The 70849-nt window shown below is 50.4% G+C and overlaps 1 protein-coding gene across 1 annotated transcript; it reads right to left on the reverse strand.

The window, feature by feature from the left end:
* Positions 1-18652: 18652 nt before the first annotated feature.
* Positions 18653-54411, reverse strand: ZBTB40 (zinc finger and BTB domain containing 40). Its single transcript, XM_026051136.1, has 18 exons — positions 54371-54411; positions 48499-49278; positions 47851-47984; positions 41287-41482; positions 40547-40689; positions 34986-35178; positions 32402-32538; positions 31753-31951; positions 30784-30917; positions 29868-30036; positions 24472-24876; positions 23789-23995; positions 22453-22617; positions 21899-22113; positions 21137-21299; positions 20740-20826; positions 19876-20051; positions 18653-19150 (listed from the first exon to the last, which is right to left on the reverse strand). Exons 2-18 carry the CDS (start codon positions 49223-49225, stop codon positions 18959-18961), a joined length of 3642 nt encoding a protein of 1213 aa, XP_025906921.1. The 5' UTR covers positions 49226-49278; positions 54371-54411; the 3' UTR covers positions 18653-18958.
* Positions 54412-70849: the final 16438 nt, after the last annotated feature.

Genomic DNA, 70849 nt, shown 5'->3' on the forward strand with positions numbered 1-70849 from the left:
CGGCACCCAGCCTTTGATCTTCTGCGTGTCCTGACAATATTGCAATTACCCCGTCAGTGTCGGGACTTGGAGGCCGGCAAGCGCAGGGATGAGCTTGGACCGCTGATCCCGTCCTCTCTCTGATGGAAGCAGCCACAGGAGTCCTCCGTGCTCCATCGCGGCCAAGCCCCAGTGGGTCAGGGACATCAAGGTGGCTTGGTTTGGCTGAGCAGGGCTGGGAAAACCTTGGGAGATGCTTGGGGGGTGCAAGGGAGTAGGAGAAGCCCTGGGATCGTTCCCATCCCCGTTGACTCTGTCTGGTCCAAAGAGCCACGGTGCTGGTGCGGAGGGTAGGAATTGCGATGGAAATACCATGCAAAGCACCACCCGGCAGCACGAGAACCCTCTGGTCCGTTCTGATAGCAGCCCCAGGGGAAAAAAAACCCTAATTAAGTTGTGTGCTGGTATTGCACCTTCCTTGCGGACCACAACACTGCCGAAAGCATTGCCACGAAGGGCCAGGCAGGGGAAAAACTACTGCTCCTCACTGAATGTCAGCACCGAGGTGCAGCTTCCCGCGGGGGCTGCGGGGGGAAAGGGGGGGACCAGTTTTTGTTATTGGCTGGCACTTAGACCCGTGTGCCTGTCCCCAGGGCAGACCTGACAGTCGCTGCTCCTCCAGGGTAGGACGGACAGCATCTTGAAGCCTCAAGGGAGCCACGGCATCTTCTCACACTAGGGATCGGTGACAGCAGGGACATGCGAAGAGCTCATCTTCATAGTCTTTTAAAGGACCTGCCTCTTCCCCGAGCCCTTCACCCACTCACCTGTGCACTGAGTTACCTGTGCTCAGCTGGGGCCTGCAGAGGAGCTCATTTGAACACAACCCCGTCTCATTCATGGCCATCTCCATTGCACTCTGCTCTCTCTCATTCGCCCCTCTCAGACTAAAGAGCTCATTTCTCCTCTCTCCTCATGTGGAAACACTTCCCCACCCATCTCCCTGCCCGTGATTTCACTTGTCGCCCGAATCCGCTGTGACGGAGCTCCACACCCAGCAGCTCCCCATGCATCCCCGGGCACATTGGCACATCTTGCCTCGTGATGGTGTGTCTCATCTTAATGCATGTGGAAAAACTCATTTCCTCCCTTTCAACAGAGACGCCGTTCCCCCGTAAGAGCTCACCCCTGCAGTTCACAGGCCCACCTTTCCCTAACACCGAGGGAACACACTGCAGCCGGCTTCCTTCTGGTCTCCAGCGATCTTCTGCTCAACCTTGCAGCCCCGCTTCAGCTTCTTCCTTCGCATCCTCCAGTGCTGGGAAAGGAAGACACCCCAATCTCCTCTCCATAGTTTCCCCAAAAATGCCCTTGGCAGAGCAGTGACTGAAGCCATCTCGGCTCCCAGGCAGCATCTTTCCCACGTGTGACATAGCGGGTGGCTTTCCCATCTGTGTCCGGCCCAAGTGCTTGCAGTGTCGGCATAGAAAACACCTAGGCTGGCGTCTTCCTGATAACACTCCTTTTTTTCCCCTTTTTTTTTTTTTATTTTGCAAACAATGTCACACTTCCTATCTGACAGGAATCTGCAGCATTGCTCCGGCAGTTCTCCAAAGTGGTAATTTAACCCCAGACACACTGGTGTGAGCTTGGGTAATTATATCTGGAGCCGAGTTTAGCTCTGCAAGGTCTGTAGGTGTTACAGGTGCTCTGTCTCAGCAAGTTAGGGGGATTAGATACATCATCCTCTCATGAGATGGTGGCTCTGTCGCGGAATATAAATCAGCCTCTTTTCTCCAGGCTGACGTGTTGTCTTCACATGACTCCTGGAGCACAGTGCAGAGCTTTGCATTGAGTTTTCCCTTTGACTGTCCACAGCGTTGGTGATTACAGCTGCTCTTTGGGGTCTTCTGGGCCATGGCCAGCTGTGAGGTGGGTTTTCTCTGCAAGATGTGAACGCATTTTGCCCCAATTTCACCAGCCCGAAGATGATGGGGCTCCTCCATAAGCAACCTCGTTAGCCAGGCAAAGCTGGGAGGATGTGCTGGCCTTGAAGGCAGTGTGGAGAGATGCTGATCTCTCCAAAGGACAGATCCTGCAGGGATGCCCTTCTGGGTCCTTTGTCCAGTGATAAATGGACAAGCTTCCAGATAACTGGGATGGTTGCCCGGCAGACCCGCCACCTGCAAGCATTGCTCACCATGCCTGAGCTGGGCACGATGAAGAAGGTGGCACCACAATGGAGAACCTGGGGCAGATGTGGTCACCAGCATGAGGGTGACACCTGCATTAGCCTCCCTCTTCACCACCCCACCACATACGCCACCAGCCCCGGTGGGGTTGACAGGAGACCTTCCTGTGGCAAAGAAAAGAAACCTGCTCCTCACGCCAGGATCCCAGGAGAAAAAGAAAAAAAAATGGTGTGTGTGTGGGGGGAATTTCCCAGGGTTGGGGACAAAAATACGGGCAGGGAATGGAGATGTCGGCATTGCAGGTTTTCAGGCTGAGCTCTCAGTGCCTAATGGAAAGAGATGCTCTTTGACCACAGTGGGGATGAGCTCAAACAGGCTCCGAGGGAGGCACAAAGATGCCAGTATAATTAGCCACAAAATAGACTTTTCAGTACCGCACAATGACAAAGAAAAATAATATATATATATATTTAAAAAAAAAGGGCCTGCACACTGATAATTCCTCAATGCGTCGCGCTGACAAGGAACTGGGACAGACCTGAGCTTCCAGTGAGCCGGAGGAAAATGTCTTTTTTTAAAAAAGAAACAGATTATCTGGTTAAACAGAGGGCAGGGGGCTGAGCTGGGAGATAAGGGGGGTGCCCATGACAGCTTTATTAGGAAGTGCCTAACGTCGCCGGGATTTCACGGCAGGGCTCAGCGCGGAGCGACGGCTCCCGCAGCTCCGCGCTCCTGGGATGGGGCTGACCCCGGCTCCGTGCTGCCGGAGGCAAAAAAAGCAGCCGGGAAATCTGCCTTCACCTGCCCGGGACTTGTTTGTCAGTGCACGGGGCTGAGGTGGCATGAGGGGGCAGCACTGCCTCTGTTAGCTGTCGTTAGGGGTAATTAATGCTGCCCGAGCGAGGGGCGGCTTTGCTGCCACGGACAATGTTGTTCTCTCCGCATGGAGCAATGTTGTTCCCTCCACCGGTGATCGTGGCAGCCCTGGCCGCAGCCTCAAGGCCCCACGGAGTCACCATCCAAGCTCACTTCAGCTCACAGCTGCCTCGCAGATGCTCTCGGCTGCTCCCTAGGTATTTTTGCAGGGTTTCATGGATGCTCCTGTCCCAAGCAGGAGTCCTGGCAGGACTTCTCTGCCCCGTCACCTTCCAAGGTGCTCCTCATTGCTTCTCCAGGAGCTGCTGCCCTGTGGAGGGCACCAGCTGCAGCTGCAGGGTGGTTCTGTCCCCTTGGGCACCTCAGCATGCCTCACACAAGCATCCCGTGGTGCTGCTCCAGGTCGTGTTGGGCATCTGCAGCCCCAGGGTGGACAGGCAGGACTTCCCAAGGTGGAAGCACTTTCCCTCTCCAGGCTTTTCTGCCACATCCACTGCATGGAATGGAGCACTAGAGGGATGCTCATCACTGCATGACCTGGACCAGGGTCATGATGAATATCCCCTTCCCAGGGACCAGAGAGGAGAATAGGGGTCCTACAGGTCCTCGGGAGCAAGGCTGAAATGGGGTTTTGCCAGCGTGATGCCTGCCCAAGGCCTCCAGGAACAGCTGTAATCAGGAGCAAGGGGCACATGAAACAGCCTCTAATCCCAGATTTCCCCGCAGCAGAGCAGGTTCCCGGTCAGGTTGCCTGCCCAGGCCACGGCTCCATCCGTGGGCATCAGCTGGAACATGCAAATCCAGGTCTCTGGGAACAACAGGCCAGGGAGCCTCTGCCCCCAACGCCGCCGGCTCGGCGTGCCGGCGCTCCCCGAGGCGCGGGGCAGCCGGCGATGAAGCTGTCTCTGACAAGGGAAGCTAAAGACATAAGCAGCAGCATGAAATTGCTGGTGACAACCATAGCGGCTCCAGGCGGAATTCGGGGGGAGAGGGAGCACGTCCACCTGGGACGCCTGACAACCTTTGTGAGGAGAGATGCTTACGGCGGCGGTTGGGGATGGGAGGACAAAGTGGCACCGGGGAGCAGTGTCCGTCCATCCCAGGCGGCAGCAGGACGGGGCTGAGCCCCACGGGGCTCTTGCCGTGCGGGTCAGGAGCTCACGGGGGCAGACGCCTGGCTAAGCCTGCCGTCCCTACGCCGCTTCCCCTTGCTGCAAGGGCTCTCCCAGATGGGGCAACCGGCTTGGATGGAAACCACTGATTTTCCCCCCAAAAATACATTTCTGGGCTATTATCAATTTAACCCAGATTGTTGGAGTCATTACATAGGACGCGTGGCCGCCCGCTCGCCTCTCCCCAGCCCTACGGCAGCTCCCGGCTCGTGCACGCGCGCGCAAGCGCACCGCCATCCATCCACCCTCTATTTCAACTTTTCCCCTCGCTCTTCGCCCCCCTTCCTCTCCCCTCCCCGCTGTAACAAATCAGTGAAAAGAGGGACGAGAAGAGGCTCCAATGACAGATGGAGCTGGTGCTATCATCTCTCTTAACTGTCACCGAGAAAATCACACGGCAGCCACTGAAATTCAAATTAGAGTTTTGCTGAAGCTGCTAAAACTCATCAAAAGATATCTTTGAAGTCCACTGGCAGGCTGGTCATTTCTTTTAAATTAGTCCCTGTTGAAAATGAAATTGCGGGGAGCCGGAGCATTAGCATACTGGAGTGCGAGCGGCGGCGCGCCGGCGTTCCTGCACAAAGCCGCCCCTCCGACCGGGAGCTTGTTGCGTTAGGAGAAATGGAGGAATCATTTCCAAGGTCCCCACTCATGGGGCTGACACCTTCCGGTGTCCGTGTGACACCAAGGGTTTGGCAGTCCCCGTGGGGGTTCCTCAGTTGAACGCCCCATGTGCCTTGGTCTCCAGGATTGCCCACCTATCAACCATACAGCGTATCAACAGCCCGAGTGGATTCATGCTCTGCAAGGTTCTTGGGAGCCAACAGAGATGGTGGTACCAAGGAAAACGCCCCAAGACACTGGAATCGGAACAGAGCGGTGGCCAACAGCCATGGGAAGAGCTGTGGCATCTCTCATGAATAAATATTCATCAACGAGCCCCGAACTGCATTGAGGTCTGGCTGCAACTCAACCCAATACAGGCATTTGCCCTCCAATCTTGACCTTTTGGCTACGGATCAGACCTTTGTTCTCCCAGGCTTTGCACCACGCTGACCTCCTCTCTCCCCTTGCTGCCTGCTCCAGAGGCACTTAGGGCTCCTTCCCAGCCCAGGGAAGCCAGTTTCCTCCCCCTGACCTGAATCTCTAAGCAGAGGTTTCCCTGTTAGCCCCAAACCTTGAGATGTCAGCTGCTTTTTGGATAGAGCCGCTTCTGTCATTCCTGCGCCGATACGATGGGATTTTGAGTGGCACTACCAACCCTCTGGTGGATTTTTCGTGAATTTTTTTTGGTCAAGTGGCCACTTCCCACCTTGGGTATGTGAGAGGACACGGAGCAGGATTTGCCCCGGGACACATAAGCCCTCACTGGCCATCTCTAAGGCCTTAGGATCCGCTTCCAATCCTGGAGTTCCCTGAGCAACGTTGGCCTTTCTGACCAACGTAGTTGGTTTAGACAAGGTGGCACCCAGTGCTCCGTGTAGCAGACACCACATCCCCAGCTCAGACACTCGTCAGGAGGTATCTTGAGCTGCCACCACTTAAAACCAGTTGCTTTGATACCCTCAAAACGCAGCGAATTCATGCAAAACAAGCCTCAGTGGGAGACAGCACCAAAGGGAAGGGGATTTTATCTAACATACTTTCTAAAATGACCCAAATGCCTCCATACACACCAGCCCCTATGTGTGTGTCCTGTTGAGTTGGGCTTGATGGATGGATCTTGAGGAAGCAACCAGAGCTGTGCATCTCCTGGGGCTGCATCCCCACAATGAAGCCAGACAGTCCCACTAGGATCTACTCTTCTGAAATTTTTGTTTTTTTTTTTTTACAAAAAAAAAAAAAAAGGTTTTTTTCCCCAAGCAAGCCATTTTCTGTTTGCTTTGAGTTCAGCAAATCAGCATTTTCCATGAAAAATACACACTGTCCGGGTCAAACCATCACCCTACTGCCTCTCCCCAGTTTTACTGCAGCTGAATGCTGCTGAAAACATGGAAATCTTAGGAGAAAAAAAAAAGGCAGGCACAAACTAGGAGCTGGAAGGCAACACATGGGGCCTTATGCCATACCACATTCCTGTGGTGAGCAGAGATGTCCTTACAAAGAAACTCCTGCTCTCCTGAATCCAGCCACAATCCCATCTCAGCCGTCTTCTCCCAGGTGCGCTGCTGTATCCCTCATCCAGCTTCACCACCGGGCTCTCCATGACAGGAACTATTGCTGAGCACAGCCTCGAGCTGCAGCCCTGTCCCCGGCTGCAAGGACCAAGGACGGAGGTCCTGGTGGCCCTCCGTGCAGCCAGCGCTGGGGCAGACCGCTGGTGCTGGAGGCTGCTCTCGCGCACACGTCCTTCAGCGGTGACGGGGCCATCGGTGCAGGGGCTGCTCCTCAGCAGAGCCCGGCAGGGAGCAGCCGCCCTCCCAGTGTGGTTGGGGAAGTGACAGCAGGACAGACGAGGGGACAGACTGACAGCAGGCCGCTGTTCCTCCCACTCCTAGCCCCATGTGCAAATTGCCACCGTGCTGCGCGGGAATGGGTTGTGGAGGGGCATGGAAAGTGGGCCTTTCACCCCATAAGTGTGACCTGGTTTGGGGGCTCTTGGAGATGTGCTGGAGGACCTCTGCCGTGGATTTAGGCTGGCTTCACGCGCCTTGCTGCAGAGCCCAAGCCAACAAATCCCTCATAACCAAACCAAGGTCACAGCTGCAACAGACCCAGCGTTGCATCCACCAGGAGACACTTTGCCCCGTGAAAGGCCCTCTGAGACATGTCTGTCCCATTGCTCAGTGGCTCGGAGCTGCTCCCTCACTTCACCTGCACCCTGGTCCTTCTGCAACAGCTGGAGCAAGGATACAGCCCTGGACAAGAAGGACCTGGCCACCAGGCAGCAGGTACCTACTGACCCCAACCAGCTGGGTACTGCGTTTCCACACACTCCCATTTCAGAAGACACAAAGAGGAGACTGTCTCTTCCTCCTGAAGGTTAAACGCCTCCAGACTGCAGCCACTCGACAGGTCTACTGAAATTCATCAGTTCCCATTTGAAATGAAAGCTGTAATAAATCTCCCTGTTGAATAGGAGATCAAAGGCAGATCATTAGAGCTCTTGGATTAGCCTGCGAGACTGCGCTCCTGTCCGCAGCCTTGCTGTGGCTTCCCCGGTGCCCAGAGTGACCCTTTTCCATGGTGGAGCTCAGACTCCAAAGGAAAGGACACTTTTGCCCTGAAGAGCCCCAGTTTCTGCACCACTCCTCCTCCTCCCAGCTCTCCACACAGCTCGGGCACTACCCAAGGGTACCAGGAGCAACCAGGAGCAATCTCGAGCTCATCCCTTTCCAAACGCATGTGCCAGTAGCAGTCTGTGATATGGCCATGGTCTCAACACCAAGGGAAGGAAAAATAGTCTCCCTTTCCTGAACCAGGGGGGACAAATTCACCAGGTGCGATAGCAGACACTCACCCTAATGCATCCACAACAGCGGTTCGGGTCCTCAGAGGCAAGACCTAAGGGAAGAGTTAATAAATAGGAGGCAGGCAGAGGCTGCATACACATGGATTTTGGTACATCTATGTCCAAATTGATCTTTTCCAATGCCCAGGTCTTAGTATTGATACTTTTTTTTTTACTAGAACAAATTGATGAGCATCACCTGAAGCTCCTCACTCCGTGCTGGGGGGAGCCTTCACTCCAAGCACAGGAACATGCTCAAAGAGGCATTCGGCCAAGGAGAGCAGGTCCTCCATCATGCCCATGCAGAGGTGAGCAGAGAATTTATGCCCATGCAAAACGCATCGTGCTCACCGGAGTGAATTTCATTTTCAGAGAGAAATTTTCCACTGCAAAGAGGAGCTAAGACCAGGTTTGCTGAGCTTAGCTCTGATATGAGGGACTCTAATAAGTCCGTTAGCTTCAGAGGAGAAATCCCCCAATCGCAGGGCAACTGGTGAGCCCTAATTTCACAAAATGGGGCTAAAATGCAGTGGGGCTTCAGCTGCGGCCAGTAAACAAGGGGGCACCTGCCTGTTTTTGCAGGCGAGAGGATGGGTCCTGTGATACTGGGGGCAGGGGATGACTCGAAAAGCAGTGCTTTTTGGCTTCTATTTTATTAAGCATCTGCCTGGGGAGCTGCAGAGCAAATTCTTCAGCGGGGATGCTAGGAGGGACAGGATAAAAAGCAACAAAAAGCGTCGCAGCGCTGGGGCTGTGATAATGCAGAAACCACCTTGTAATTTGTAGCTGAGCTCACAGTTCTGGAGGCTTTTGAAGTGCAAAGTTGGAGCCACGCAACACAGCGCCCCAGCAACCTGCATGGAAAAGCACACAGCCCTGGCTGTCACCCCGCACTCGCCCGAGTCCCGGACCAAACCCTCTCACCCGATGCTCACACCGGCAGAATTGCTGAGTAAGATCAAATGGGAAGCGCTCCCCGAGCTCCCTTCCTCCTTCCCCAGGCACCTGGATAATCCTCCCGGGTGAAAAGGACCCTGAATCCTTGGTGGTTTCGTGCAAAAGGGAAGGGAGATGATGCTAGGAAGCTCCTGCATCCTGCCTGCGCTGAAGATGAGCTGCTGCTGCTCGGAGCTTCACCCCAGCATAAACCAAACTTTCTGTTTAACGTAGTCATTAAAAAAAAAAAAAAAAAAAAAAAAGAGGGAGGGAGGGAATATATGTCTTTGATCTTGAATAAAGCTTTTATCACACAGCCTTCAGTCCCGGTGAGCCAAGGGGATTATCTCTCCCTCGTACAAAAGTTCACCTCCTGGCACAGGGCGGCTGAGACTTCAGTGGGGTGGGAGTCTTTTTCTCCGGGGTTTTCACCCCACAGGCAGGGAACTGGGAAAAGCTTTGGGGAGCTAACCTGCTGCCTTCAATCCTCCGGGCTGTTTCTTTTCAGATGCAAAGCGAAAAAGAGGGCAAAAAATAACAGCTCTTCAAGACCGAAAGCTCCGTTTTCCCTTTACGTGGAAGCCACGGGATGCAGAGCTGATCCCTGACCAGGTACCCAGAGTGAGAGCAGGAAGGGTGCATGGAGAGCGGGGAGCTCGTGGGACGTTAATGGAAGCGACAAATACGTCTTGACATCAATTATGCTGCTTTCCACGCAGCCAAGGAATAATTAACTTAAGTGAAGCAATTAGGCAAACTCATCAAATGAGGTTTGCAAGCACGTTGAGCAAACAGCTAAGCGGGTTGGTGGTGGGAGCGGAGCATCAGGAAAGCGGGATGGGGACGAGAGGGTCCTAGGGGGTCCGGTCACCTCCCAGCAGCGAAGGGCCGAGGCTGCAGCTCCTGTGATGGGCATGGGGACACATCATAGGACGCATCAAGAGCAGACCAGGCTCTTCCCCTCCTCCTCGCTGTCCTTTCCACTTTTCTCAAGACACCGGCAAGAGTAAAAGATGCAGCCTCAGGGGTCTCCTAAGAGCAGAGGTAAGAAATAAAAGCGATCGATGGGGAACCCCACTGTGTACAAGAGATTCGCACAAACAGGCCTCAAAGTGTTTGCCGATAATAGCAGGTGAGGGCGAAGGACGGCGGCGGCCGCTCGATGTTGCTGAATTACCTGCAGCGACGGAAAAGTCTCCCAGCAAATGAGAACGGAGGCGCTCGGTGAGCGGAACCGTCCCGGCCCGGTCTCCCCTCCTTGCAACGCGGGAGCAAGAGAAAGGGTTAGGATGGGCGAGACATCCATGGAGCGGGATGAGGAGGTGGCATGGGAGAGGGATGCACTAGACGAGCGTCATCCTGGGCCCAGAAATGCGCCTGTAAGTTAAGGAACCCTCATGTGTGAGCAAGGATCATGGGGCCATCATATTACAGGAGGTTTCAGACAGCAAAAGCTGCCTGGAGGGTAATGACAGAGAGTCAATTGGGTGGCATTTTGGGTTGCAATCGCTTGTAAAAGGTTTTTCGATCATTTTTTTTCCCCCAGGGTGGAGGCAGCCCCCTTTCACCCCACTGAACCTCCGCGCATGTTGGCAATGTAATTCCTGCAAAATCTACAGCCTAAGCGGCTTTGCAAGTTGCTAAGGTGTTGAATCCCAATGCAATGCTATAAATCATTAATGCCCTCCCGCATCGCAAGGAAGACGGAATATTTTAATCAGTGGATAATGAAGTGGCTACGCATGAACCTCGGCTGTCATTAAAGCCTGGGCATGCATCCACGTGCGGGGCTGGGAAGGAAACTCCGCAGACGAAGGGGGTTTTGCTCCACCACACAGGACACGAGGGCCTGCGGTTTATGCAGACACTTCTGCATAAACAGGCTTTTGCTGACAGGTTTTTAGGGTGGTTGGAGTGAATATCAGTGTTTCTAGGCTGCTTTCGTACCCAAAGAGAGGATTCTGTCCCATCCCCGCTGCTGATGGTTTGGAGCCAACACAGAGCAGGAGCAGCACATGAAACAGGGAACATATTGGAGAGGTAGAAGCCCTGGAGACACCAGCGAGGAATGAAGACGAAAGGGCAGAGCTGGAAGATGAACAGAAGGCAGAAGGGCAAAGTTAAAAGAGCTCTGCAAAGGCCGGGATGCGCCCGCGGGTGGCAAGGGCCGCTGCAGCCCCAGCACAGATGGGGCACGTGGAGCTGCACAGCAGCGCGGAGGGAGCAGGACAAGCATTATGGATGAGGAATGCCTTCCTCCTGGGATGGAAAGCCCTGGAAGGGCAGCACCAGGCTGGGAAACATCATCACAGCCAGCATGGAGACTAGATGTGCAGGGGCCAAATAGGCATCTGAAGCATTAGAAACTGCCCAGGCTTTGGAAAGAGGTGGGAATGCTGCAGTAAAGGTCTTTCTGGATGCCCTGGTATACCTGGGAGTCAGATGTTCTTCCATCGCTGAGTTGTTCTGCTCTACTGCTATCATGGCCCAAGGATCACTCCAAGCCCACAGCGAAGGGCTCCTGCGCTTGGCCCACGTTCCCTCCAGCAGGAAGCAGTGGGTGAGCTGGAGATTTACCTGACACAGAACAGCTGAGGTTGGGTGGGACCCACTCCAATCCTCCTGCATCAATCCTTGCCCTATTTTCTTCCAATATCATAAAACATGTGGAGAAGCCTCTGTTGCCTTTCAAACTGTGGGGCTGGACAGCATACAGAGAGCAGGACATTTGTCCAACATCCCTCTACCAAAAACCATCAGTAAGAGCACAGGGACAGGCTTCCTGCTTCACGCTGTTGTCTGCAGGCCGTGATGTCTCAGGAGGAGCATCCCATGGAATACATGCCCCAGAGCTGGTCCTCTGCTCTTCCCCAAAGTAGAAGTTCTACCTTCTGACCCATGAGGATGGGCAGCTCTTGGTAGCCTTCAGACCACTTCTGCCCTCCAGAAGGTAATTTCACTTCAGTCTGGGGAACATTTATAGGATTTGCAGCCAGGTCAGGCTTTGGCTCTCCAACAGGGATAACCAAAGCATTTACTTAAAAGCAGAAGGACCTGCAATGTCCGGGCAGGATTTCTCTCCCAGCAGGGCTCTTGCAGAAGTCTTTGCGTGGGTGGCAGAGGATTTTCACCTTTGGAGCACAGGACTTCAGTCCTTGCAGGAGAGAGCACCCCAAGTGCACCGGACTGGTGGTTTGATCTGGCGTAGCAAATCCTGTTTCCTCATCGATTTTCTCGAAGGGACGCTCCGGCTGAAGCTCCGTGTATGAATTCGTGTGAGCAGGGGATATTAGAGGCTCGTGCAGCGAGATTATAACTGACACCGAAGGTCGTTCGCTCTTAAACCCCTCTCTTCCAGTGGCAACAACTTTTAAAAAAAGAAAAAGCATCCTTTGTGCTGGAAGGGGGGAGCAACTTGGGCTTCATCACAATCCAAAGCGTTTTGGGGAGAAAATTGGGAGGAAATCTCTCTGCAGATGCATTCTGCCTCATCTCAGCTTTTTTTCTTTAAAAAAAAAATAATCACAGAGGCAGAAAACACTCCCCAGCAATTGTCTTTCCTAATCCCCTTCTCCCATCGTCCTGCCCAGCAAGAGCCGCTCCGCACTGCCAGGACCGGGGAGCCCCGCTGCTCCCCGGCAAAACAAATGGGTTCGGGACGATGCATGGAGGCTCCCTGGCACCAGGGCCTGGGCAGCAGCCTCTGCTGAAGCCCATCACCAACGGGGCTCTATCCATCCCCCCGAGCGGCAGCTTTTGCTTCCAGCTGCTTTCGGTTTCTTCCCGCTTCCCAGCGAGGCGGGAGCTGCTTTTGCAGCTAACGCAGTGCCGATTAGTGCTGCCGGATTGCAGGTCGGAGCAATCGCGCTCAGCCCCGGGGAAGCGATTGCTCCCTGGCACCACGTTGGCCTGATGGGGCTAATCAGGCTCCACCAGCCTCTACCTGCAAGCACCTGGTGGGAGCAGAGCCCCAGGAAGGGGCTTGTTATGCCGAAAAGGAAATTGCGTTTGATCGCTCGGGCAAAGTGAGCTCCTGTCCGCCCAGAGGTGAAAGGGGAGGCTCTCATCTCTGCTCAGAGAGGCGAGGAACAGGGCAAATACAAGCCAAACAAGCCACAAATGCAGAAAAGTGGCCTTCGGGCGGTAGCTGAGCCATCCCTGGCTACTTACAGCATCTGCTGGGGATGCAGGAGATGAAGGAGTGCAGGGTGCCTGCTCTTCCCGAAGCAGCTCCAAGGGGCTCCGAATAATCTCCCGGGCGTTTGCATTTCTTTGCAAAGTGCTGAATCATCCTCCTACATAGCTTGCATTAGGAATGCAGGAGCGTAGAGCCTTTTGCAGCAAGAAACGGGCAGCAGAGAGGGGCGGGCACAGGTACAGGCACACGAGAACTGAGAAACAGGAGCAGCAGGACTCCGGCAGCCCCGGCTGCTCTGCCCTAAACCAGGGAGGAGGGGAAGCTCTGGCCCCAAGGGGGTCGGATGCCAGGTGGGAGCTGACCCACACTCCCAAAGCTCCCAGCATCCTGGATCCCATCAACTGCACCAGCTTTTGGCCAGCTCTATCTAGCATCCATCAGCTCTACCAAGCAAGATCTACCAAGCAAGATCCAGGCTTTGGGTTTTTTTTCCCCCTCCTACCATATCACACAAAGAGCATCACCCTGCTTCTGAAAAAGCAAAGGCCTCTCCTCCAGGTGAGACCTGGAGGAGTAAAAAAGTGCCTCATTTATCCGGACTTTCAAGAAGTCTTTGACAACATCTTGCAGTGGGAGGATTTAAGGAAAGCTCGCAGCCTGCCGAGTTACACGCAAGGACATCAGAAATCGTGTCTGTTTAATAGATCTCCTAAGAGATGGCAGATAGCAGGAGATGAGCTGGATGAGCCGAGGAGGAGCCGCAGAGATGTCACTGCTAACCCAGAGACCGGCGCCGCTGCGAGGCAAACGCCGTGCTGATAAACCCAAGTTCACACACGCCCTAGGGAGCATTTGACCTACTCTTACATAGTGCCAAATATTCACAGAGATCTGTAAGCGAGCCAGACACAATCCCACAGGTCACTGTGGACAGCTCAATAAAACCAGAGAATAAATGCCTGGAGAAAATTAACACAGGAAAACACCACCAGTTTTGGTATGCAATGGGCCAAATGAATGCAATATTATCCTGGTATTAAGCATTGACTAATCCTGTCCCATTTGCACCCAGCACCAAACTCAGTTTTCCTCCTGTAGAAGGCCAGAAGGGAGGTTATTTACCAGCTCTGGGAGCAGCAGTGCAGGAAGGTCTCTACAGACAGAGAAGTCCTACATCAGGCTCAGCTCACCTGAGCATCAATGGAGCATCCAGACGTGCCATCTCCAGAGGCTGATCTTCACCACCGCTCACCTCCAAGGGACAACAGCAGTTCAGGTGAAACCACGTGCAGAGATGCAGTGAACCTGTTGGGAAACTGTCCCCAAAAGGACAGCCTGGAGCACAACCTTGTCTCTCCATACAGGGAGAGCCAGGTTCCCATGTCACCAAGAGCCATCACCAGGTCCACAGGCAAGTTCAACCCAGCTGGAGAGGGTATGGATTGATCCTAGAGGTAGTTTGGAAACTGGGACAGGGCTCTGCTCACCTTAGGACAGCCAAGGGGACACTCAACACCACCTCTGGCAGGAAGCTCTCAGCAGCCTCTTAGACTGAGAGGGAGCATTTTGGCACAGTAACCAAGCTAAAACTAACCTCTTTGGGCAAATGAATTCCTTGGCAGCGACGCCCAGCGCTGAGCAAGGACACGTCCGACAGACACATCTTAGCCGGTCCTCCATGTCTACAAGGAGGCCTGGGAGAGCTGGAATGCAGCGAGGACAGAAGCAGACAGCCTGCCCAGATGGTGAGCAGCCGCATGTCCAGCCATGTGTTGCACAGCTCCAAGTATCCTTGATCCGAGGCATGAAGGAAACGTAAGGCAGCAAACTTAAGGTGTCTAAGAACAAGATCGGAAGCAACTATTGGTGTTAGAAATTAAAAAGTCACCCTGTGGACTGCCCTCAATGCTGGGCACCTCAAGGATGCCCAGGAAAAGGAAAGTTATACATATCCAAGCGGTGAAGAGATAGATCCAGGCTACTGCTGCTGCCTTTCAGAGCTTTTGCCTCTACTAAGTTAGAGACCCATTCTGTCTTTGTGCAAGAAGATGGATTTTTCCCAGTCCTTGATTTGGGATGATGATAAACATCAGCAGTATCTTCAGTTCTTCATCTACTCATCGTACACTGCAGTGGGCAAGTGGCTGGAGAGAAAATGACCTCTAGTTGCAGTGATGATCACAGCAGTCCAAACCTCCTGGTTTCTGCCCAAAGCAGCTTGCTAAGGTCCCCAAATACCTGTTACCGCTCCACTGTCATCCCCTTACCACCACAGTCCTCAGGATGCTTTTAGATTTCTCTTTCCTGAGCACCATCTTATCCAGATCATATTAAGTGGATTAAGAGTCAGCTCAGTTTTAATCAGGTTTGTTTCAATATGAGGAGAAATCTGGACAGATTTCCTGCTTGGCATAACCAGAAATGGGGCAGAGGGGGCAAAGTGAACGCTTCCACCCCTACTTCCTCATCACATGTTAAAGACAGGCTACAAGAATCACTAAGGGGAATTATGGCTTTAATACAGGAAACTGGGAGGTGTCAACGCGCTGCAAGAGTTGAGCTGAGTGCACTGGGGGATTAGAGGCATTAACCGGAGGCTGGAGACATCCATGCTGATGAGAGAGGCTCCCTATTAGCCAGTCTAACCCCTTCCATTATAAAAGGCTGCAGAGCCCGTCTCCGGAGGAAGCTTTCCAGCCCTTACCGTTTGCAGAAAACTACCGATATTTGGGCAGAGGGAATTCCCTGCGGCTACGGAACCGTCTTCTCTCCCTGCGGAAATGCTGGCGTTTGCTGAGCTGGGAGCTGGGAGAAAACATCGCTTCCCTTTTCAGAGCGGAGCTCGTGGAGGGGGGAAGCGCTGGCAGGTGGCCAGAGCAATAATGAAATGTGCCAAAGCATCAGCATCAGCTGCTGCACAGGGACTGCCAGGCAAGCAGGGTCAACCACGGGGGAGACGAAGCACAGCGAGGGTTTTCCAAAGCACTGGGGGCCTCTTTTATTCTTCTCTCTCCTCACGGATGATGCCTGAGGATGGGGACGTGTTGGAGTGGGCTCTCTGCAAGCTCAGGACCTGCTCCGTTGTCCTACGACCTCCATGGCATGCTCCTAAGGAGGGCAGCGATGTCTTTGCACCTAATCACAGATGGGTTGGATTTCAAACAAAGGAAGTCTAGAAAACTAAATTTGCAAGTACAGTGCTGAAATAACACTCTGAGGCTTGAAAACTGCTCTTTGCATTGGGAAATACCAGAAGGTTGCTCACACTAGTTCATGCCATGGTATGCTGTTTTCCGAAAGATCCTTCAGAGGACAGAGGAGATGCTGGGGTGAATGAAACTGTACAGGGAGTAGACATTTTCTACCAGTCACAAGCTTAACCTGTGTGCCCTAAACACACAAATATGTATGGAAGTCTGGGAACCCACTCGTTTTATTCATATCTTCATCATGACCCACCACGAACTGACAATGTCCAAGCTTCTTCTACAAGCAGGTGACTCTGCAGGTTTCTGACAGACTTTTTGTGCTGTTTTTCAGAAGCATCTGGCACCTGTAACAGGGGGAGGCAGCAAAGGATGTTCTCACACCCCAGTCTGGCCTGGCAAAACTTACAGGGAACGGGACCACGGGTGAGAGATGAACAAGACTCCAGAAGCCACAAGCCAGTGGTCACCCAAAACCTGGGGGAAGACCTTTAAAAAGAGAAATACAGATTTCTGTATTTTGAGAAATACAGATTTTCCTGCCAATCAGCTGCTTCACATGATGCTGTGCAGCAACATATCCCATTCTCCACGTTGTATTTCATAGGGGAAAAAGAATGCAGAGTTTTTCCCACCTCCTTGCATGGGGAATATACTGTCTCCAACATTTCCCTCTCTGCTCTTCTCCTGGCTGAGGGACTTTTGCAGCGCTTCACAGTAACAGCTGTATTTGCACCTTCTTCAGAGCTGGACTTGTTTCTGGCTCTTCTTTAAGCACCAGTGGGCATGGCTTGGATTTCTGGCTCAGCTTCATAACAATTTAAGAGCTTTCCACAGCTGCCAGCCCAAGAGCCAGCCAGGGAAGGAGACCAAGAGCTTCAGCAAAGTTGCAGAGGCACCTGGCCATTAGCACTAATCCTCAAGACCTTGAGCACCATCTCCTGGTCATTCTTAGATTCAATTTAACCTCATACTTGCTCCACCTCACCACGGCCATAAAACCTTGGGGATAAACACTGCGTACAACCACGGGAGAGAAAGGTGGGAGCACCCTGCTACACATGCACCACCTCAGCAGGGCCACAGCCAGCACCACCTAAAATACCTTCCTATCACACAGAATGGCACATTTGCAAATTCCTGACAGTTGGTTTCTATTCTCCAAGTTGTAAGAGGAGTGACAAATTATCTCACCAGCACAAAATCCTTGGCCCGTTTATATTCAGCCATCTCTGCCTTGCGGTTGCGAGCAGCGAGAAGATGCTGCTGCAAAACTCCGGTCTGTTCATCCCTTGCACTCCTGTGGCTCGGGGCAGCGCGATAAAATAGTCGCCACTAACCACAGGGTCTCGCTCTGCAAGATACAGCAAGGATCACTGCTCAGTATGTAAATATTGCCGTGGCAGAGTTCAACCTTCTGGCATGAGGGAAAGGAAGATAAATGCTACCAGTTCCCTCCGAGCCACAGGAACCCTGCATCTACCTAATTGCACTTCATAATGGATTCAGCAAACCATTAATTATCAGATTACATTTTAGGAAAGTGTAGATAAAAATGCTTTATGAAATTTAGTCTTAAAGGGGCCATTGTGCTGCAATGAAGTTTTTGCACTGGGCTGGCACCAGGGAAGCGAGCTTTACACAAGGGATCCGAATGGGCTTTACAAAGCCAGGCATTGTTCGCCACAGGGAACAGCTACGTGCTGTCGTGGCAGTCATTATGTGCTCAGACAAAAATACCTTCGTTAATGCCATCGAGAATAGTATTAAGCGCGCTAGCAACGAGGGACCCCGGCACACAGAAATAGCCATTTCTCTCCTCCCAGAGGCAGGAGATTTGGCATCTAGGTGAATCAGAGGAAGGGTCTGGAGCTCTGAACTGATGGCTGCTCAAAAAGGACATGGTTGTGCAGCTCTGGCTCTCCCCCTTCACAAAGGACAGTCCCGCAACAGCCACAGCAGGAATGTGGATGGGATTAAACCTGCACCACGCAGGGTATCGCCAGGTGTCCTGGTAAAGGAACGGAGGCAGCTGAGCACACAAGGGGCTGCCCAATACCGGCAACTTGGACTAACTCCCCGTCAGTGAGCTGGGTACAGCACAGATGGGAGGTAAAAGAGACTAAAGCAGAGCCTGCATCAACCCTGACAGAAGGATGGCATAGCAGGCATTTTCCTGAACGCCCAAGGCAGCCAGCTCACATCTGCTGAAAGACATGACTCCATCCCCTGTCACCACGAGCAAGGACTGGTTCTACCTGCTTGGTGTATAGAAATGAGGTGCTGTGCTGCCAACATCTATGCCTCTGCTAAACCTCAATCCTCTTGTCAGGCTGGCAGAGCCATTTACTACAACTTCCAAGAAGTCTCTGCTTGAGTAGAGGTACAAATATGGCCCTGCTCAGGAAAACTTTTCTACCTGGGTCAACAACCGAGTACAAGGGAGAGCGACAGGAGAAGCAAAGCAACCCTGGCACAAGCTGCAGAGCAGCAGATATCTGCAAGAACACTGCCGATTCAGCCATAACAGTCTTCACTGCCACCCCCAAATCCTTGAGACAACTTTTTAATTTGCTTTCTAAGGCTATTTCAGCTGCCCGTCCCATATCACCCCAACTTTGTCCCAGGTTGCACTAGTTTCCTCCCCTTCCACTCTGCTCGTGGTAGCGTTGAGGCACACTACACACACTCCATCTTCTGGGTTTTTTCCTCCTGTTTTTTATTTTTCCTGAGCTAGGAAGGCCGAGTGGTCTAGCTCACCAGAGCCAGCAGCGGCTGACTGCAGGGGAAGGAAGAGTTTTCCAGGCCCACGTGAACATCTGCAAACCTCTCCTGTCCTCGGCCATAACGTTTGCTGCATGTCATTTCTTTTTGTCAGTGTTGCACATCTTGGGATTGCTTTTCCAAGGAAACCCTGAGTCTCACTGCCGAAGCAGCACAGCCACGTATGGATTTTGTACTAACCCAGCGAACTCCTGAGGCCACGCGTGAGTACTTGCTCTTCACTCTCATTTGGTTTCTTCACAAATGAGAGTAACCTTGTCATCAAACAAATCTTCCATAGTCACCGCCACCAACTCCGAGCCAGCTTGGCTCATTTGTGAATCGGGCAACGTCACAAAGACTTGGGAGCCGGCAAACTGGGTCTCGTCGAAGGAGATGATGTGCTCCGCTGTGCCTTGCTCTGATGTCTGAATCACCTGCGTGGAAGACAACCTAAGAATCAGGAAGAGGTCTGCAGCATTGCTTTCCCTGCAAGCACTTTGCTCTCCACATCTTTCCTTGCCCAAGCCCCAGTATTAACATTCAGCTTCACGTTGGAGGCCGGCAACTACAACAGGCCTGAACCTAGGGGAAACTCCAAGCCACACACACACACGCTTCGATGATGCAAAAGAGAAGACAGGAGAGCAATTTAAATATTTCTCTCCACAAAATTGCTATAATTTAGCTCCATAAGCAGTCGTAGGCAATAAAGACTCTATGATTACACACTGGTGAAATGCCAACCCAGGGAGTCCTGGCTTATCCAAAAAGCTATTCTCCCCTGATGACTGAGAAATTAAAGAGAAATTCTGGGGCTTCGGGCCTAGCTTTTGGCCTCTGACAAAACAGTTATCATCTCATGAAAGATGTCACTGGGGTCTGAGCGCTACAGCATTTGCATGGAGCTGCTTCCCTTCCTGCAAGCCAATCTTCCTAGCACAGACAGCACACACATCCCACAGCATTCCAGGCTCAAGGGGCCCTAAGGGGAAACGTCAGGCAAACAATGCAGTAGTAAGAGCTACAGGGTGCACCTGGGGAAGAACAGCAGGGTTGGACATGGGAGAATGGATGAAAACTCAAGTGCCAGGACCCTCTCTGAGCAGCCCAGAGGCTGCAGCCCATCTGTGTGAGCAGTGCCAGCTGGAGCAGTCTTTACCTGCACAATCTGGGCTGTGGTGGCTTGGGCTTCTGTGAAAACAACGTTGGGATGCTCAGCGCTGTAGTGACCCTCCAGCTCGCCCTGAGAGGTGAAGAGCTCCCCGCAGATCCCGCAGCTGAGGGTGCTCTCCATCTGCCCGGAGTGCTCCGCGGTGGCGTGGTGTTGCAGGGCCCCTGTGAAGTGAAAGGAGGCTGAGCAGCAGAAGCAGCAAAAAGGCTGGGAGTCTGGGGCAGACAACGCTGTTCTGAGCATGGGGCACAAATGGCCAGGGCTAGGAAAGAGCCGTGGCAGCCCAGGAGGGCTGAGAGCAGGTAAGAAAGAAGCAGAAACTGAAAATGGCCAGAACGTGCACACAAAGGCTCAGGCCAGACGTGTGATGATCTCCCTGCTAGGCCATTCTGTCAAACACATTAGACTGTTCATGGCTGTTCAGACCCATTTGAGCTCTCGGTCCTTCCAGCTCAGGTGTTCAGCAACCAGGTGTGTGTATCTGAGCAGAGCTAAAGCTGACCTTTCTTGCAGACGCTTTTTCCCTGTTCCCTCACTCCCTCCATCATCACTCCTTGCCAGCCTGGCTTCTACTTGAGGCATTGCCTACCCATGACCCATCCCATGGTGTCTAGGACACAGTGGTCTGTCTTCTCCCTCCTCACTCTCCATCTTGGCTGCCTTCTCTTGTCTTCCTAGCAAGAGGGTCCTAGTCCCTCTGGGTTGATGTCTCCTCCTTGCTGCAGCCACCTTTGCTACGCTGCTTTCAGCTTGGATGTCCACCCAGTGATAGGAACAGTCACATTGCTCTGTACTGAGTAGCTGGATTCTCCTAGGCCATCACACAAAACAAGTAACAGTAAATGAACGGACCTGAGTGCTTGCACTTCATGTGGACCTGCAGGAGAGCCAGTGTGGGGAAGACCTCCTTGCATGTCTCACACTCGTGGAACTTCACATCTGCGGACAAGACCACAGAAAGGTGAACACCCGAGGCCTTTGACAAGGGACAGTACTTCTGGATCACCTCTGTCAGTAATGCAGCACCACTACATCTGCTCAGACACTGAGAGCACCTTTGGAGGTGAGCAAAAAGAGAAGCCACAAAGGATCAGCTACAAGACACTGAAAAGAGATGAGCCAAAGGAGACTGTGTGACAAAGACACGAGGTATTCATAACAGGTTACAGAGCAGAGTCCTGTCAGAGGCATCACTACATCTCTTTCAGTACTTGTCACATGTTTTCGTTGTTAATCAATATGCTGTTACCTGCATGCTCCTCCTTGACATGCTTTCGGTGCGCAGCAGTGCTAGAAAAGGTTTTGTCACAGGAGCTGCATTGCAGGGAGGAGAACTTGGAGGAGCGGTGATTCTGAGCTGCAAAGACATCAGGATGGTGGGTCCGGTTGTGATACCATAACCCTGACAGCTGCTGTAATGATAAGGATCAAAGCAAGGTTAGAATCCAAAGCTATTCCAGAGGCATTATGACAGCAAGAAGCTCTGCATGGAAAGCAGTGGGAATGGTGGGGCTGTGCTCAGTAGATATGAGACACCAGTCAACTCCAGCCAGACCAGCTCATCTTCCCACAGGACAAGAGCCAACACCTCACTTACAGAAACATAAAACTCATTTGTATCAGAAACCCAGCACTTTAGATGCAGCCTGCAGAAGAAATTTATTCCATTATCCCTGAAGAGTTCAGCACTGCTAAGTCCCTCATCCTTATCTCACTCACCGCTGGTCCCCTTTCGGCCTTAATTTCTGTTCCCATGGGGAATTTATTCCCAAGCCCTCCTGCTGAAGAGTGTCATTTGCAACGCGAACATTTTTATTTCCGTAGATCTTGGCAGCTAGAAACTTGTATGAGACAGCCCTGTGGATCCTGAAGGGCAGGTAACATAACCCTTGGCAATCAGGGTCCATTTCTCCCAGTACAGGAGCCTTTTCCCTGCGGACCCCAGACCTCAGGGGCCTCCTCTGAACAATTTCCCTCTGTCGAACACAAAAGACCACGCTGCCACGCTCACCTGGTAAGCTTTGTCACAGATGTCACAGCTGAAGGGCTTTCCTCCGACGTGGGTCACCATGTGGCGCTCCAGGAGAGACGGGGCGCTGAAGACCTTCGCGCAGCTCGGGCAGGGGTGGTACTCCCGGGAATGGGCCTCCAGGATGTGCTTGCGGTGCTCCTGCAGGGTGCCAAAGCTCATCCGACACTTCTTGCAGTCATAGGGATCTTCGATATCTGCCCCCGAGAGACACAATCAAAGCAGGGGATAAAGAAATGGAAAAGGAAAAAGAGTTAAGAGGTCACTTCACAGTGGGAGGAAATAAAGGGGAGCTTTTCAAGCAGAAGCAACTTTTCAAGCAGAAGTCAGCGCTAAAGTTTCCATTTGCATAGAGCTATTCCTATTCCTGCTTGCCTACAGCTTTTAGTGGGGGATTCCCACACTTCACCTGGGATCTCTGTATCTTACGGACAATCCCTCCCCCAGGATCAACCTGCGAAGCGGTCTCATTTCAGGGGGAGGAAAGGAAGAGATGCCACCACGCAACACCTTAGCAGAGAGCAGGTCCCACTCACTGTGGAAGGTTCGGAGGTGGACGGAGAGCCCGTTGGCCTGGCGAAAGCCCTTCCCGCACTCCCTGCAGACGTAGGGCTTGTCCCCCGTGTGCGTGCGGACGTGGCGCGACAGCTCGATGGACTGGGCGAAGACGGCGTCGCAGTACTGGCAGGCGTACATCTTCCCTGCACGAGAGCCACGTGAGAGCCACCGCTGGCCACCGTGTGGGAGAAAAACAGAAACAAAAGGGCCAGAGCGTGCAAGCTGCAGAGGCTTTCCTGGGGTAGCTACATCGTATGTTGGCATGGACCTAGAGGCGATGGAGAACGCCTTGCTAGCACAGAGTGTGCTACAGAGAGCAAATACACAGAGGTAATACTGGACAAAACAAGCTTTCCTTCTCACCTGTGCAATGCCCTAATGCTTTCTTGTATTTATGGCAAATATAGCAATGCATCCTCTGTTCCTGGGAGCCAGAGGAAACCAGCCTAAGCCTTGGCTGCAAACAGAGCAGGTGGCAGAGACACCATGAGAAGCATGGCCAAGGAAAGCTACATGTAATTCAATCATATATTTCATATTTTGCAAAATATCCTGAATTTCTGGCAACTGGTTTCAAAACACAAGAAAAAAGGCATAAAAAAAAACCCTTAATTGTTCCCAATCTTTAAATCAAGATTAATTTTGGCAGGTTAGGGCAGAATAAGCATCAAGTGTGCAAGGGGCATTCGGATGGGACAGGGCTGACAGTGAAGACACAACATGGAGATGGAGAAGGTCAGAGAGCAATAGGGCAATGCAGGAGAAGCTGCAGGTCGCTGCCACATGCACAAGCACTTGGCATTTCTCCTAAGGAAGCAGGAGGCAGACTCGCTGGTGCACTTGGGAGGGAGAAGAGCTGGCTGGTGTGAAAACTGCTTAGTAGACCCAAGGGAGGCAAAGGACCAGGCAGGGAGAAGAGTTGCCCCAAGGAAAGGAGAGGAGGAGGCAGGTTGACAAGCATGGAGCAGCACTTGGTTGGCAGAGCAGGGTTCATAGGTGAGGGGACAGTGGAGCTAGGCAAGAGGCAGAAAAGGGCAGGTCTACTCGGAGCAAAATGCTTGCAGAGTAGCTAACAGGAGAACCTGGAAAGGTGAGACAGGGAAGCAGCAGAGCAGGGAACGGGCTGGGACAGCAGCCAAAACACACACAGGTGAAGAGGATCCGTGAGCAGACTGCTGCCAAGGGCTCCCACAAAGGACAGAGGCTGACAAAACAATCAGCTGTCAGAGAGAGGTGAAAAAGCAGGGTAGGAAGGGAAGGATGGAGCAAGCCCTGCCCTGTAGCAGGCTCCACTGCCCCCAGGGACAGGCTCACCCTCCGAGTGCTTCTTCTTGGTGTGGTAGGCAAGGGCCGAGGCTTGCATGAAGGTCATGAGGCAGTGCTTGCACATGAAGGGACGGTCCCCGGTGTGGAGCCGCAGGTGGTTCTTCAGCGTGGAGTTGGCTGCAAACTTGGCCCCGCACTCGTCGCAGGAGAACGGCTTCTCATCGAAGTGCTCCGTCAGCTTGTGGTACTGCATTCCTGGAGGAGGCAGGACACGCATGTGACATTAGTGCCCTGCACAGGGACTCGGTCCTGGACCCCTGTTGAGAGGGGACAGATTTGGCCCTGCAGGGAAGGCCCCCTTGGGCAGCGCTGCACTAGGACAGTGTGTGCCAGGCAGAGAAGGGACAGCAGTTCCAGACTCCCATCACTGGTACTGCTAAATCAGCCGAAGAGCTGAACAGCATGATTATTTTTGGAGCCTTTTACATTTGCCAGTAGCCCCACTTTTCCTTGATGAACCATGTGGAAAACCAATTAAGGAAGAACTAATCAGGAAGCAGTTGCATGCAGTGGGGCAGGAGAAATGAGATGAGCTTCTCCCACACACAGCACTGAGAGCAGTGGGGAGAAGGGCAGGATTTCAGACTGCCACGCTGCCATCCCGTCCTGGCTGTCCCCACCTCGTGCCCTAGTGCAAACAATCCCCACTGCCACCCCGTCACCGACCCTACCTGAGGCATGAGCAAACTCCCGGCCACAGATGTCACACGTCACCGGGAGCCGCTTCTTCTTCTTGGCTGGCACCACAGCCCCGTGGACCTCCAGCTGATGCTTCTCGAGCTCCTTCTTTGTTGTTTTGACCTCGCTGCACTCCTTACACTGGATTTGCTTTCCTCTGGCCACCCGACAACGCTTCATGTGCACCTTTAGGCGGCAGTAGAAGTGGAAGCTCTTGTCACAGGCTTTGCAGACAAAACTCTTCTTGGAAGAAGCTTTCTCCTGAGGTTGCTTTGCTTCCTTGGCCACGGCACCTCCCACCTTGTCCTCCTCTTTGTCCAGAGCTTCCACCTGGGATTCACTGTTCACCTTCCACTTCCTGATCCCAGGTTTCTCCCCGCTTCCCTCAGTCAGGAGTCCTGCATAGAAAGAACCTCCTTTTTCAGTGCCCATCAAGAATGGTGGTCACCAGCACCTCCGGTCTCCTGTCTCCCGAGTGCTCCGACAGGGAGCCTTCCCCTGCACTACCGGCATCGTGAGGACGGACACACACTGGGCACGCAGTCCCATCAGGATGGTGGCACGTTGCTCTCACCGTGCAGAAATGGCCACAGCAACACCTGGGACAGGGCACTGGAAAAAGTAAGCCTTGATTTTTCCCAATCACAAGCGCTCACACGCATCGAGGGATGGATTATACGGCCGGAGCCAGGGCCTGATTTTACAAAGAACTCACGTAGGCAACGAGAACTTGTTCCTCACCTAAGCAATGAAGGGAACAACTGACCCTTTCAAGTGTCTGCCTCCTGCTCACACACACGAGCCTACGACCACACTTAAAATGTTTGAAGATCTGGGCCCCAGCTATGACAGTCTCACTAAGTCTGCCATTGAGCGTGGATATCCATCCATTAATTACAAGAAATCTCTTTTCAAACGCAAACTCTTTCAAAGAGAACACATAATCTTGCTACTCCTCGTCTTCTGTGTAGGGCCCCGAGGTATTTTAAGTTGCTCATTACATTCCCTTCCTACAAAGTCTAATGCTTTGCTGTGGCCCCGTAACGCAGTTGTCTCAAAACCCACAAGTTGGGAAATTCACCTAAGAGCTCGGTCTACAGAAGAGACCCGCTGGGAATGCACGTATAGATAAAATCCAAATACAAGCAGACATATTCAGCTTCTTTGCTCTAATGAAAACCACGCGATTGTGTGGCCATGGAAATCGGTGCAGACTTCTCATTTTGCCAAGGCCCAGGAAAATTCAGCCTGCGCCTGCAAAACTTCATTTCTCCCTTCTTGGCTCTGGGAAGGGCTCAGTAAAGCGCTCTCCCTCCTGCCGAGGGATATTGCCCTGAATTTCCAAACAACTAGAAATCAGTTGATGTGTTTTTAACAGACTGCTGACTCTGAAGCATTATGATATCCAGCGGTGGCTGCAAAATATGTCAAGAGAGACAAAATAAACTAATGAAAACTACTTTCCCCATTTACCATCTGTCAAGAAGGCAGTTCACATCTTTCACCTCTGCATCCAAAAAGCAACAGGGCAAGTCCTTCTGATCTAGAGAAGAAGCATCTCCTAGAAATGCTGAACTTCAAAAGAGACTCATCTTGCTCAGCAGGATGAGTGTGGATGAAGAAAGGAACACAGAGGAAACCGGAAAAGGAAATGCCCAGAAGACCTCACACGGGTGGAATCTAAGTGACATTGAAGTGGAAAGGAGAGCCCTCGTGCTCTTACCCCTAGGACAGGGCACATGAAGTTTGAGACAAGAACGTAGTCTGGCAGAAGCAGAACTGCCTTGGTTGTGCCCCTGGCTGAGCCTAACTGAGCACACGTGGAGCCCAAGGGCGAGAATGCACCAGAAATGCATCAGATAGAGGACCCCATAAACAGGAGCATCCTGAGACTCTGGCGCTGCTTCACTTTCTGTGGTCTCTAGCAGCAAAGATATCTGGTGCTGGAAAAAAATTGCTGTTAATTATGGGGCATATTACCAAGCTTTTTCTCCTCTGTCAGCCAAGTCCATAATCCTGGTGACTGCCCTATTCTCAACTTCAAAATAGGGTAGACACCAGAACTCCACCAGTCTACTCCATTTTTATGGCTCCATCATGAAAAACTGAATGCCCATCTTGTCTTGCACTGTTTTTAGCTTCCAAGCTGGAAGAAAATTCCAGCTATCCCCTTGTGTCTACCTTGGGTTGAAGGTCAAATGGTTGCTGACCTGTGTGGCAACTTTTACGGAACACCTTCACAGGGAGGATGGTGTTTTGCTTGCAGGTTCTTCAATTTAATGACTTCAGGGACTCACAAAGCTAACTAGATATGATGCATGTGCTCGGACCTCACAGAGAATTTGAAAGCACCTGGGTAGTGAGGAGACTGTGGAAATGGTGGAAATTGCCAAACCTCAGCATCACACACATTGTTTGCTGGCAAAATCAAAGTGCTCCAACTGCAGAAGTGACACGAGGGAGAGCCAATCAACTTGATTTTGTATTGCCCACCAAAGAAACAAAAACGCCACTTCAATGATGCTGGCCATGGATGGGGGAGATGCAGAGAACTTCCTAAATGAAGGGCTCTGGTGCTCAGGTGATTCAGGTCACCTACATCAGGTGTTGGATAATTTTATTTATTTTAGCTGTTGCAGAGATGTGAAGCACTGGAAACACAAATACTGTAACCCTCCACGTTGCACATATATCCTTCAGAAACACAAGGCTCATCTGTTTAAATGGGAACCTCACATTCCTTAAATTAGAGGCCTGCAGTTATCATTGGTATTTCACAGCAAGAGCCGCACAACTGCTGATCCAGGCAGTAACCCTGCAACACTCAGGGCTGGTAAGCAGTGATTTCAGAGCTGACGCTCACCTGGAAATCAAGACACAGAAGCTCAGTTTAAAGATCTGTAGGATACCAAAAATGGTTGATCCCTGGCAACCCTCCTCTGGGCACTTCATACAAAATATATGCTTTGGCCAGGTAAAATACAGTTTTTCCAGCACTTGTGGTTTTGATGTTTTTCTCCCTGATTTTGTCTCAACACCTTTTTGGCTGGAAACCCTGCAAAGAGGCTTAGTAAGAGCAGCCTCTCTTTGATACTGGTGCCAGACAAGCAGGCATCTGCCAGAGCAATTTAGCCAGCTCCCCGGGTCCCTCGCTGGGAAGCCTTGCAAGGTGTCCAAGAATTAAGGTGTGCAACACATTCATGAGCACATAGAATTTCTGCTGCCCTACTTGCCCCAGGGTCCCCGTGGCACCAGCCGTCCTGCGTTAGGAGCCCTGGCACATCTCATGCTCAGACAGGGTCAAGGGAAGAATTGCAGGTAGCTGCAGGTTCATCGAGGGACAGGAAAGGAATGATGGAAAGCAAGAAATCACCTGTCCAAATATCCTCTATAGGGTCAAATCCAGCCAAAGGAGACATTTGGATGCTTGGTACCTCTTCTCCAGTTAGAAGCAGGGATCTGGATCCAAATTGGGTGTGAATATGGGCTCTAGAGAATAAGCACATCTCTCAGGGAGATTATTAAGGTCATATAAAATACAGAGAAGTTAAAGGAAGATGAGCAGAGCATGTGCTTCCCTCAGAGCTCTACAGGATAGAATAACAAGCCCAATCCTTAGTTTCTTCTGCACATGCAGTGTTCTGGATAACTGATCCCTTCTTCTCTCCCTGCCACCTTCTAAGGACACAGGGAATATTTCCTTAGCTTGTCAACTGAATGACATGAAATGACAGTAAGCAGCAAAACCAGAGGGCTCATGTTTGTTCATAAAACCTGATTGTGGTCCAGGCCCAGATTTTTTGAACAAAACACACAGAATGGTTGGCAGGGACCTCTAGAGATCATCTAGTCCAACCCCCTGTTCCAGCAGGGACATCTAGAGCACAGGGCATAGGGTGGCATCCAGGCAGGTTTTGAAGACCTCCAGAGAAGGAGACTCCCCAGCCTCCCTGGGCAGCCTGTGCCAGGGCTCTGTCTCCCTCACAGTGAAGAAGTTCCTCCTCACATGGAGATGGAGCTGCCTGGGTTTTAATTTATACCCATTACCCCTTGTCCTGTCACCGGCCACCACCAAGAAGTGTTTGGCCCCATTCTCTTTACATTCTCCCCTCAGGCATTTATGCATGTTGAGATCCACCCTCAGCCTTCTCTTCCCCAGGCCAAACGGGCCCAGCTCGCTCAGTCTTTCCTCATACAAGATAAGCAGCTCTGGCACCATCAGCAAGTAGGGAGAGACTGAGCTGAACAAGAACGTGTTCTTGGCTGAAAAAAACAAGACCACAACCACACCAGTGGAATCAGAAGAACCTGTAACTGGACGCAATGGGAAACCGGATGAGAATGTATATGGGCAAATGTATGCAGATATCCTTTTAAGAAATGATTTAAAAATTTTAACACCCTCCATTAGTTTCCTGGCTCTCTTATCTTTTTCATTAAAGTACCTGATTCTGCTAAGCATCCTTCCTCCGAATGACAAATGCAGAGCTTCAATTTAGCTCAGCTGGAAAGCATCCCACCGCTCAGGGCGGCGTCTTGCCCATGGTGATACATCTCGCGCTGCATTTGTTTCCAGGATTCACCAAATTGCTACCTGCATTCATCTCACTCAAACCTTTGCCAAACAGGTATCATATGTAACGTTCCCCCACCGCTGTGGGACCCTCCCTGGGCACCATTTGCCCTGCAAAGTATAGATATAGCAGGGCCAAATTAAGGCACAGTGAGAAAATTAACTCAAAGACAGCCTGGGACTTCAAGCAGCATCGTCACTGCTTTACAGGATGGTCACCTTTCCCCACAAGAAGTGTGCTCAGCCTGTGATGGATCCCCATGCACTTCCACATGGCCAACAAATTACGATATACAAGTATAAATTGATGCAGATCCCAAAGTACATAAACAGGAGGAGATGAAGAAATCCTACATGATAAGTATCTAAATTCTGAAATAAGTAAGCCAAAAGGCATACAAATTATGTGACTAAGCTGAAAAAAATAAGCCAACATGCATGCAAATTATGCGACTAAGCTGTTAAAATATCTCCAGAGTAAAACCTGGGCTGGAGAATTAGGAAAATAGTTAAAGAATACCAGAATGTGGCCATTCTTGGTCTCCATGACCTTTGTAACATAGAAAAAACACACACAAAAAAACCCTTTTAACTGGTGCATTACAGCAGGAGGAGAAAGCATCCGACGCTGGGACCCAGAGACCACCCTTGTGAATCCTGTAATAAGTACAAGCCACACACCAGACATCCAGAAACAGTGAAGCAATTCTTTGATATTATCACAGACATCCAGGACACCAAGACCCTCTGCAGCTCAAATTGCCCATAAATAAATTTAAAAGCTTATGCAAGACTCAAAACCTGTGCATTTCTTACCCACATGTCCCAGCTCCTGCATCACTGGCTGTAGCTCCGGGAAGGACTCGTGAACACTGCATAGCAGCTGACAGATCTTGATGGCTGGGACAGACTTCTCTTGCACTGTGCTCAGAGCCGCTCTCAAGGAGGCCTCCGAGTTCTCTTTTTGAGCAGAAATACTCAGCAGCTAGAAAAGTAAAAAGAAGGAAGGGCCACATGATGGAGAACTTGTGCTCTGAAGGGTAAGGAAGGTTTGGGGGTGATGGTGCTTCCTCTACTGCTGGCAACTTGCTTCGAGAAACCAGAAAAGAACCTACATTCTACATACATGCATGCCCTTCTATTCATATATGTGGTAGTTTATAACTGCATGAACTGAGAGTATTTCAGGACTTTAAAAGTCGCAATAAATGAACCTCTTGAAATTTCTGTATCGGTTTTGACTCACCTACAACCAACTCTCCATGGAAAGAGAGTTTTCTCAACACCCTGCAGCAAACATCATCTAGCTAACTTGTAAACCTGTCCTTCATGCACAACTCCCTTCAGGCTCTTCTCTCCCCTCCAAATCCAATCCTCCAGTCACTGCAAAGAAATCCAGGGTGAAAACTCTGCGTACACTCATTTGCAAGAGCAGCTGACCACAGTAGGAACGAGCAACTGTTTGGTGGAAGACAATTAGTAGCCAATATGTCCCAATGTCAAAGAGCAAATGCTACTGCAGACTGCAACGTCACAGCACAGGCTCCTACAGCAGTGACACGCTCACTGCGTTTTCTAGGAATACCTCCTTCTTGTGTTGGATAAAGTCTTCAGGCAATTGACTCTAAGGTAAAAAAGGACTCCCTGTCAAGACTCCAGAGCCCTGGAATATGCTGGTTTGTCCACCCTGAGCCACACCAGACCCAAGCGCAGCTGCATCATCCCCTCCTACCTCTTTCACTGCCTCTGCAAGTCCTGCTTCCCCTGGAGCCAAATCTTCCAGGTCTGCACGCTGCTTGATGGCTTCTGAGATCAGCTTGCTGTGCCGCAGGATGATCTCGATGGCTGTGCTTTCACTGCTGGCCACTAACAAAGGAAAAGAACAAAAGGGTTTTAAAAACACAGCCTTGCATCCCAGCACGTGGTAGACCCAACAGGGTTAGCACGTGTATATAACAGGATGCTGCAGTCTCCATCCCTTTTACTCTAGTGTCAATTAATGCAAGTGTCCCTCTTGCTGTGTTGCAATTTCTACAATTAGGGGATGGAAAAGGATGGTTTGGGTTTCAAAACAGGAAGACGTGGATTACAGGACATTCAAAGCTGGCAGGGAAACCCACAGTCACACATCAAGGCTCTGAAGAGGGCAGGATAAAAGCTGTGCAAATAGACCTCTCATTTAAGCCACATTTTTAGTCTGATGGGTCTTGGGTCGAGCTGGAATTTAGCACAGAAAAAAACAGGATGGCAGCTATAGAGAAAAAAAAAGTTAAGGAGCAGCCAGGTGTCCTCCCACCTCTCAGAAGATTTGCTCATTGTAAAACCCTAGGCACCTCTGTAAAATACAGGGTTGCAAGAAGAGCTCTTAAGAAAAGCAGCCACGTTTGTGGATGAAGGTGCCTGATCAACTGCTCATCTCACAGGGGATGCAGGTTTTGATATAAGCTGCAGAGAAGGAAAAAAAAATAAAAATAAAAACAAATTAAAAAGAGGCATGAAAGAGAGTGCCAGGTAGAGCCTGTGGGGAAAGTATTTCCAGCAGCCAAAGAAGGGAACGAGAAAAGATCTAAGAGATCTTCAGCTCAAGAGAGGCAGGAATGTGAGCAACCCCCCTTTTGATGGCACCGGCAGACAGGAGAGGGCTCAGAAAGGGGGATCCGCAAGGATAAACATAGTCTGGCCTAGAGACAGAGATTGGTACCTGCTTGGAAGAAGAAATCTGCGCCCGGTTCCTTCTGGATCTCCTGCATGAGCACGTTCAGGGGAAATTCGGCCTCTCGCATAGCCAGGAGGAGCTGCCAAACAGCAGACGCTGACAGAGACTGTTCATCAAGCGCCGCGGACACCAGCGAGACGAAGCCACCTGAGCCAGTCTCGCGCTTCACGATCTGTTCCATTACCTTCAAAAGACCAGCAGCAAGGCACTAATGAGGGATCTCTGTCCATATGTACAGGCGCACACCAGCCAAGGCTCACCCCACATCCAACCTCTCCTAGATCCTGGCCCTACTGAAGACCTGCCTCAAGACAATTTAAGGGATGACAATGTCAAGGTCCAGCTCTTCACAGAAACACATTGGCCACCTCTTCGGTTCACTCCAGCAAGTGAAAACCTCTCTTGCCATCCTGAAATCAGTCAGGATTACTTGCTGATTTTCAGCTTCACATATGTTATTTTATTTTGCTTTCCTCCTGCTGCAAGATGTTAAAAAAATCATTAACCTAAGTCCTGCAGGAGAGAACAGTCCCCAAACACTGCCACAATAGCTAGTAAATCAAGTCCCTAGGACATCGTGCTCACCGATCAGAGATAAAAGCTCAGTATTTTAAACACACACAAAATTGCTTACCTCTCTCTCACCAGGAGCTAGGTTCTGTGCAGCAGAGATCCCTTGCAGCAGCACCGGGGTATCCGTGAGAAGCTCCGCAAAGTTTCCTTGATATCGTCTCAAAAGTTTGGCTCCATAATCCTCTGGGTTCCACTGGCCTTAACGTCAACAAATGGAAGTCAGAATTCAGCATGCGCTATCTTCCCCAAAGGTTCCTGCTGCTCAGAGCCAAGGGACAACTGGTAACACCGTGACAGCCACTTCTCATGTGGCCACTCAAATGGCCTTGCCCTCAGGACACCTGGCTTCACATCCAAGCCCAGGATGGGCACTGCAAGTTCTTTCCAGTCCCTGTCGGCACTGGCCTGCATCACTAAACTACGGCAGATGGAGGCGAGTGAAGAGTCTCCTCAGAGGAAGGGACTGCAAAGAGGCTGCTGGCCAAGGCTGGGAGGTCCCACTAACGTCGTGCTGGGAACAGGCAATCGGGCAAGACACTTTGCTGGCAGGGCCTGGAGAAGGAAGCAGTGGGGATTGCCCTAGGTCGGCTCCGTGACAGAGTCCGAACGGTGCCACGGGCAGTTGAGACTCCTTAAGCCAAGGGCTGTCACTTACTCAAAACTTATTCTAACCAAGTAAAGACAACAGAAAATACCCCATTTCATTGAAACAAAGTATTTGCAGAAATCTTAGTGTAAGCCCAAAAAGAGAGCATCTTAGCCGAGGACAGCAAGTCTCATCTGTGAAGATAGCACCTTGAGATGTTCTTCGGGTTCTTTTATGTCCTGGGAGCAAAGAAATCCTGTTATTGACTATGAATTGTAGCTTCATGAGGAGACAGTGGTCAAAATGGTAGTCTTGGACAGGCTCTGCTACAAAGGAGCTCTGCAACATGCTCTGCCTCAGAAGTGTATAATTATCAAATGCACTAACATGCGACACACACCCAGATGGTCCAAGATGATCAAGAACGTAGAGGGGCGAGCTGTCTTTGGTGACAACCTTAAGGGAACACAAACCAGACTTCTGATTACAAGGTGGCACTTGCGCCTTCTTCTTCCCCTCACACAAACACAAAAATGCAACTTGAACCTCATTCCTTCCTCGTGAATTTAATTCTAAGGTGGGTCCGCCCTCATGGAGCTGAGAAAGAATGAATCCAAAGCCACATCACAATCCTTTTTAGAAGCCACAGTATCAGAAGACGAGGAGAAATGTGACTAATTTAAGCAGGAGCAAAATGTTATTCGGAGTGTTGAAAAGACCTGGGAAAATACACTCGAGAAAAATATTTGATTTCAGCTATATCCAAATTAGCTGACAAGAAAATCTACAGATTGCCAAAAAGATACATCTCAAAATATCTTTTTTTCCAGGGTTGGAGTTACAAAATTGGAGGACAAGATGGGAGGTTATATTTTTTTTTGCTTTTGTAGAAGAAATCAAAATACCAAACTCTTGTTCATCCAAGACATCTCTGTGTGTTTTTGTGTGCTTAGGTCTTTGAATCGTTTTAGTTTAGCACTAAACAGAAAGATCAATTATTCGCACAGCACTGCTTAGGAAGAAAGCAGCTAAATACTCAGCTTGGTTCAAGGAAAATCAAGTCCCTGGTGAAGGAGGTAAGCGGCAGGCAGTGAACTCATCAGAGGGAGATTGAGCAAATGCTGAAAACTCCCTGGACAAACACTTTGTGGGGACACACGGGTCAAGTCACCAGGAGAAACCAAGGGACCCCATGAAGCAGTTGAGCTCTGCAGGGCTTTGCCTACAACTTGGGAGGAGCCCCACACAAAGCAGGGGCACAGTTTACAAGCGGATATAGCTCTCCCTTTGAACGTTTCCGATTTCCCTGCCCACATTTCAGTTGTTATGAATGTCCTCTTCTCGGTCATCACCCACAACCCCAGCAGAGCCTCCACCGCAGCACAAGATGCGCTCCTCTCTGCTCACGCTACGGCCCAGGGCTCCAATCCCACCCTCTTCATTTCCACAATAAGAAATATTTGTGCTTCTGTTTGCTCAGGCTTCAGTTGAAGGAGATTCAATTCTGGGTAATTAAGGAACGCTCCCCTCCTTGGAATGGGTATTACCACCAGATAATTAAGCATGTTGGGAGCCTGATGTTTCAAGAAAGCAGTCGTGCTTAACGAATGACAAAGCAAACTGCCTGTCGGGAATGTTTGCTACAGAGGAAATTATCAGCATCGTGAGCACAGTTTTGCTTTCTATTAAACGCTCATTTACATTTCACTGTATGTTAATCCAGATTTTACTTTTTAAGCAACTTCAGAGCCAGTGAGAGCTGCCACTACCCACGTTGCTCAGAGGTGTGCTTAAGCCCACCCAAACTTGCAATAGTGCAGATGAAAGTCACCGAGCCACCTCTGTAACCTCCCAGCACTCAACATCAATGGCAACTCCAAGACAAGGGGCTAGAGGAATAAAAAGGAGTTCCTCATCTTACTAGTAATTCCCTAAGGAGGCCAAAGTATTGATGAAGTGAAAATCAGAAATCATCTCCGAAAGGTCTGGACAAGCATCCAAACCTCCTGCCAATTCTGAGCTGAGCCTCCCAAGTCTCCAGTGTTTAGCATATAGGTACCTTTGGCATCAGAAGCAGCTGCTGTTGCCACCAAGTTGTCTAGCAGAAGGTGGAGACCAGGAAATGATCCTTTCACAGCCGCAAGGAGTTTGATCAAGCTTTCAGCTTTCAGGGTTTTCTCTTCATCCACCTTTTTAAGGAGCTTCTCCATGGCCTCCCTGTGAGAGCTGCCTTCACAGCAATCCAGAACTATCTGCAACGCAGAAAAACAGCAAAGAAATTGTGAGAGGTTCCTACGAACTCTCAGACCTGCTTTCCTCTTCCCGATTATTCCGCTTATCATTGAAAGAACGGAAAGAAAAACAAGTATCTTGTTATTTAGATGAGCACCCTACTGAATGAACGCATCTATGACTTGGCCATAAAAGACATTTCTTAAGTGAGATGCAATCACTGCAGGTTGGAAAAGCTTTAGTATGCCAGTTTATGCTTTAGTATGCCAGTATGCCCCAGCACAGTCAGCAAAGAGATCCAGCCTTGATAGGGACTGAGGTTGACATTGAAATGTGTTTAAAAATAAATAAATAATAGGAGGCTTCACAAGGAAAAGGAGTTCAAAAGTGCAGGTTGACCTGCTCGATGCAAAAACTGCATTTCCAAGCATTCAAAATGTAGGGCTGCAGAAACCCTGTAAGGCCACCAGTGAAGTTCCCTGCCGCCACAAACATGACACTATACAATCCCATTAATAAAATTATTAAGATCTGTCCTAAAACTAGTTCCATTTTTGCTCCCTCTCCTCTGATTGGCAAGGCCTTCCCAGTCTCATTCCCCTGTTGATTCTTCTAATTTCCAGCTTAAATTTATTCATGGCCAGCATATACCCATTTGTTCACATGCCAACACTACCTTTCAGCTTAAAAAGCTCTTCTCAGTCCTCTGAGGTGTTTATCCCACGCCTTCTCTCCAATTTCTTTTATAAAAGAGTGATCATTTTCCCCCAGTCTTCATTTTACTTGTCTAAATAAGACAGCTTCTCTTGTAGAACAGCTTCTCCATTCCCTGATCTTACTATTGCAAATCTGTCTCTACTTCAGCATGAATTCATCTTTTTGGAACAAGGCTAGACTGCACATAGTATTTCAGATGAAGTCTTATTCTTCGTTCCCGTCACTGGATCTAAATGTCTGCCCTTCGTTTTATACTATCATATCATTCAGCCCTCGCTATTTCAGCTGTCCAGTTATATAATTCTTCTCCCATTAGCGGATCTTCCCCTGTGTGGACAATAGCTCCCAATTTTGCTCCTCAGCAAATTTTTCCAGCGTGTTTTGATATCTCCATGGCAATAACATTAATGATAATGTCATCCAAGTACGAAGAACCACAAATTCCTCCACCGACCTCGCTCTAACTTGACAGCCCTGCCTTCAACACAACCTGTCGTTACCTCCCCATTAGCTACACACTTTTTTTAATGCCACCATTTCCTCTAGTTTAACAATTTCCCCCATATGAAATTCAAATGCTTCGCTCAAGTCCAGATTGAGGCAGTAAATCCCATTTTTATCTCATCAAATAGAGATAACCAGGTCAGGCAGAAACAATGTACTTGAGCACCCTTGCTACATTTTATCCCGTTTCTTGTTCACATGCAGTGCTTCAAATATATGCAGCTTCCTGCTTGACCCAGTGCACAGGCTGGTGCATCCATGGCCCTGGTTGCCCGGACCACTGCTTCCCTCTTCTGCAAGCTCACTGCTCCCCAACCACAGGAGTCATCCCCAGTTTGAAGAAATACAGTAATAAACCTCAGTGCTGGTCTCCTAAATACACACTGGCTCCGGCAGCTTGCTGGGTGGAGATTTGGCCACTGCCCTCTTGGCACCTTTGGGCTGTGGTTTCACTTCAGCTGCAGGATTTGCCTCTGGGCTCGGTACAACAGTCCTTCTCAGAAGGTCCTGGTTGGGTTTGTAGGTCCTCTTCTCTCACTATCCATTTTCTTTACCTGCTCAAACAAGTGTTTGTTATGTATCTTAATCCATTTTGTGGTGCCCAGTAATTTGACCTGCAGCAAGTCTCACCTCATCCCTACAAGCTCTGAAACGTTTCTTTGTCCGTCAGCTGCTTCATCCTTGGCTCACAGGTTCCAATAGGCTCCTAATGCTCTTCCTTGAGCTATTCATTCACTGCAGTTGGCAACCCTTTCTTACAAATTCTCCCCTCCTGTTGAGGATGCAAGCTTCAGATAGCTCTCATACATTTAACATAAAAGAAAAAATCCAACAGCTCCTCCTGAGCTCTTCAGAGCAGCTGATCTCATTAATTAGTTTCCTCTCATTTCTAAAACTCTGCCCTTTTATAGGTAAAACTGTGTTAGGGAACTTGTTTGCATATCCCTCCATTTAATTCACACTGAACTGACTCTTGATCGCTCCATCTGAAGTCACCTTTCAAGATAACACAAAAGGGCAACAAGAACCGCATCCTCTTGGAGAATTTAAAATATATAACCTATTAATGTTCCCAGGCAAGTTTCCACGCTCCACTTTGACGTGCACGGATATGAGAGCTCTGGCAGCACGGCACGGGGGGAATACAGCCCTGCCATTTCTGACAACACCCAGGAGAGACGGTCAGGTTTAAAACCTCCCGTTCTGCATGCAGGACTTCTCCATCCCCTTGGCACATTCAGGCTCCTCGGGCGATGGCAGAGAGGGCTGCTTGAGCTGGCGTTAGCCCGTTTCCTACCTTAGAGGCAGTTTAATGTGAGCAATGAACCATCAAGGTGCTGGAGCCAAACAGGGAAGGAGACACAGCATGAAAGCAAAGAGGAGAAGATAACAGGAGTTCAGGCACACATGTTGAACAGAAGCACTGAGATACTGGGACAGGAAGAGGGAGGTAGAATCCACCCTCGCAAAAGCAGGAATGGAAAGATGAGGTGAGACAGGCTGGGAAAGCAGAGCGGAGAGGGCTGTGGTCACATAGGAGCACTGCCTTACTTGAATCCAGCCTCATTGCTGAGTCCCAATGCCCTGAGATGGCAGCGTGTAGCTCGGCCTGTGGTCATCCAAAAAGCCCCCTCGGGAAGAGGGTCTGAACAGAAGACAAGGTCAGCAGTTGCTATCGGCTACTCTGTCAGCTCCGGAGCTGTGGACAGGCTGTGGACTGGTAACTCCAAACTCTGCCCAAGACCTAAGCCACGGGTCACGATGGTGAAACAGCTCTCCTACTTTATGCAAAATCACTGGGTTTTGTCCCCTTAAGCATGAACTTGCCTTGAGCCATTCCCCAAATTCTCTCACTATCTCCATTTATTAAAAAACACTAGTAAAGCCTCATGGTTAAGCACTCAGAATATAAGAATTCCAGGCAATAGAGTGCTCCCCAAAGCCACAGATTTACAAAGGGGCTTCACAACACACCACATACTGATTTTCATCCACACAAAGAGAGATTGACTCTGTGCACAGGACTCTTGGACCAGGCAGAGGAAAGATCCTACTTGCCTAGAAAAAATGCTGTTCCATGCAAGACTCACGCTTCTCTGGCTGAATAAATATGTAGCTAATGAGGCTGTGAACACAAGAAGAAAAAGGAAAGTCTCCCACTTGTGAAGCCTTGGAGAACTAGATGCTATCTTTGCTGGCCCTGCATTCTCGTGCTATGCTGGATGAAGGAGGTAAGATGAAACCTTCAGAGGTGACTGCTAATTCCACGTACAGTTTTCCCGGCCCTCCACCTGAGACCACAAGATCTCAAGTGCACGTATGCCACAAGCCCAACGTTTCAAACAACTCTGCTCCTTTGAAATAATTAAGTACTTTCCCACTTACCAGGGGGGAAAATAAGCCAAATCTTTTAAAAAAGACACCTCAAGGTCAGTCTAACTTTGGCAATTTTAGCCTTAATTTCCCATGCCTCACCTCCTCGTGCCCAGCTTTGCACCCAGCCTCATCCGAGCGCTCCCAAGATACACCCGTGGGTTTGTCCGGTGCCTGTGTGCTAAAAAAAGTGCATGAAGGGAATCTACAGAGAGCAGCAGGATTTTGTATTCCGAGCAGGGTTTGGAGGCTCTGCAGCAACCACGGCTCAGCGGCGTACGCTCACTGACGAGGATAAAAAGAAATACTGAATAACTACCCCTTTACCAAACAAGGCAGGAGTCCCAGGAACACAGCAGTGTCTGATCATGTAATTAAAGGCTGGATCCTATGCCCAAGAGGCAGAATTATGATGGCAGAAGGGTTTTGTTTATTTTGTTTTCTTTTTTTTTTTTCTTCAAAAAGATAGGGAGACAGAAAAAGCCTGTATTTTAAATATCCAATTTCCCAAAGATAAAAAAAAAAGACAGTTCATGGAAAGTGTTCAGCTTTTAAAAGCAAAGGCCACGTGGTGACATGAACAGGCATACAGGAAAAATTTTAATCTTTCCACTGCTGATGCAATTTTCATGGCTAAGAAGTCGGCTCCAAGCACCCCCCTAATGGATCTCTGCTGACAGCCGCAATATCCCCAGCAGATGCCGAATCCTTTGCTGCATTCACACTTTCTCTCCTCTTACATTCCCACTCCAGGCTCGTCATTCTTCTTGCACGGGGAGGAAAAAAAATAATAATATCAGACACTAGTCACACCTTCAGCCCATAAAGACTAGGTGGATAATTCTGCTGGTGGCACCTTCTCTGGTTCTACAGCGAGCTGCACTCAGGCTCGGAGCTGCTCCACACTGGAAGCTTTGTCGTTGCAGGAGGGCCAAGAAAGGCAGAAGTTTTCAGCCCTCCTATCGTGGCCTCCAGCCAGCCTCACTCAGACAGAAAGCAGACAGCATTCATGCCCCTGAGCACAACAGTGCTTTCCACTCGCTATAATCTTGTGCCAGAAGGGGGAAAAAGGGGAAAAAAAACAAGTGACGTGACAAACTAGGACAGAAGGTCTGCAAGCTGTGCCCTGAAAGCAGCATGTTGGGGCACCTTGCAAGGATCAGCAGCACAGGCAGCCCCCAGAACACAAAAGCAAGCAGTTGATACACAGCATTTTGTCCTCTATGACTTCTGGAAAAAAACAAAACCAAGAAAAACCCAAAAACCAGCGTACATAACAAGTGCTTACAGAAAAGCATTAGTTCCCGCCATTAAGTGCTGCATTCGACACATCAAAAAAGAAATCAGCCTGTGGACATGGTGCGTTTACAGGCAACCGTGTGCCAAGAAAAAGAACTCCTGGGAGAGTTAGCTGGAAGGTAAGACAACATGTGAGCGCCTACGATCTAACTGGCAGGCAGCACAGGGGGTTTAATGGTTCTGTGGAAGCTGAGCTCTCCTATAGGGCTCCATGCCTTCTCTACACTGACAAAAATAGGATTTTTAGATCCTAGAAGGAGTGCTAGGTGCCCGCTGTGCCCCAGGCTCAGCTAACAGGAGCATCTGGCACACGTGCGTCAGTGCTCACCCTGAACTCGAGGCTGCCTTTGCACCTCAGCTTTCGGTGTTCCCAGCAGAGAAGGACGTGAGACAAGGAACACGGGCAGCCTGGGCAGGGCCAAGCGGTGAGAAGGTGCCTTGCAGACACAGACACCCCTCACACACACAAAGCTTTCCTTATTCCGCAATCATTACCCGCTTCTCCAGCGCGGTCAGGAATCCCTCCTCTGCCGTTGCCAGGAACTCTGTGATGGGGCTCAACCGTGTTATGCTCTCGATCAGCTCTCCCCTGCAATCCAGCAGAAGATCAGCCAGGGTCTTTCCCTCTCCTGGGCTTTCTGGTTTGGGGGGGAGTGGGGAGGATTCAGAAACACAAGAAGAAACAAGGCAGTTTGAAGGAATTGACAGACTCCTGAAATGAGTGAGACTTTGAGAGAGATCTAAGTGAATAGCAAAGCTCATCCTAAGCACAAGCAGCAGAGGAAAAGCCACTTTGCTATTCTCTTTAAACTCTATGAAAGGAAAACGTCTCATTTATCTAACGGAGCACAAAGCCATAAAGCAAGCTGGAGGTTAACACCAGGTTTGCAAGGCCACTGCTTTGTGTCAGACTCGAGCAAGAAAGGAGCTTTCAACCCCGCTGCTCAGCTGTGCTCTGACCCACACGGGCGGCACGGCTATCGATAGGGTCACGATAGCTGCAGAATGCCCCCGAGACCCCTATGCTTCCCACAAACCCACGGCTGTGGGATGGAAATGACCCAGGATCTTGGTAAGTGTGCGATACACCTACTACATATCACCAGGAGATGGGACTGGAACAAAACACTGAAGTGCTGCAGCTTGCCAAAGGGGACAAGAGCAGCTTGGGGAAGATCTGCCTTGCCCACACACCTGCACAGCCACTTGGCCAAAGGCAACATCCCCTTCCCTACCTGTTTGCTGCAGGGCTTCTCCACCGTCCAGTTCACTCTCTGAGAGGGCTGCTTTTAGCTGGGGATTCGTGTCTTGAAACAGCTTCAGGAAAGACACGAGGGTTTGAGCATCCAGGCTCTGCTCCTCCTTCACTTTGTCCAGGAGTTTCTTAAACACTGACTCTTCTTCCATATCTTCCAAACAGGCCACCAGTGCCTACAGAAGAACGGGAAAATGCAGGGAAAGCTTAAGGACAGAATTAACTGTGCACATCTACACAAAAAGTAGAATGATCTCGGAGATTAATTCTAGGGTGGTGAGTATGGAAACTCAGTTCGCTGATAGACAAGACAGGATCTTTCTTAAGAGCCAAATGCTAATGATTTTAAGAGGCCTAAATGTGTTTTAAACACTGCTTTTTTAGAAAGCCAAGACTAGGGGCAAGGAATATTAGATTACACTGCCATAAAAAAAAAAATAAAATAAAATAAAAATTAAAAAAAAAAATAAAAAAAAAAAGAAAGAAAGGAGACCATGTGCTTAGGAATTAGAGTATTTCCATCTAGGAAACTCTGTCCTCGAGTCACAACAGAGTTGAGACTCCCAGCTAAAGCTTTGGAGACGATGTACACAAAGGCCGCGTCACACCCAGAGCACCAAAAATCCACTACTGCAACCCAAAACAGCAACCAGAAGCAAACACGCCTGCACAGTTTGAGAAATAAAAGGGAAAGAAATAAGCTGGAGCTCTTACTCCCATTTCCCCGGAGCCCTTTAATGCTGTAAATATTACCCCTCAAGACACCCGCTCCCCGGCTCTCAAGGAGAGAAGCCGGCCTTTCCGAGCACGCAGCCTTTATTAGGGACTCCAGGGATGCTATAAAAGTACCTTTGAAGTAGAGAGCTTAGCCTGGCTCTGGAGAGAACAGCCATTTTCTGCTGTCATTGTCATTTTTATTTCTATGATAAAAAGGCTCAATGTAACTGCTTGAGGCCACACCAGGGGGATGGTGGACTTGCTCTTCCTAAGCTGGTGTAAACGCTCCTATTTTGGGGCTGCGTGACCTGTTGTGAAGAGTATCCACACGGGGAGGGCTACAGGAGTCCCAGCTTTTACCTGCTCACGGCGCTTTTCCTGCCGAACAGAGAGACATGGACATGAAGGGCTCCGTTATAAAGCACTAAAAGAGATGCAGCGGACGTGCCCAAGAACTTTTTTTCTTTGGTATTTTTTTCTTTTTCATGCAAACATCAGCTTGTAATGAGAGTTGAGAACCAGGCCATGTTTGTTCAAGACTTGCATGCCTGGGCCCTTTCCAGATGGGATTAATCCTTTAAAATGCTTCAACTCATCTCCCCCAAAGCGTTCAGCGCCCTGACAAACCCAGGGTTTCCCCCCTCCACCACCCGTATGAAGCAACTTGCACTTTTGCGCTTGGAATTAAGGAATTGCACTTGCAATTAAGGTTGGGAATCCTTCTCAATGTAAAGGGCTTGAGAAGCAAAGGACCACACCGCACGGGCACTACAGCCTGACCCATCAGCTTGCAAGTGTCCCAACCTGGGAAACAAAATCCTTCACGGAAAAAATCCACCCAGCTTTCTGGAACCCAGAAGCTCCTGCTTGCTTTGTTCATGCCAAGATATTAGCTCAATGGCCTCGCTCAAGCTGAGCACTGACTCAACCTACTACCCATCAGCAGAGGCTTTCGGGACAGGGAAACAGAGGCACTCAAAGCTGCATCGAACTTGTGCTCTGTTCAACATCCATCGGAAAACTTAGTCCTGAGGGCATCAGCTCTGGTGTCCACAGTGTCTCCTAAGAGCTCACAGACACGCTCACCATCACATCAGTTGCAACCCACGAGAAAGCCCTCGCAGCACCAGTTCAGCTCCAACTTCCCTAGTTCCACCATGGCTTTGAGGCAAGTTCTCAATGGGAATTTCTACAAACAAACACCAGAGAGTTTGTAAAAACTCTGCTGAAAAGACTCCTGGAGCAACACGTCATTGCTAATGCACTTCCTTAAATTTAGGCCAAGCCCTGTGATCAAATAGCATGTGCATTTTTCATGAAAGGCCACCCCACAATCAGAATATGATCCATGCACTCTTTGAAGGGGACTTGGGTTGTCCCACTGTGTTGCAACAAGCCAACAAATTCCCAGGGATACAAATCCCACATTTCTCTACAAGCTTCTCCACAGACAATGGGAGAGAAAGAGGAGGGCAGAGCTGGGTCTCCATGGCCGCTAGCCCAAAGAGCCATTGTCCTTCCCCATATGTGGATGAACACCGAGCTATCTTGGGGCTTTTCTTGTCTTGCTGATAAACCTGCCTCATGGCTAGAGCGCATCTCAAGCCTGAGCACTCCTGGCTCAGCAGCAGATTTCTGCAAAAAGCCACTTTTCTAACTGAGTCACCCCACTTTAAACAGCAGCTTTAGAACTAATCAAACATCTAAAGGATGGTGGGAAGAGATCTTCAAAGGACAGGCTGGAAAGTCACACAACTTAGGGTCAAAGCAGAACCTACTCTGCCTTCAAACCGTTCGCTCACTCTCACAAGCCAAGGCACGTTCAGATAAAAAATAAAAAAAAATACCCTTGAACAAGGTAAATTGTGCTCACCTCTATTTGCATGCTCTCAAAGGAGAGCTGCACGTGCTGTTGGGCAGCCTCCTACCTCAGGAGACCTGCGGCTTGCAAAGGGGAGGACTCCAGTGGGTAAGGGTCACAACATCACCATCAGTTTGTTGTGGAAGTTGTGCATGCAAGAATCACAGAGAAAAAGAAATATATATATATATGTGTGTGTGTGTATACTCCCATCTTATATCAGACCCTTTTGGTTTTTCAAACCTGCACTTGCACGTGAACCATGGGAGCCTCCAGCAGGAGGAAGGAACAGGGCAGCTCCCTGGCAAGCAGCTCACTGCGCAGCAAGGGCAAAACCTCAACCCAGGCTTCCACACAAGTATCCTCACACAGGGCAGGAAAAAGCCTCCAGCTTTGCCACGACGAACAGGAGCAAAGCCGCCAGCCATCGCTCCTAATCAGGATGCAGGGGACACAGGCGCCTCATTTCTTATGCTGCATCCCGAAATTCCTGCGGCTGCAAACAAAGGATGACAATAATTGGACAGGCCCGTACACGATGGAAATGATCCACGAGCACCGTGACATCTATTTTACAGGGGAGATTCAACACTCCCCCACTTCATCTGTACCCAGTAGCGGAGGGAACAAATGAGCTGTGCAATAATTTGAATTGAGTTTCTCTTAAGAGAGCACAGGAAGATAAGACTTGACACCGGCAAAGCTCTTCGATGCCTCCCCAAATTACTGCAATTTCAGGCTTGTTCTCGTTTCCATGCAGGTTTCATCCAAGCCAAAGCCAAATTAGATGGGAATAGTTTGTGTGAGATGCACAGAAAGATGCTAAGCAAAACAGCAGCCTCCCCCCTTCAAAAAAAAAAAATCACATCTCCCTAAATAGAAAACCAACTCATTGAGGGCACTTCTGCTTTTTTCAGCCCAGGAAACAGAAAGCAGAAGCAAACTTAGAGAAAGAAATAAGATTTCTCAGAAAAGTCAGCCTTGCACCATGAATTTCCTTGTGGCGGGGGAGAGTTGCAACCTAACAGATCTCAGCCAGAGGTGCTGGGAAATGGGGAAGCGCTGCCCAAGGGGAGAAAACAGGGACACGGCGCGAGCCCTTCCCGGCAAGGCCGCGTGCCCGCGGTACGGAGCAAGGTGCTCCATTCACAGACAGGAGGAGTGGGACACACGGGGTCCCACATCCAAGGCAAACTCCTGCTGAAACCCAAGGTGCCCTAAAGTCAGAACAGCCTCTGCCTAACAGGCAGCCTGGCAAATTCCCCGTGAACCCCAATGAGCTGTCCGCAATCCTGCACCTTGCCCGGGTTTGGCGTCCAAACCCCAACAGCGCTTGCTGGAGAGCAGGGCTACCCCCAAAAGCCTTGTGGGCAGCAAGAGGACGAGCACCAGGGATGCCCAGAGAGCCCTCTGCTCAGCCCCAGCGCAGCGCTCCCAGCCAAACGACCTCCTCTGAAACAAAGCTGGCTCCACTCATCGCGTGATCTCCTTATGGTCACCTCGCCGTCTTCACTTTTACTTGCCCTGAGGCAGCTGAGAGACTTCAAGCAAGTGAATGGTAAAACAACATAATAGGAGGGGGGAAATAGTCGAGGAGGAATTTGTTGACTCCTTCCACTGACACAGTTTCAGCCTTAATTACAGATCTCGAGCTGGGGGCTGGTGAGCTGAACTTGCACTTTCAGCACGACTTTAAAACGTGCCACTGTGTTCCCCCAAAGAAAACGCTGGGCCTCGGTGGGAAAAAGCTACTCCCTCTGCTGGAAACAGAGCCTGGATTTGGTGCTGGTGCCTAGGGATCCTGCTTATCGCAGCAGGGAGCTCGGAAAGCGATAGATCTGGCTGAGAGGAGAGTTTTTGTCTAAGCCCTTACTTACAATAGGCAGCAGTTCCCCCTCCTCTCCCCATTACCTTTGGGGCTGACACTTTTCATGCTTGTCGCAGCCGAGAAGTGATTTTTCTGGAAGGCTTAAAGAAAATCCATTTCTCATTTATTCAGCACTTATTTATAGCGACAGGAAAAAAAAAATTGTCCAGGTGCCATTCTGCGGTCAGATATCCAAACTGTCTTTGAGCTCTAAAACCTCCCATTTGGCTCCTGCTAATGCAACTCATTTGGGAGTCCGAAGAGCAGAGCACGGCCCACGGACTCATCTGCAGGAGCAGGGCGTTAGTGGCACTGAAGAAACAAAAAACGTAACAGCTACCAGAAAATTTACAGAAAACAGAGGAAAATTACAGAAAATTGAGGCATGTCAGAGGAAGCCAGTGCAGTACACGGGGCCTGTCATTTTGCATGTGTCTCTCTGTCCTACAACAGTGGGAGGCAACACGAGCAAGCGAGCAGAGCGTGCCCACAGGCGCTGTGTGTGCAGCATGGCATGGGCTGGCTGCCAGCTCCCTCCTGGCACCGTGCTCGGACACATCACACGGCTCCAGTGCCCTCTGTCAGGCTCTGGTCCAGACGCAGGACCAGATACCAAGGTGCAGAATAAGCCTTAAAACAGAGTTACGTTTTAGTTAAAAAGATGAGAGAGCAAATGAAAATCTAATCTTTTTGTAGGGTACAAGGAATTCTGAGGAAAAAAAAACAAAAACAAAAAACACACTCGAAGGTATCTGCCGGCCCAGGGACTTCCTCCTGCAAACACAAAAGGCACCTACTTCTACCTCTTAGAACCCCAAGGGTTTTAAGTGCAGCACCATCAAACAAGTCTCGTGAAGGCCACTGCAGCTAAGGGAACAAAGGACTTTTCTCTCGCACAAACATTCTAAAGTTGATCAGAAAAGAAATTTGCATTTCCCAACTTAAGAGAATTCTCCTCCCGCCTTCACTGCAGTATGTGTTTTCAAATAAAGATGTTGGCTTGAGTTTTCAAAAGGAGAAAGCTGTCATGACCAAAAGGCCCCACACTGCATAGTTAAACTGTGGACACAACAGAGCCGAGCTGACAAATCCATGTGGTTTTCTATCCAGGAAGCTTTGGGGATGCAAAGAGCAGTTCAGCATCCCAAGAAACAGTTTCCAGGGTTTGAAAGGTCAACAAACCATGGAGCTGCTGAAGAGTCAGTAACAAAATAGATACACTTTTGATTTTGTGCATGCAGAAAAGGTAAACAGGGCAACTCATGCAACTGGACAATCTGGCCTAAGAACAGCTCCACCAAAAACAAAATCTGGGCGAGTTAAAAATATATATATTTTATATATTGGCAAAGGGCTGCCAATGTGAGGTTCAGTCTGCAAACTGGCAGAATTCTTTTCAGGCTCCTCATGCCATTGCACAGTTGTTATGCAAATGCAGTAAGGACAGCAGTGCTGCTGTGGAAGCAACTTGCTGGCTTTTCGGTGGCTTTGAGCCGGCACAACGGCTGGCATCTGTCGCTCAAAGCCCAGAATACCCTGCAGCACTAACTGAGCACCCGTCTCAAATATCCTTCAACATTAACCCGAGCGGTGCCCGTCAGCGACGCCTGCTTTTCGAATGGCACACGGCCACGAGAAGCGCCAGGGGATGACAGGCCAGCACGGGGCACGTCTGCATCCAACGCCCCTAGGAGGGGCCTGTGCCATGTGGGACAGAGCAGATGCACCCGGACAAGTCCATTTTGTGACCTCGTGTCTGTCTTTTATAAACCGAGGCAGGTCCTGAAGCACTTGCCACAAACGGGAGGAGAGAAAGCAATGTCGAAGCTCCCCTGCCGCACAACGACGGTGTCTTCGAGGCGGCACACGGGCACATACCTCCCTACCTGTGTGCACGAGCAGCTTGCTCCCACAGATGTTTCTCTAAGGGGAGCTCAGGGGAGCACGTGTTGCCCTTCAAACAACACAGCATCAGAGCATCTGCTTCCCCCCAAAAAAAGACTTCCTAAACAGGGGCCAAACTATTCCAGCTCTCAGCAGAGCAGACCAAAAAACCAAGGGTGTATCATTTATATCATTTATCCAGTAAATACACCTACCTCCCTTTGAGAGGCATCAATTTCTTGGTACTCTTCTAGTCTCTTCAGCACGGTCTGAACATCAGACAGGGCCTCAGAGAAAACACTTTCATACTGAAGAAAGAAATCCAGTTTACAGCTTTTGCTCTCTGGTGCTGCGTGAGAGAAAGGAGATGAGTTATTTGCTAATTGAAGGGATTCACAGAGAGCATCATGCGGTTGAAAAGCATCAGTCTGTAACCAGCATATTGGCTATAAAAGCAAAACTGTGACTCATAAATCCCTCCTAAAGATACCCGGCAGCCTGGAGGGAAAACCAACAGCTTCTTTAACACTAGTTATATATGGAACATTTATTTTAAGCCCAATATAGCCTCTGTTTTCCTTCCATGCTGAACAGGATGAGGCAGCACAAGTAGGGATCTCTGTTCACTTCTGCTGTACAGTCTTACCTGCTTCATGTTCTGCATGCAGACTCCACAGCACATCAGATGCAAGCACATCCACACGCAAGCCAAGTATGGTAAAATGGTGAAACAACCACACAGGGAAAAGGAGGGTATTGCACAGTGCAAGGGGAAAGAAGCCTCTTTCAGAAAAGGAGTAGATTTCAGAGCTGCTCACAACTCAGGACTGACAAAAACAATCTCCAGACCTTTAATCTCTCACCTAAATCATCAATTCTTCCTCTTTTCTCCAGAGGCTCAGCAATCTCCTCTTCCACATAGCTGTCCTGCTCCGCATGGCAACGGGGATCTGAACGAGCACTTGACTCTTCCCCGAGGGATTTGGGGTCACTTGGCATTACATCCTGATGAACCAAAGCGTGATTCACAGCAAGCTCTTGGCCAGAAACATCTGCTTCCATTTCTACTTCTACAGGACCAGGAGAAGAGGGAGTTTTCTGAGGCAGAAGGGTATCTGGTTTTACTTCAGAAGGAGGTTTCTCAAATTGGGGTGGATTATTAGCTTCAATATTGCTTACAGATGAGTCTGTGACCTGGCTGGAGACACCTCTCACTACCTGGTCCCGAGTCGAGCAACTGATGAGCTCTCTGAGGAGGTTTTTGCAACTAACAGCCACATCAAACATCTGCAGACTGTCTGCCACAGAGATGACCTTGGTGAAGTTGTGTTTCCCCAGTGGGAGTTTACCAGTGTACAGCATCTCCAGCAAAAGTGCAAACTCCTCCGGAGTGACCACAGAAGCATCTATGGAGATGGTGTCCGTGCTACTCAACAAGGACTTAAAAAGCAGACTGGAAGCAGCCAGAACAACCTTGTGTGCTCTAAAATGCACGGTCCCGATGAAGATGGTGCAGTCGCAGAACTGCTGCTCTTTGCAGAGGGCATGCAGCTGCTGCAGCAACTGCTTGCTGTAACTGGGAAGCTCCATGCTGCCCGTTGGCCTTGTCTTGCTCTGGGGTGCTCAGTTTTCTCAAGAACCAGCTGGAGAAAAAGATAAAAAAGGTCCTGTTAGCATTTTGATCACTGAGCAGCAGCAAGATGGAAATAAACAGCAAGCTAATGTTGCTTACTGGTTACACACCCTACTAATTTACTATGCTGCAATCAAGTGGTTACAGCAAGAACAAGCCCCATGCCAAAGTCACATTCTCTATATTCTCAGAAGAGAATCTGAATTGCTGGATTTGACCTACTAAATGGTTTGGGACCAGTTAAGCTTCTCCCCACAGCACAGCTAAGAGCGGCAGGGACATCAGAGCCAGGAAAGTCTCCAGGGTCTCCACGACTTCCTTTCCGAGTGCAAAGAGAGAGCAAACAACATCCAGGAGTGACAGCTCACACTCCTAATCCCATCTCTTAGGTCCTCTCTTGTTTTTTTTTCTTCCTGCTGCAGCAGGTGAAACACTAATAGGGCATCTGCCAACAGAATTTTTATCAGCAGGACACCTAGATTCTTTTATCTAATCTAGGCAAGATAGAGATGTTACTGCCTTGCCTACGAGCAAGGACTCCTAACGCTGATGCTGCAACAAATCAGCACAATCGCCAACAGAAGAGCTCCAGGATGGGCATGACACTCGTGACCTCCAGCCTCTTCACATCTCCGCATTTTGCTTCCTACTCTCCCATAGGGAGCAGCAGTGATGCTGCCTGTCATGAGGGCATGCGGCTCCATGAGCTGCGGCTCACGCATCGCTTGGAACTGCGGCTTTGAGGACAAGCAGGACTGCAACAAGGGGCAAACCCCACTTCCCAGCAGATTCCTGCAGGTGGGAAGTGGATGCCAGGCGAGCAGGCCCTTCGCTCCCACAAGGTGGGAGCCCCTGCGGAGCTCGGGCTTTGCAGGAGGCAGCATCTGCTGCCAGGGACAGGTTTCAGCAGGGCAGCAGCTACCATGTCTGCAGGAAGGCACAGGGAGCCTCATCCTTACTGCTTTCCAAGCACCACATGCACCTCCACTCACCTGTGCGCAGGACTGGCCACCTGCACTTCAAGCTTCTTAAACACCTCCCGACTCCCACACTGTTGTAAATCAAGAATAATTAAGCTGACGTCTACAGAGTCACTGCTGGACGTGGGAGAAGAAAGTTGTGCCTTTCGCCAGGCTTAATGGAACAGCAGTGTTAGTCCACCCACTCCTTCCCCGGCGTGGAAGAGCTTCCAGGATCTGCACTGAAATTGGGTCTGCTGGTTAAGTAATAACAGCCATGGCTCTTCTTATGAGGAGACAAGCAGGAGCCATCCAAGCCTGGGAAGAGGAGAAGCCTGTTCCCTTTGCCACGGGTTGCCTTATGCATAAGGCCAAAGGCAGCAGCACCTTCTGCTCACTGTCTCCACGGGAGCAGATGCATTTACACATCACAGCCCAGGCTTAAGGTACCTCTCCTCCTTTATCACATCCTGGCCTACATGTGCTGAGCAGAGCACATCTATTTGTGGAAACATATTTTACTTCTTTAATTACAGGGTCTCAAATATCCCATACACCATCTACGTAACTCAAAAGAAGTTTCCCAATTAAACTATTTCTGTTCATTATTCACATAATTACTTTGATCCATGTTCGACCAGCTCAAAGCTTTCCACATCACTACGTTCATCAGAAGATGGTTGAAATTTAGGACTGAGCAGTTAAGCAACCAGCCACTGCAGAGATGTAGCCTCTCACAGTGAGAGGGCTGTCACAGCTCTCACAGCCTTAGAACGGGTGCACACAGGAAGAATTCAAAGCCACTACAGCATCAGCAAAAAGAGCTCACGTGTCACTCACTGCCATAGCTGTCACAAGGTGCTGACCAACACACTCGCTGGCATTAATAAAATACTCCCCCAAACCCATTCTCTGCGTGGAGGAGGATCCCGGTTCATGCCAGAAACTCTGCTGGGGGACGGACAGGAGGCTAAGGTTTTCATTTGCTTTTCAAAAATACATATTTTGGTCACTTTGGCAAGAACTTAAGCAGCCCCATAAGGGAGTTTTTTAAATGCTGGAACCTGCAGTCTTGTGCTCCCTCTGCTGACAGCACCTTGCTCCCGGGCACTGCTCCCCGTGTGCAGCAGCAGCAGCCGTAAATGCAATGTCCAGACAGATGGCTGAGCCTCTTCATGGCAATCCACGGCCTCCAGCGCAAAGCCACAAGGAGAAATGGCTTTGTTTCGGTTTTTCAGTGCACGCATGCAAAGCAGACAGCAAAACTAGAGTGAATGGAAAGAGATAAGCGAAGAGGGAGAATGCAAATCTGCTGTCCTAAGTAAATCTCACTTTTGCTACAGCTGATTGCAAGGGTCTCGAGACTCTTTTCTTTGCACTCCCCTCTGCCTTCTGCTTGAGATGGTCGTCGGCACAAGCTCACGTCTCACCTTGGCAGCTTCCCATGGCTGCACGAGCAGTTCACCCTATGGCTTTGCACTTACTCAAAGGCTCTTTCCAAAGCCTCCCCTCTAAATCAATAAACAGAGGAGCAGAAAATAGAGCCTCCATCTCCTGTGTTCCCCATCCCTGCAGTCTCTTGGGTCTTACAGCCCTCTCAACACACGGGGGACCTTCTGTTTTTAGCTCTGAGCCAATAGAGGAGTTAAGGACAGCGACAGCCTTAACTCAGCATCTAACGCCTTTCTGCAGGTGTTTACCAGTTTCCTGTTTTCTCGTTACCAAGATGCTGACCTTACAGAGAGGGTTATTGGAAAGTTGGAAAATTATGTCCTGCAATTCAATTTTCTTTCCTCTCCCACCAAAAGTAATTCAGTCTTTGAAGAGTTGAAAGAGGCTGAGGGGTCATTACCTTTCTCTGGGGAGCTCCAAAGGGCCAGAGCAAGCGGCACTCTCGGAAGATAATGTAAAATTCAGACTGAGGAGCCAGGGCACACCAATTTGCTTTTCAATCTATTTTATTTCACTTCAAAGCATCAGTGCAGACAGATAACAGAGGAAAACAAGCAACACTTTTGACTATATTCAGTGTTCCTCAGGCTTTAAAGGCAGCGGAATATACTTTACAGAAAACAAGCAGCACTTTGGCTATCAGTGTGCACTGATGCTCTGAATGGATATATAATGGGAAAGGGAACGGGAACGGGAACGGGCAGTTCTGAGTCTTTAACAGCAAGTTTTACATTACCATTCAAAGCAATGACTGTTGCCTACCCCTTTTGGCACACGGCAATCCCAATCAGGGAACAAAATGATATGGGAAGACAAACACCAACCCAACGTTTGCTCCAGTCTCTGTTCATCCATGTCTCTCTGTGCCCAAGAACGAGAAAAACGCTAATTAGGTTTTGCAGCTTTCCATAACATCCTCAGAAATAAAAGTCTGACCTTCAACTCCTGCTTTTCAAGTAGGTTTACACAAACAAGTTTCCACACTCCAGTTTGTTAGTGGCTATTTAAAAATAACAACAAAACCAACGCTGCCTTAACAAGCTGCTGGGATCCACTTTGCCATGAGTGAAGTGCAGAAGATACTCCAACCTAAAACCAAGGACAGACAGCGTGTGATGCATGTGTAAAAAAGGCCTGATCTTCAGACCAAAAAGTTTCTTGAAGCTCAAAAGGGAAAGCTTTAAAATGACCCTGCTTAAATACAGTCAGCCCAAAAAGAGACCAAGTATTTCCTGAGATTTGTTAGTTAAGTGCAGTTAAGTTTGTAAGTTAAGTGCAGGGGTTCTCTTGGCAGCACCTGAGGAGACTTAAGCACTGAGCCGGATCTCTCCGGAGAGGATGGCAGGAGGCATCTGAAATTCCACCCTTTGCACCTCCTGTGCCCAGGCATCAGGCAGCTGTCTCCACAGCTCCGAGGCTCCTGGGGGGACCAGAAGGATCTACAACATTTCTTGAGAGGAAGCGAGTGCAGACGCTCTAGAGCAGAGCCAGGGGAGCACGGAGCAATGTAAAAGCCCAACAGCATTTGCCCAGGAAGCCCATTTACTTCCCGCAGCTCCTGGAAAACGCTTTATAACCATAGAGTTACGGCTAAGCTAACGCAGATGCATTTTCTACCCCTTTTAAGCAATATATCACAAAATCACAGAATGGCTGAGGTTGAGAGGGACCTCTAGAGACCCTTTAGTCCAACTGCCCTGCTCAAGCAGGGACATCTAGAGCGCAGGGTCACACCCGGGCCAGTTTTGAAGATCTCCAAAGAAGGAACCTCCACAACCTCCTCACAGGATTGTGAGCTCCAACATCTCATGGTCACTGCATCCATATGTGTTTGTAGTTAACTCAAAGGCACTGAAAGAAGAGATAAAACAAGCAGGAATGAGTGAGGCACTGAGGGTGGGGAGAAGACCCTGGTTCTGGTCAGTGACTCAACTCAACTCTGGTCAGTTGTTTGCAGCATCCCTGGACAGTGAAGCCCAAACTCCTCCTCAAACACAAAACAGCTGGCACATCTTAACCAAACGGCTGCAGAATCACACTGCTTTATGCTACCTAGAGTCCAGTAAAGTAGGCCTGACAGCCTTCCCCAGAAAAGAAATCCCACCAGAGGCTTATCCACAGCCTAGCTCAGGTACTGTTCAGGGGTAAAGAGGAGGAGGAAGAGATGGGTTTGAAAGATAAGGCTCCCCACAGCACATTTTGCAAATGTGAGAATAGGTTGTTGCTAAAAGGGGCAGCCCTGCTCCCCGCTGTCCCTTATACTCGCTCCTCCACAGAGCCTCTGTCCAACTGGTGATCGCAAGAGGGACTGGATCGGACCGACTGCTCATGGATACAACAGAAGAGCTCATCCAAGGGGTCAGTTTTCCATCAGGTGACATCAATGAGAGGGCTCAAAGGGAGGCTGCACAGCTCTACCACAGAGAAGCTTCTGCTCATGAAGGTAACAGCGCGCTCACACGGGTCTAAGGGCCCCGAGGAGCACAAAACATGAATCAGGTTTGAAGGCTCCCGGCACGGGAGCTCTGACAGACCTGTTCTTGCTTCTGGGAGTATATTCTGAAGCACTTTTACCACACATTTACTGCAGCAGCTATGCAGGCCACCTGCTCTTGGCAGGATGAGGGTCCAAAGGGAGGTTCTTCGGGAGAGGCGCGTCCCACCAAACACTTCCCCAAGAGCCCTTCTCACCGAGCATCCAGCACAGCAACCCGGGCAGCATCCACCCATGCCGCCTCCCTTCATCCCCCCAGCCCGAGGCGATGCAGCAAGGGGAGAGCAGCGAGAGGAGCCTCGGGGCGGCCTAGCGGGGGGAGCGGCGGGCTGAGCGGGTCCCTCCGCCCGCCGCTCCCGGCCAGGCCCGGGCACCGCGCGGAGGCCGCCACGGAAGCCATGTTGCCATGGTTACCTTTATTGGGCGCGGCGCGGCGAACACGACACCAGGCGGCGGCGGGAACAATAAAGCTTCAACAAGAGCCGCCCGCCCCGCTGCGCGCCGCCATCTTGAAGCCGCGGCGGGCGCGCCCCCGCGGCACGTGACGCAGGGGAATTGGTGGGGGCGGGGGGGGTGCTGAGCATGCGCAGTTCGCCTGCTCCTTCCCCTCCCTCGGGGACACGTGACGCGCGCGCGGGGGCGCCGGGAGGGAGGAGGGCGCCATGTTGGCGCCCTCGGTGCCATTGCTGTAACCCCTCACAACTAGCCCAGTTTGGGTGCTGAGACCCCTGTCACGTCCCTGATGGCCCTCTCCCAGGCCCTGCAGCACCCACCGCAGTTCTGTCAGTCCCTTGGAGCACCCCAGTTACCCTGGATGTGGCCCGCAGCCCCCTGGCAGTAGAACTGGGCCCTCATTGTGTTAGGCGCGACTGTGTTGGGGCGATGGTGGCTCCCGCACAGTGGCCGTGGTGCCGTGCTCCCGTGGCCTCCTTGCAGGCCACAGACCCTGCGGGCTGGGAAGCCCACGCAGGCAGCCGCAAAGGGGGCTCGTGGACAACATCAGCCAGGGGTGGCCCGGGGGACGGGAGCGCACTTCATTTCAGCGTTGGCACACGCAGGGCACTCTGTTTCTCCTCAAGAGCCAGGCTGTGCCGTCGTGTGTGTTTACGTTGCCTGTCTTTCTGTCAGTAACCCGACCCAGTGCGCAGCCTGGAGGGGGCCTCTGGGTGCGTTTAGTTTCGGCGGGCTCTGAGAGTTTCCAGATGGCCTCAGCGAGCAGGAAGGGAAAGGGGAGGGCCGCGTTACCTGTCAGCCTTGTGCCGTGGGGCCAGGCAGCCCCCGAGCGAGCAGCGGGGAGAAGCTGGCCAGCCTTCAAGCACGCCGCTTGCTTGGGCTGGCAGCGCGCGCGGGGAGGCAGGTGTCTGCTGTCCTCGCGCTGGGCCGGGGGGCTGCTTTGGTGGGGGGCTCCCTGCTAAAGCGGCTCCACGCAAGGGCATTTGCACTGAGTGTGATTTTGTGCTCTCTTAAACGGTTGCGGCGTGGCCAGCTTGCACGCCTGAGCAGCACCGGTTTGATCCCCCTATGAAGGAGAATTCCCCCTGCACTGGTATGAGGTGACCCATACTGGGACTGAAGTAAGCCACATAAAGGAGCTTCTGGGGGGCCCTGTGCCTGCTCTCAGGGTCCAGGCACAGGGACACCTCTCACCCAAGGCTTAGGACACTCCAGGCAGCGCAGGGAGCAGCAGCTTGAGGCACTGCCACTTGTGTTTCCAGGGCTATTTGCTGCCATCTATTGATGGATTTAGGAGGCTTAATGAGCTAACTCATTTGTTATCAGCAAGTGCTAATTTACAGCTAAATGCTGAAATTTGGGGGATGTCAGGATAATATCCTTGACTATGTAATATTGCAACCAAGCTGTGTGCAGCCTGGTAAGGAGCAGCGCCAGGCTGGCATGGTCTAGGATTGTGGGTCCTGTCTGCTATCAAACCATCCCTACAGGGATGCAGATGAAACCGTGGAGCTGGCTTGTGTTTGGGCAGATCAGCTTGTGAACAAGTGGGTGTTAATTAGACGTCCACAATGTCGTGATCGTACCTGCCCTGCTCTGGGATGTGCTCGCTCTGCAAGGGCACCGCTTTTGGCCGCGAGCCTCATCTGTGAGCGGCACAGCCGGCCCTTTTGACCATTACAGTACAAATGGCATCACAGCAGCAGGTTTCAAGGTCGGATTTAGTGACTGCAAGACAGGCAGGCTTGGCCAGGCCAGTTTCTCGTGGCGGTGTGGAGAGATTCCTGGGGGAACTGCTCGGACGTCGTGTGCTTTCACCCGGACCTTTGCCAGCCTCTCATGCAACAAGTTGTCTTTCTTACAGCTGTCAATTCCAGCCCCACAAGTTTGCTCACACCAGCTCCTATTTATGTACTGAAGACGTCCCTGTGAAAATACCACCGGGCCTAAATCTCATTATTTTTACCCACTGGGCAGTGCTGATCCAAGGGGGTTAATGTTGAGGCTCTGAGAAGTCAGTGGTAGCTTTTGCTCTGTGGCTGCTGGCAGCAACGGACCTAAAGATGATGAGAGGGTTGTGTAGGGTAATAAATGTGCTGTCCATCTGCTGCAGTGAAAGGTTGGTGCTTTCCAAGATCATCAGTGAGACAAAGGGCAGAGATTTCTGCCCAGGACCCTGGGATGGCCGTCCTCATCACTGCCACTTCTGTACCTGCTGCCAGGGTAATCTCATACTCGGTGGTGGTGGCAGTGACCCAGAGCAGAGGAGGAGATGTGCCGTGTGGTACATGTGTTCTGGAGCAGCGAAACCTTTCCTGCAAAGCCCATCAGGGCCCAAACCAAGGCGGTGCAGCAAAAGGTGTCTAAGTCATGGCTCTCTGCTGAAACCAGCTCTGCAGTGGCAGTTGTGCCCAGCAGTGTCTACGATTCCATGCGGTCTGAGAGGAGGGTGGCAGCGCTCTTAGGGCAGCTGTGGTCTTCGGCCTTGGAGGTGGTGGATCTTGGTGCATGGAGATGACAGGGAAGTAGTACAATTACACCGACAATGATCCAGGCAGAGAGCAAGAACGGAACTGGAAACTTGTCTTTTGGAATCCACAGCCAGAAGGCAAAGGAAGCCGCACGTTCCAATGCCATCAGTGTGCCTGCGCTTGTAAGGCCTCTGCAATGTTTCCTGCAGAGCTGGGCCCAGGATCTCCAGCTGGCTGTGGTTACTCCATCAGTCACATCTACAAGGGCTGCTTTATGCCCCTTGACATATGCACCTGCATGTATGGTGCAGACCAGGCATCTGCCCACACAGGAGAACAAAAGCCTGACACAGCGTTTTGATTTAGTTCAGCGACGGGAACATCAGTTTTTGTGCGGGTGGATGATGTGAGGGCAAGCTCAAGCCCATGCAAACACGTCCTTCCCCCGGTGGCTATTGAAGCTTTGCACAAACTCGCCCCTTCTGTCCACAACGTGGACAGCAGCGCGCTCCGCCCGTGGCTTGTGGCTTCTCCTTGTGAGCACTTGAGGGCACTGTTGAAGTTTGGAAAGCGGCTCATCACCGGGTGAAAGGTGTGCTGTGTCACAGCATGCAGGGCGCATCGCCTTGCAAAGATTCTCGCTGCCGTTGGAAGCTCCACTGTTTACAGGGGTTTAAAACTTTGACATGGACACTCACACAAACCCTCTCACAGAATATGTCCACTGATGGATGCGTCTTCCATCATCCCTTTGCTGCAAATATTTCTCCCATCTTTTTAGCCCCAAAGCTTATCTCCTGAGGGCCTGACTTCAAGGGAGAGAGGGGTTGCACAACCAATTCCGAGGGGAAGCAGACCTTAAAAGGCACTAAGTTTGCTCCTGTGGAAATACGCTGCTCCTGTACACATACTGTAAGTTTCCTAAATGTACCGCACACAAGGAGTTGCAGCCTGGTCCGAGTGAGAACACAAAATCTCGTCCACGCTGCTCTCGGGAGGCAGCGGAGCCGGCTGTGCTGGGGTCAGCGCTCCGGCCGCGCGCAGGGCTTGCGCGCAGCTCTCTGCTGGGAAGCCCTGCCAGAATAATTATTTACATGTGCTGGCAAAAAGTAATTACTAACGGAGCGGAACACCATGCACAACCCCTGCAAGCCATCCCGGAGGAGGCGCTGGGGGTTACCATGCAAAGTGTGCTCTCCTGGTACCAAAATCCACATTTCCCCCCGCCCTGTTCTACCCCCTTCTCCCAGGGGAGCAGTTGTCTCATGGCAGAGGAGTCTCTGTCACCTCTCCTTCCCGTGTCCTCTTGCCTTTGCCAGCATCTCCGAGGTTGTGCTCATAGGCTGTAGTTTGCCCTGTTACTCCAGCTAAATCACACGCTAAACTGAGGGGCATGATGTCTTGGGAGGGAAGTGGACGTTCGTATTTAGGAGCTGGGACTGCAGATGCTTTGGGTTATTTCACTGCCGTGTTTCTACAGCCAAACTGGCTTTTCCATTTTAAGAAGTGGGCAACTGGCACAGCGATGTGTGCCCACGCTGGCTTCCTCCTCTTGTAGTTTCTGCTTCACCAGCCTCTTGGGCTGCTGGCTTCCTTGCTATTTATTGCGATGGTTTCCAAAGGGACCATCTCTTTCGCATTCGCCATGAGTGCTCCCGTCTTTGTGGCATGTGGGGGAAGATGCCTCATGTCCACGTTCCCCGAGGAGGCTCAACTGCTTCCACTGGGCTTCCGAGCATGGTGGCTGACTGTTTAAGCAGAACATGTTGGGAACGTTATCCAGTTTTCCAAAATGCATCTGCAGCTTCACGCTAAGTATGCTCAATTCAACGTGTTTGCCAAGGCTACACACTTTTTTTATCTACTGTTTTCACTTCTGTCCACTCTAAAGCACTCTTGGCCAGCCTTGGATGCCAGCAGCTACCACTCTATCAACTGCGACTGTTAACCTGCCGTCGTAGCGTGTTGTGATGCTTCCCTTGGGTAGAGTCTGCCTCTCTCAGCATCTCCCCACAAATGCCACAAAATCTATGTTCTCTCCTTAGGGCCTCTCCAGGTCTGTGCTCATGTGGAGTTCTCCACTCCAGAATCAAGTATCTTGCTTCTTCTCCCGTGTCTTAGCTTTGGGTAAAAAACAGTATCTCTTTCCTCTCCTTTTTTCCTTTTTCTTTTTTCTTTTTTCTTTCTTTTTTTTTTTTTCTGATGACAGCACCCATTAACACCTCTGTCAGCTCTTCTAGTGCTTCAGACACCATTCCTGCGCTGAAGAGTCTATTCTTCCAGAAATCATATCCCCATTCAGATAATAAAGGGGTTTCCTTTCATTTTCCTGCCTTTACTCCTGGTGGCCAGCTCTGTGCGCAGCCTGTTTTTCCTTCCATGCGTGCGCAAGGGTTTTGTCCGCAGTCCAGCATCCCCGGTGGTCCGGGTCCCTCCATGCTGTCCATTTGCTCCGTTTCTAGGTGCTGATTTGTTTTCCTATTAATCTCCCTCCCTTCCTTGCAACGAAGTCTCCCTAGACTGCCCGCTGCCAAGATGTTTCACGTATCACATGCTGTGTAATAACACAAGGGAAGGAGACTCCTTGCTTGTAGCGCAGTTCTTTATTAGAGCTATTTGCAGAGGTGGCAGGTGCTGGCGGCGCTCCAGCCGTGCGCTCGCGTGCCGACCGCGCTGCGCCGCCTCCAGCGTGCCCTCCGCGACACGTGTCGCTCGGCACGTCCTCGCCCAGCTGCTGCATGGACCATGTTCCTCCTGGGGCAGAGGCTCCACAGACATGGGCAGCCTGGTGCGAGGCTGGAAGCAGAAGGCTGAGTCCTTCTGGATCCTTCCGCATCAGCCTGCGGGCCCGTTGGCCACCGCCCTTGACTTGTCTTTGTCTTTCATACAGTATTTTTACCAAATACCCCTGAGTTTCAGCCTAATTGGTGACTTAAGCTTTTTCACCTTTGTTTTTCAGCCTTCCAGTCAGAGGAGATGTGGCCCGAGCAGGTAGCCTGTTTGCTCCCACTGGGTCCTATTCCAGACTTCAGGAGTTTCTGGGACGGAGCTATTGAAATCATCTTCATCATCCAGAAAGACAAGACTTGTCACTCTCGCTGTGGTGAGAGGGCGCAGGGCATTGCCATTTTGGCTAGCCAAATAATGCATTTGCCCGTAGATGGGGTGGCTGGACAAATTGCAGCACAACAGAGGAGTCCATGTTGACCCAGAATGGTTATTTCTCTTCAGCTTTCCTTATTGACTCAGGCTGAGGTCTTTTCCGTGAAAGCTGAAGTGCTGAACTCAACACCCTGATCTGAAGCTTTGTGAGCACTCGAGGGTGGAAGACAGCTCTGCCCTCGCACGAGAGTGCCCAGTTCACTCTGTCATTGCAGAGGAAAACCCACCCCCAGCCCACGTTGGGAATGAGCCCCCCAGTTTACCACCACCCAGATTATATTTGCCAACTTCCACCAGAACGGGTCGGCACCGATACTGAATTTCCTCCAAGATTTGTTACACTTTTTATGTGGGAGGAAAACATGACCCCTGTATGAGCTGGCCCTGTCCACCAGCCCCCCTGCCCCAGACCCATCCTGCTCCCCTGGGATGCAGCGAACCTGCCGGACATTATTAATACCCGGAGACCCGGATGGGGCTGCAGCCATCCTGACAGCCCAGTTCCCGTATAAATTACCAGGTCACAGAAGTCACAGCGTTTATAAATATTGATACTGTCTTGGGGAAGCTCACCACTTTGGAGAGGTTTGGTTTTTTTTTAATAGCATTAAATGGAGATGTTGGAGTTATTTTTGGCTCTGTCAACAGTGCGGAGCTGTGTGGCTGCCCTGTGCGCAGGGCTGGGCAGAGCCGCCCAGTCATGCTCCCTGCTACTGCTCCGCACTCCCCTCGTGTTTCAGCTGGGGCTCGGTGCCTCAGCGGGCATTTATTCAGGCCAGGACAGATGTAGAAATGGTCTTTCTGTCATGGAGCTCTTTGAAATGCAAGTGTTTCTGCCTCACTCCTCACTGGAACTTGTGTTTCAGTCCCTTCCTGACATGCTGGGGACAGATTATGCACTGCCACCCACCCACGCCCTCCAGAGCTGGCCCGGGGCAGCAGTAACATCTGCCAACGCGGTGGCGTGCCCATGTCCTGACGCGTGACACTCAACAGCAGTCGCCCTTTGGGAGGAAAAGAGTTCCATCTCTACCTCACACCTCCTCCACACCCTCCAAGCATCTGCACCATCTGGAAAAGGCAGAGGAGATTAAGAAATAAGGTGGGAAAAGGTTTCCAGAGCGCTACAAAATTCCAGGAACTTGGTGGGTGGTTTGGGTGACTGAGATAGCATTTATAATCCATCCTCCAAAAAGAGAAAGTGTTTCAATAGTGACAAGTGGTTTCAAATTTAACCACGGATGCAAGCTCCCCAGCCTTGAAAATGAGGAGTCCCATTTGGAGCAGCAGGAACATGCTACCCTTGTCTTACCAGGGTCCTGGACCCTAAGGACCACGTAAACCTTCAGAAACAGTTATCTGCTCTATAGTGTCAATTGCTTGAATAATTGTGTGGATGAGACTCTCCTGGCTGGGAGACCTGGCTGCAGATAGGATGGAGACTTGCTAATCGGGTCAACAGGGAGGAGAGCTACGAACCAGTAGTCATCTTCTTCACGGAGGCTTAGAGAGCTTCCACTGCCTCCGTGAACCTGGAAGCTGTGGCCACCACCAGCCTCCTTCCCTCCTCCCTCTACCTCCCTTTCACCCCAGCAAACCACTGGAGATGGGACCATGCACAGGATCTTTTTGGTCCAGGCAGTCACCATGGCAATGTCAGGGATGGAGATGGTGCAGAAGCAGCATAAGAGGACAGATGCCTTGGAGTCTCTCCCTGCCAGTCTGCTTTGAGCCAACACTGAGAGGTGAGGAAATGGTACATCATCTCAGGGCAGAAATACTGACCCATCCCGCAACACAAGCCTGAAGGCAACCAGCCTGGCTGCCAGCTGTCCGTAGCTGTATGTCATGATGGCCCAACATGACACCAGGATGTTGATGAATGGGCTGTAAGGTGCACCCTGGTGCCAAAGTGGATGTCTGAACTGGGAAAACGGCAGCCAGGCCTCATCACCCTCCTGGTATGAGGCAGCAGATCTTGGGAGGAACCAGCTTCGGGCTGGGCCCATGGGGAAGATTAGGGTTTAGGCCAAACCCAGCTGGAGCTACGGGAAACAGGGATCTGAGAGAACTGGAATGGGCCAACAGGAGCCGAGATGAGTGCAGTCCTATGGGGAGGACAGGGCTTGAGGGCAGCGACCAGATGGATGAAGAGCATTTGGCCATCTTCCCAGGAGAGCCCCAGCCTGGCCAAGCCTCAGGGATAGTGCAGAGCTCCTACATTTTTGTGGAGTCTGGTGGGGATTTTAACAAAGAAACTGTACAATAAAACGTGAGCAGACAGGCGCCAGGGTGGGTGCAGGAAGCTCTAATGAGAACAAGCTTTCCAAAGCGTCCACCACCTAATTCAAACCAGCTAGATAAGAGTCAGCCTGCCCTCCCTTCCCAATAGAGTGCTCTTGCTTCTGGCAGGAAGGCTGGGAAATGCTTGGCAGGGATTGTCACAGCCTCCCAGGCAAAGCTGTGACGTGGGCTGGGCACAGAGCTGTGAGCAGGGCTGGTCTGGAGGACACCATGTTCCGTTGTCCCGCTGTCCCCAAGCTGGAGGAGACCTCCTTCAGTCCCAAGAGAGGAGCTGTATGGTGCAGCCTGTACAGGGACCGGTCAGAGAGATACCTTGCCCCAAAGGATTGTGCATCTCCCTGAAGGTGATTGTAGACTTTTGGCCTGCATGGGTGCTGTTGGAGATGCATGGAGAGGTACAGGCTTGGTTGAGATGGAGCGAGATGTGCCCAGGAGCTGTGAGGTAACCTGTGCCACCCCTAGCAGTCAGCACACGTTTGGCTGGTCTCTCTTTTCCTGCCGAGCTCTACATTTCACGATTATCTCTACAAGCTGAGCAAGCTGCTGAGGAGGGTGGCGATTGCTCTCTATGCTGTCATGTTCCTCAGCAGTGCCCAAAGGCAGGCCGGTCCCAAGCACCAGCCGCGTGGCCTGCTGGCAGCGCACACGTCCAGCTAGCAGCAGAGGACGCCGGGGCAGGTCCTTCACTGGCTCCTAGGCTGAAGTCATGCAGCTGCAGATGGGTACAGTCCTGAACAACAGCCCTCTTGGTTTTCCTAATGCTGGAGGCTGTAGCCAACCTCTTGGCCTCCTCTCCCGTGCCCCAGAGAGGAGGTAGTAAGTGCAGGTAACAGCTTTATACAAGAGCTCTGTTCTGCTCCTGCTGCAGCCAAACCACAAGCCCATTTGTCACTTCTCAGCTGTTTCGCTGACTCGTGCTAAGGCCGCTGCTCGGCTGCTGCGGAGCTGTGAGCCTCCCTGCTGCAGGGAGAGCATCCCTCTGGGTGATGGTGGGGGGCGGATTTTAAGGGTTAGCGAAGTGTAGTGACTTGGGGCAATGGAAATTTCGCCTTCGTGTGAGTCAGAAGGATGAGTCAGCAGCTCCCGGAGCGCAGCCGGCAGCATCCACCTTCCAGAGCTGTGTGTGCAGGGAGAGGTCGGCGCCCTGCTCACTCCTGAGCAGACGTGCAAGGAGAAAGCTCAGCTGTGGAGCCAAGGCCAGGCCTCTGTACCCAGGCAGGGCTCAGAGCAGCTCGGGGCAGAAGGAGATCTCCTCCACCACCTCCTGTTCTTCCCAAGGAGCTGGGACCGTGTCAGAGGGAGGAGAGGCCTTTCCTTACTCTTTTGCATGAGTTGTGGCCCTGACCAGCAAGGCGTCTCCTTCCCCTGCATCCACACTTGCCTGCAGTGGTTCACCAGGCAAGAACTGAAGCTGAGGTGATGACCCCCTGCACTGACGGCCGTGTGCCACTGGCCCTGCACGCCGGAGTGGCTCCTTTCCACCGCTTTCTGTAGAGGCCTTAAGTGGGTGCGTGAATGTGAGCACTGATCCTTTCTAGCTTCATGCACCCACAATGCTGCTGGCAGTAGACAGGACACCCAGCCTGCCAGCCTGATGCCCAGCTGACTGTCCTGCCACCCACCCTTGCTGGAGAGCTGCTGCTGTGGGTGCCAAGCTCAGTAGCCAACTGGAACCTCCACCTGCTCCTTCCAAAGACAATCACAGGCAAAATGGGGCTGAGAAGATGCAGGAAGTCTGCATGGAGTGGGAGGATGCTCAGCTTGGTGTTCTGCTCTGGGTCAGTTTACCTCTTCAGCTGTGCATGAGATTTATTCTTTTGCAGAAGGTGAAGCAGATGAAACATGGTGGACAGTTAGTTTTATATTCCTTCACTAGTGAGCATTTCAGGAGCCCAGCCAGTTTACAAACACATCAGCTATGTTCACTGCCCCAAAGTCCTTCTAATGGCAGCAACATGACCCGAGATGTTATTTTCACAACCACACAAACCGCACGCTGGAGCTGAGCTGGAGCTCTGCCCTCAACTGGGACTCTGGAAAAAACAACTTCCTTTGACATGCCTTGCCCTTTGCAGTGAGCCTTGAGAAGATACTCTGAAGCACATCTGTGCTTCTGCACAGTGAAGATTCGGGGTCTCCAGACAGCTCTGGATGCAGAGTGAGACAGATTGCCCATTATCCCAGCAGCACTGTAGGACTGTATGCTGTCCAGAGTTAAATAAATGCATGTTTATGGTAAGCCAACGGGGACATTAGCCTGCAAGACTTTTGCCCTCAATCTGAGGTTGCCTTCATAATTTTGCTGCTTCTCAGCTTGGGGTGAAAACCACAGCAGCCTTCTCTGCAGAGCTGAGATAGTTCCTAGGATTTTCTTTAGCTGTAAGCCACTTGTGTCTTCAACTAACAGTACAGGTCTCTGGAATAACAGTAATACCCTGTAAAGAAACCTTCCTCAGCCACTGAAATTCCTGAGGGACTGCAGAGAACAGCAGGAACAGCAAGAAAGAGAGGGAGTCAGTGCATTTCCTGGCAGCTGAGTGATCACTCGCACAATTACAACCCTTAAAGAAGACCTTCTGGAACCAGAGGATGAGAACAAACCTGGAGGCTTTAACCTTTTTATAGGGCTTCAATGGGAATTCTTTCCTCCAATAAAAAAAGATTTCTTAAAAACAATCAATCAAACAAACAAACAAACCAAAAACCCAGGATCAGAAGGGATTTCATCCTCTCTCTGTCCTCTTGTACTGCAAGCACTTCAGGTTTCCTCTGAAGGTTTACAGTGGGTTTTGAGAAGGTGCCGAGAAGGACGTTTAAAAGGCCAAGAGCAATTGGAGCAAAGGGGCTCTGTGGCTCTTTTGTTTTGGGAAGGAAGATGGTTATCACTAAAGTTTACAAAATCCAAAGACAGTGGATAAGGTGAACATGAATCCAAATCCCAAGGACAAGAACTAGGGGGCACTCAATGAAAGTATTTCACTTCAAAACAGAGAAAAGGAAGAACTTCCTCATACAGTGAGTAAAATATGAGAAATCTGCTCCCACAAGAGACTTTGGAGGCAGACACTATCTGCAGAGCCAAAAAGGAATTAGTTCATGGCCAGCAGGTCTACAGAGGAATATTGGAGGGAACAAGCAGGGATGTGCCCTCCTCTTTTCTAGTCCAGGGACAGTGGGTGCTAAGGTGTATGTTCACCCTAAACAGTATCTCCTGTTGCTGCTGTCAGACAGTAGGTAGGTGGACTGTGAGTGTGATCCAGTGAAGCATTGCTTACGTTGCTGAATCCTCTCCCATTCCCATTTTCTCCCGTGACATTCTGCAGGATTCCCAGTGCTGAATTGGGAATCTCAGGGTAGGGGCTGAGGGACGGCCCAGCCCATGAGTATAACAGCAGCTGTGCACCCCAAGGCAAGGGAAGGCCCTTACAGATAGGGAGAGAAGCATCTGGGGAAGCAGGAGTCATGTCCATGTCAAGTCCCTGATTTGGTCCCGCAGATCAGCTACCTGTGTGTAACAGAACTGGAGCTGGCTGCTCAGCTACAAGGCACCAGCAAGGCTCTGGTGTGCCCGAGTCAGTGTTCCTGCTGTGCCCCTGAAGGCTGGATGTGTCTCCCAAGGATGAATCACAGCTCCAACTCCAGTGACAGAAGAGCAGAGTACTGGTTCCTCCTGCAGGAACTTGTGCTGCCTCCAAGGTTCGAGGTCCTCATTTGACTTTAGCTCTTTCTCCTTTGCAAAGACAAACAATGCAGCTGTTTTGTCCAAGATCTATCTCTCAAATTGTTGAGATTGCTATACAAATGAACCCCACCTAAATAAGAGGAACGGTGTGAGGTTCAGGCATATCCTAGGATGCCATGGAAATTAGCCATCTTCCTCGTCAACTAGTATGGAATTTACTGCAAGTGCCTCGTTACAAGAGAAGTGATCTAATTAAAGGTATATAGGAAGCAGTTAAATCTGAGGAAACTGAAAATGGATAAAATGGATTAGGAAGGAGGAAATAAAAAAAGGCCCTGTCTCTCTGACCTTGCTACATTCTCTGTTTCTCAGAGAAGTTATTTAGAATGTCTCAGTCCTTTCTACAATCCGGAAAAGCAATGTGTGAGGATACAACTGTATTAGAGTCGTACCTGGACCAGGATCCATGACCCCTAGCCATGGGACATGCCGTGATAAACCTATTGTCCCTTGTCCATAGCAATGAACTGAAAAAAAATAAACCCAAATTTTGCAATGTTCTGATTTCAGAACACTAAATCATTTGTCTGAGGCATCCATTTAGGCTTCAAACATGAGATGCATTTTGAAGTACAACTGGTAGTGGATGAATGCTGTGGTTGTTTGAGGATGGAAAGGGTGGATGGATGGATGGGTGGATGGATGGATGGATGGATGGATGGATGGAAAGGAACCGATGGATTTCACTCTCTTCTGAATTGCTCCCAGGCTGATCTCAGTTCCTGCCAGTTATTTTCTTATTCAGGAGTCTTGGTCAAGGAAATTGGACAAATAACATTTAACCTCAATCTATTTTTAGAGTCCTTTGCTTATTTTTTGTCCATTCATAAGGATGGTGTCTGACCTGGCTGCTCAGCCACATGTGATGGCTTTTGCTCGTGGGTTGGATGGAGCTGAAGTTTTATAAATGGAAAAATGGATGCTAAACAGCACCCAGCCGATGGCACAGATGCGCGTTTGTGCTGTCCACCAGTGGATGCCAGCATCCACAGTGCTATTTGCATCAATCTTCCTGTTGGGCAGTCGACCAGAAGGGTGGCTGGCCTGGCTGCCGCGTGGCCAGCTTGTGGTTTGAGTCACATCAACGTTGAGTGCAAGGCAACGCTCCTGCCGCGAGGTTTCTCTGAACCTTCCTACACCAGAGCAAGGGAGTTGAAGGTGCAGTTGCTGCGTGCTCCGTGGCTTCGCGTAGCCCCGTGTGAGGAAACGTGCGCAGCTAGGACTGAAGCAATCTTCTTGCACCCTTCTGCATGAGCTGCTGCAGAAACCACTGCCTCTGTTCACTACCCATGTTGGCTCTGCTCGGGCTTCTCACCCCAGGCAACAATTCGTGAGGTCGTGACATCCAACATGAAATCCTGCCCTTGTTGGGCTGGGCTGAGCACTGTCTTTACGTGAAGAAGAAGCTGAATGTGGGCAGGAGACACATGACTGCATGACTGTCAGTAGGAGTCAAGCGTGGCTTTACTAGCATGTGCTGAAGACAGAATAACTCTTTCTTGCCACTACTGGTCCCATCAGGCTATCTCAGCTGAAAAATTTACGTTTCTAGCTTTTATTCCAGTCAGACATGGATTTTGTGATGTTAAGAGGCTCTCGGTGACTTCAGGAAGCTCATCAAAAGAGATGGCATCAGCACATCCTCCTCATTATGGGCAACCCGGGATCCTGCCACAGGAGCTTAGGAGATCTCCTGAAATTGCAGTTCGAGGAAGAAAAAACACCACCAGGCAGAATGTCATTTCCCTGCATATGGGAAGTGGTAATTATGGCCTAGGGGTGACCACAGAAATACTTTGCCCTACAGATCTGATCAGGAAAATTAGGAAATCATGCAGTTTAGCTCTTTTCATGCCTTAGGCAGGTCACACATTTTACCCTGTGAATTTTCCACAGAGCCCCATGTTTTGTGCTTTAGTCCATGTGTTCACAGGAGAGCGGCCAGTCTGGATTTCAGGGCTTTATGGCCAGGTCTCTAGGCTCCTTGCCCCAATGGTCAGTCCTTCCCACTGTTCAAAATACTTTATCTCTGGTCCAACAATCGCCAGCTTCGCTTTCCAGTGCCTGGATCTTTTTCTGTCTTTGTCTGCCCTCTTGAAGAGCCCTTTGCACTCCAATTATCCTCTCGCATCAGTTCTCACAGACCGTGATTAAATCACCTCTTAAAAACTAGATAAACTAAACAGATCATGTTCCATTAATCTCTCACTGAGAATGATTTCTAGCCCTGGGATAATTTTCTAGTTCTTTCCGGAGTCGTTTCCAAGTTTTCAGTGTCACTCTGAAGCAAAAGCCCTAGACCTGGAGGTGCCATGTTGGTGATGATGCCACTAAAATCACATGTAGGAGTAGTGCCACCTCCTTGCTGTTGCCTGCTTTTGTGTATCACGATAACGGTCAGCAATAGCCCTTCAGTGGGAGTTGCAGCTGAGGCACTTACTCCTTTCCAAAGTCTTTGTTTCCCCTGGTCTTTCATCCTGTAAGAGGCCTCAACATCTGATACTAAGAAATCACTGCATGTTGACTCCGGTGTCCCCGTTCTGCTGTATTTCAGTGCCTGTGCACTCCTCAGCCCTCCAGCTTGACTTCTTCCTGTGCCACCAACTGTCCAAGTGTGTTTTTCTTCAGATAAGAGATAAGATTTTATCCTGGCCCAGGCAACCACTCGATGCTGTCATTAAACCTATAAACAAGCTTTTCCCATGAAGAAGTTCTTGGGCTTGCAACATATTGGTTACCTCAAACTGGGGGAGAAAAGCTTTGCCATGGCTTTGCACAGGGCAGAATGGGATGCTCTGTACCAAAAATTCAGTTCTCCCAAGGGGTGGGAGAAATCATGGGAAGAAATAACCTGAGCCCTGCCATGAAATGCATTCCAGCTGATTTCTGTAGCATTAAGCCAGGTATTTCTGTAACAAGAATATTTTAAAAAATGGTGGGAGAGAAATGAGGCCAGAGTAGCAACCGAGTTGAGCAAGACTCTCATAGAGCAGAACACCTTGTCCCACGTGGGTGTTAGCTGAGCATGCTGCACACCTCTGGGTGGCTCAGCCCATGGCGGTGTATCTGAGAACACAAAACCCAGGTTTTTGGAGGAGGAACCTTATCAGAGGGTTTCCTGTGGAAAAGACACGAATTTCTGGACCTCTCCTGGTCCTATCTCAGCAAGGATGAGTATTCCCAGGGGAGCCAGGGAGTCACCTGCAGTGCCTTTGCTCATTCTGCATACTTCTGAAGCATCTCAAAGGCTTAAAGCCAAGTGCAGAGGCTTTCCTAGCTTTTCTGCCTTGCTCCTCTATCTATTTCACCTGCTCCTTCTTTACTAAACCCCAGTTTCTGAACCAGGGCCTGGCCTTTGAGGCCCAAGGAAGCTGTGCTGTCCTGCAGCACATGCTCAGGCCCTGCAGGAGGAAGACCTGGCAGAGGGACTGGGAAATATTGTCACTTCTTCTGAGGTCACTCTGCAGCCCATCGTTTACCCAGGGACCTTAAATGAAGAAACTGGAAAATAACACTGGAACAAGCTCACATGTTATTCTCCAGCCTGTCATTACCCTGAGTCAGACAGAGAGGAGAAGAGAGCCTCTACCCGGGCTAGATTGTAATCGGAGGGATGGAAAAGACCATTAGGTCATCTGGACCATCTGCCCCCACCAATACACGCCTGTTCTCTGCATCATGTTATCTAGTGCTTAGCTTGGAGTGAGTCAAATGATGCAGCTTCCAGTTTCCCACGGGAGACTTTTCCATAGTCCTAATAAAAGTAATAGCTGAGATGGAAACGTTTTCTGATATTCTGCCTAAATATGCTGTTGCTCACATACGTCCCATTACTCGCGCTGATCCACCCATGGGGCACTCTGAAAGCATGTCTCTCCGACGTGCTCATACCCATCACATTCCTGTTGACAGCTACTGTCATATTTTCCCCAAGTTGCCATCTAACCAAGCTGCACTTTGCAATACTGTGGCAAGGGCTCCAGAGCCAGGACTGCAAGTGCCTTCGTTCTTGAAGTCTCAGGACTCTTCCTAACAAGTCAAGTTTCCTGGAAATCCTGCACAGGAGAATTGAGCGTGTAAAATCAAGCATGGGTCCTTGAGACGTGAGTCCTCGGGTAATGAGTATCCTCCTGTTCTTCTGAAGCGTCTCGCGGTGATTCTTTATCTTTTGTTCTGATGTAGTTTTGCTTGTTTAGAACTTGATTTCTCTTAGGATCACCATCCCTTTCGTTCACTTAATTAGAGCCTGCCTGAAGTTGCAGAAGGGCACGTGATGCCCCTGGGGAGGGATTTAGGTGCTGGGTGACCTAGAGGTCTGCAGTTTGGAAAGATACTTCAGCTTTCACTATTGACATGATAGAAAGAGAGAGAGAGAAAAAAAATAAATATATAGAATGATTTCCTTAGAGGCAATAGATGTAGCCATGACTCGGAAACTTTCTAAAGACCTCAGTATATAATGCCTGGCTTCTTTCCCTCTCTATGAATAAGAGGCTTATTAAAATAAATGATGTGTAGGGCTGGGCAGCCCCCCTGGTAAAGCA

The sequence above is a fragment of the Nothoprocta perdicaria genome, unplaced genomic scaffold, assembly GCF_003342845.1.
Source record: "Nothoprocta perdicaria isolate Ctin4 unplaced genomic scaffold, notPer1 scaffold_72, whole genome shotgun sequence".
NCBI lineage: Eukaryota > Metazoa > Chordata > Aves > Tinamiformes > Tinamidae > Nothoprocta > Nothoprocta perdicaria.

Excerpts from the sequence above, each read along its gene's own strand:
- ZBTB40 (XM_026051136.1), bottom strand. The coding sequence starts at position 49,225 with ATGGAGCTTCCCAGTTACAGCAAGCAGTTGCTGCAGCAGCTGCATGCC. Across the intron at positions 22,618-23,788 it reads CAAGAAGAAGCACTCGGAGG|GGAAGATGTACGCCTGCCAG; the intron begins GTGAGCCTGTCC and ends GCTCTCGTGCAG. Across the intron at positions 20,052-20,739 it reads CATGAAGTGCAAGCACTCAG|GGGCCCTGCAACACCACGCC; the intron begins GTCCGTTCATTT and ends TTCACTTCACAG.